Source organism: Macrobrachium nipponense, chromosome 22 (assembly GCF_015104395.2).
Source record: "Macrobrachium nipponense isolate FS-2020 chromosome 22, ASM1510439v2, whole genome shotgun sequence".
Lineage (NCBI taxonomy): Eukaryota > Metazoa > Arthropoda > Malacostraca > Decapoda > Palaemonidae > Macrobrachium > Macrobrachium nipponense.
In genome coordinates this window covers 11618380-11690468 of record NC_087213.1, presented here as the reverse complement: position 1 = coordinate 11690468, position 72089 = coordinate 11618380, and the positions used below count along the sequence as shown (strand labels likewise).

General features: G+C 37.2%; 2 protein-coding genes across 4 annotated transcripts in view; one reads left to right on the top strand and one right to left on the bottom strand.

Moving 5' to 3' along the window:
• Positions 1-14518: 14518 nt before the first annotated feature.
• Positions 14519-47104, bottom strand: LOC135198490 (roundabout homolog 3-like). Its single transcript, XM_064226086.1, has 4 exons — positions 46784-47104; positions 18800-19363; positions 17061-18590; positions 14519-16042 (listed from the first exon to the last, which is right to left on the bottom strand). The coding sequence occupies exons 1-4, from the start codon at positions 46863-46865 to the stop codon at positions 14997-14999; spliced, it is 3222 nt and encodes a 1073-aa protein (XP_064082156.1). The 5' UTR covers positions 46866-47104; the 3' UTR covers positions 14519-14996.
• A 5955-nt stretch (positions 47105-53059) lies between these two features.
• LOC135198489 (uncharacterized) overlaps positions 53060-72089 on the top strand; it is a 190719-nt gene continuing 171689 nt past the window's right edge. Inside the window, exon 1 of one of the 3 annotated variants that reach the window (XM_064226083.1) lies at positions 53060-53270. The gene's annotated coding sequence lies outside the window, so the exon portion shown is untranslated. Of the gene's footprint in view, positions 53271-70742; positions 71140-72089 lie in introns of those variants that run through there. The other 2 variants (XM_064226082.1, XM_064226085.1) reach the window with 2 other exon arrangements.

The window sequence follows — 72089 nt, the reverse complement described above, 5'->3', positions numbered from 1 at the left end:
GAGAATAACATAACACCTGTAATCAACTCGGCAGCTGCTACTCCAAAACGGTTCTACACCAAAACTAATTAAAGCCCCCAGTCGCTAATTGGGTTCGTTTTCCGAGAAACAAAAAATCCACTAGGCCTCTGTGGACCTAAGCAATGAATATGTACATGCTCGCTAGCCGACTGCGGCGTGATTCACTCGAGGTTGGAAAGGCGGTTAGATTAGCAACATCAGATGTCTGTACCTTTGAAATACAACTCTCGAAATCAATTTAAATCCTTCTTGGTGAGCATTCGAATGGATAAGTCACTGTCAACCGTGAGTCAAACCCGAAATTCATAAGAGCGAATTCTGGCGAAGGGATATGCAGTTGTGTGTAAAATTTCGTTTGGGTATCTATATGTATATATATGCATGTATATATTTATATATATATATATATATATATATATATATATATATTATATATATATATATATATATATATATTTATATCTATATCTATATATATAATATATATATATATATATATATATATATATATTATATATATATATAGTATGCAGTTCTGCCCCTCGCAAGTAGACTACAGTTTTGCCCCTCGCGGTTGTAGTTTGCAGTTTTGCCCCTCGCACATCGCGGTAGTAGGCTTCAGTTTTCTTCAGTTTTGCCCCATGTACTATATGTGCCCAAGTAGCGGCATTTTGATTTATTGCTCTTAACAGCAGACCAAGAAGCGTTGCTATGAACCTTAATGTTGCAATTAACCTTTCCTCAGGAGATAAAGACTTCCTCATTACTGTATCTTTCTTTGCTATTTTTGGAGACATAAGGAATAAAAGGTCTCCGAAGACATCATCAGTCATACTTAAATAATTTCTATAATCTTCCAGGTTATTTTCCTTTAATTTCTTTCAATAAGTGATATGATAGAACCTCTCTTTCTTAGCCATGGTTTCACTCATACTTTACGATTTTTATTGCATATTTCATGCTCGTATTCGTTTTGCAGGAGTGCTACTATCATTATTGCACTTAATCTACGTTTTACTTGGTGTCATGATTTAAAATCACCCACTATATCATGACACTACAAGACTGAAAGGAACACGGCCATTGCATATTAACTCTGCCCTCTCAAAATATGCGTAGAGCAAAATCATCTGCACGTATGGGCAATACCCAAGCGGACTGGAGCGCGCGCTAATCCCGGCAGGACAAACCCGATGCCAGTTGTGTACATGAATGGCCGCTTACTAAAGTTCTCCCTCCCTACGGGGGGAAAATGAAATTGGAATTTGCGAAAACGAGAAAATCCAATTACAACTTACCTTGTTTTAGCTAAAACCAGCAGCTCTCTCTCTCTCTCTCTCTCACCCCATCTCTCTCTCTCTGATCCTCCTCTCGTGCGATTTTCCATCTCTGATTGATAAGAAACTCGATCGCATCCCATCGCCGTCTCGAGGGTGTCAGATTACCCCCTGTAAACCAGAGGTCGTGTTAAAGCCCTGGATTTGGAGGTTCTCGTTTTGTAACTTAATCAGTGGCGTTGATCGACAACTACGGTCATTTGTTGGTTATGTTAGCAACTTCGGTCAAGTGTATAATAAAACGCAGTTACTCCTTATCAGTAACGCAAAATTATTGTGTGCGACTTCACCGACAGAGCTTTACCGCCATTCGCTGCTTACATAAACAAATTTATTAATCAAGTTGAACAACTATCGATATTTGCTTCTGATATACACAACTTCATCCATGCAGATCATCAATAATCTTGAACAATTACCTTCTTATGTTGCTTACATAGCTAACTTCATCAACAAACATTAACAACTTCGTCATTTCTTGCTCATATTAGCAATATCATTAAGAAGGCTCAGCTACTACAGTCATATCTAGCTTATATTAGCAATATCATCAACATGGCTGGGTTAATACCTCATTTGTTGCTTTTATTAGCGAAAATAATGAATTAAGTTGAACTACTGTAATTTGTTATTTCTATAAACAATTTTACCAACAAAGTTAAACTGCTACGGTCATTTATTGTTTATATTAGCAATACCATCGATAAAGCTTAATTACTGCTGTCAATAGTTGTTTAAAGATGCATTTAATCCGTGACAGGAATAACTTCCGTTAATCATTGTGACTTACGTAAGCCAGTGTGTTATTCAGCTGGCAGGTGAAAACAGTAGTCATTTACTGAAACCATCAGGGTTCAAAAATTATAGGTAAAAAGATTAGGATAGATTTTTCATTAATAGGGAGAAGTGATATTCCAGCAAATCCTCGAAAAAAAATCCAAACACTTAGTATATATACAGTTTACGGTGCAAATAATGGTCATAAATCCAAAACCCTTAGTATATATACAGTTTACGGTGCAAATAATGGTCATAATTAATAATTTTCCAGCGAGACTCGGTATTTACGTAACAAATGAAATATATATTAATTCAGGATGTACATGAGCCATCTTCATCTAATTTTTTAAATTCTGTTTTGCTTATACTTTGCTGATATTCATTTTGCACTTTTATCCCTCCTAGGGGCCAGTGAGCATAGAACAATTGTGCAATTAGACACTATAGTCTATAAAGCCTCATAAAAAGGAAACATGTCTTTTAAGGGCTTCTCAATTCTAAAAAAAGAGAAAAAAAACTAAGGTCTAAAGCCCTTTGCCCGTGATCCGGAGGGCATTGTGAGACAACGATTGTTTTACTAAAGCGTGGAATAAAAAGCGGACACTTACGATCACAGTTATTACGGAGATATAAAAGGGGGAAAAAAATTTGCCCACCGCCCACGCCATCGAAAACCATCTGGTTTATCTGAGTGTAGCCGGGCTGACGGAGGTCAAAGACGCTTTTTCTACGGGAAAGGGTTGCCTGGGGGGGGGGGGGGGGGGGGGGGGGGGGGGGGGGGGGGGGGGGGGGGTGGGGGGGGGGGGGGGGGGGGGGGGGGGGGCAGAAGAAGAGGGGGGGGAGGGGGGAAAAGAAGGTGAGGGGCGATGGAAGGGAGAAGAGGGGGAGGGGAGAGAAAAAGAAAGGGAGGGGAGAAGAAAAGAAGGGGAAGGCCAGAGGAAAACAAGGGGGGAAGGGAGAGATGAGTGGGAGAGGAAAAGAAGGGGAGAAAAAGGGGAGGGGAGAGGAGGAGAAAAGGGGAAGGGAAGGGGAGGGAGAAGGTGGGGAGAAGATGGGTAGGAGGAGAGGGGGTAAGATGGGGAATGGCAGAGGTGGCCATAAAAGGATAAGCAGTCCCTTCTCTAAACTCCTTTACAAACACCCCCCTCACCCCATATCAAGCACTAACCCCCAACCTTTCTCCATAACCCCCCTACCCCCCTACCCCTACCCCCTACCCCTACACCTCCCCCTGGATGCTTTTTCTCCCACCGGATACAGCTGTTTCTGCAGCTTCAGAATAGGTATGACATTTATGTTCATTGCAATTTGTATCCCCATTATGGGGGATGAATTGGCCTATAATTCTTCTGGTAGTGATGCATTTATGGCCAGGTAACAAGCATTACCAGACAGTTTAAGAAATTTTATTGTTTTGCATATTGTGGGTCCCGTGTCTCTCTCTCTCTCTCTCTCTCTCAGACGCACAAAGGGACCAATAAATCCAGAAACACGAGGGCAACAGGAATAATTCCCAAGATGGATCGGTGTTCTGATGCGAAAGGAGAACAGCTCCGGTCTTTGTTTAGGAAACAGGGAAAATCAATGGCGGGTGTCTCGCGGAACAAGAAGGGATTTGTCGAAATACAACGCCCAGGTATTTAAACGACTGTCGAGGTGAGGTGGGGGTTTGGGGGGGGGGGGGTGGGGGGGGGGGGGGGCGGGGGGGGGAGGTGGGACTGGAATCTCATGTCACGTGAATATCAAAAATGGAGCTTAAATGTATTCCTTGGGTTCATTTCTCTAGCACGTAATGTAATTGTGACAAAAATAGAGCTTAAATGTAGCTGAATTCCTTGGCTTCATTTCTCTAGCACGTAATGTAAAATGTTTACAGTACTGGCAGCAATTGTGACAATAGCAGCTCATCACCTGTTACTAATAAAGTTGCTGACCGTATTGCAGAAATAACATTATTAATCATATTAATAATATGATTAATAATGTTATTAATGACACTAAACAGTGAATAATGTAACTGGTAGGTGGCCGACAGTGACAGGTCGCCTTCTGGTGTGAGAGTTGCATAAGACTATAGTAGATTCACATTACCCGTGCATCTGATGTCCAGGCCAGTCCCTAACGACGCTCCTGAAGACGTATCCCTCTGGAGAGGTGAAACATACATCCTACTTATGTGAACTCTCGAGAGAGGCTGGGAGAGTTTCCAGCCCTGTCATTGGCTTCTCATCAGCCAGTCAGGAGCGTCGTTAGGGACTGGCCTAGACATCAGATGCACGGGTGATGTGAATCTACTATAGTGATCTCATTCGAAAATACCCAGAAGTGAGTAGTAACAAATGTTATCAAATGTTATGATAGGATGCTGAGTTTATTCTTATTGTTTTCGTATCCGTCGGTACTCGATTACAATGAAGTAAGTTTTAAAACGACTGCATGGATAATCTCAGCCGTCAAAACCTTAAGTCAAATAATGACTATCCTATAACTATAAGTTATTAAATCCGCCAGTAAGGGGAAGATTCAATGAGCTGCTGATCGCGAGGAGAAACACCACTACAAATTGCCCGCGTCAAAGTTCCGTATTTACTCTCACTAAACTCCCAGACTCATTGATGTCCAGTAATCTTTAAAGCATAGTAAATAACCACCAACTCAATGTGGTGTGCGTAATTTTTTTGGGGTAATTCTAAAGAATAGTTCCGCACGGACTGCAAGGAACGTCACCGCGGATACGACATCCACTAGGGATTGGGGCGTCCAATGTATTTCGCCGTGTTTAGTACTGGCCCCTGGGGGTTAATTACAGTTGTCCGAATAAATATTACTTAAAATTCTTGTTCAGGAAGTAAAACTGCAAGAAAAACCGCAACTGCCATAGTCTAGGCCGCCGCGGAATAGTAATATAGATCTACCATTTTTTTCTGTTACAGGATTTTTTGAACTGGGGCATTGCCACTTATTGCGAGCGATGCATTTATGAATTTAATTTGTAAATATTGATAAGGTTTGTATGTTTGTATGGTGTTTTTAACGCTGCATGGAGCTGGTGGTTATTCAGCAACGGGATCAACGGCTTTACGTGACTTCCGAGCCACGTCGAGAGTGAACTTCTATCACCAGAAATACACATTTCTAACCCCCAAGTGGAATGACCGAGAATCGAACTCGCGGCCACCGAGGGGGCAGGCCAAGACCATACCGATCACGCCACTGAGGAGCTTAAACGTTGATTTGGAATGAACGGTCACCAAATAATACAGAATAAAGGTAATTTCTTTTTATGCGAATGCATTCTGAACGTGCTCATATCGGTGTTAAAACACACACACACGCACACACACATAACAACAACAACAAGATGCAATGCTCCGTATCGTAAAAAAACAACATGTAATTGTTCCGTATCGTAAAAAAACAACATGTAATTGTTCCGTATCGTAAAAAACAACAACATGTAATTGTACCGTATCGTAAAAAAACATGTAATTGTTCCGTATCGTAAAAAAAACAACATGTAATTGTTCCGTATCGTAAAAAAAAAAAAACATGTAATTGTTCCGTATCGTAAAAAACAACAACATGTAATTGTTCCGTATCGTAAAAAAAAACAACATGTAATTGTTCCGTATCGTAAAAAAAACAACATGTAATTGTTCCGAATCGTAATAACCCGAGTAGACGACACCGATATCGCTTTACTTACAATGATTCATCTGCAAAGAAAATTCTGCCGAACTAAATTATGGCTGAGTCGCCCTTGTAACCAACCAATAAGTTCTTAGGTTACCTCAGCTGTGGCAATGCGGTTTTGCAAGTAAATTACTTTTTTTTTCTCATAGACTGATCATGTTCTTAAATTGCCCGCAATTCTTGATTGCTGTTGTTCAGTACCACGGAAGGGATGGTATCCAAAGAGATTGTTTCAATTCTTTTAGTTGTAGGTTTATTTTCTGATCTAGAATTGATTTTTTTTTATTTGATTTATATAGATTTTTGGCATTATGCCAAGCACTGGGGGAACTAAGGCCATTCAGCGCTGAAACGGAAATTGACAGTAATGGGTTTGAAAAATGTAATAGGAGCAAAACCTCAAAGCAGTTGCACCATGAAACAATTGTTAGGAGAAGGTGGACAGTAAGATGGAAGAAAGAGAATATGAACGAAGGTACAGTGAAAGGAATGAAAGTTGTTGCAGCTCGGCGCCGAAGGGACGCTGCAAAGAACCTTAAGTAATGCCTACAGTGCACCAAAGGAGGTACACTGACGGCACTAACCCCCTACGGGAGATCCGGAATCTGGATCCTCCGGATCCGTCGAAGAATTTGTGTTTTGTTGAACCCCATGGTTGCCAGCTAAAGCAAGCACTGTGGCCGAACTGTAGTAAAGCGCTCGGCTCACGTTGATAGGTACGTGGATTGTTCCCGGCTCATCCACCAACCAGTCCACCAACTGTAAATGGATATTGGGTACCAGCATCTGCTGGAGTAAAAAAAAAAAGAAAAAAAAAAAAAAAAAAAAAAAAAACAAAAAAAAAAAAAAAAAAAAAAAAAAAAAAAAGAGGGGGTGGGGGGGGGGGGGGGGAGGTGGCGAGCCGGCTGGGCATCTGGTAAATCTTACCCACCGAAACACCGTCGACTGTTCTAACATTGCCCTATAAACAGGTGCTTTTAACGATAGAGCTTTTTCTTTAAAAATAAATCTTGGAAAAAAAATAATGTTTTCCGTAGCAGGGAGTAAATTAACTTTGATACAACGATGACTCATTATCTTGAAATTAAAACCTATTATATCATTTCGTCACAGTTCGTGATTCACCAAGCTGTCGTAACTGAGTGAACAATACTCGTTTAAACTGATGTTTGCATAAACAAGTGACAACTACTGCGACTGCGCAGCTTCTTTTTACGTCGAACAAAACTGCAGGAGGTTTCACTTCGCTAATGAACGCAATAATTAAATATTCAGTACAGCTCTGCGAGCGTGGTGTAAACAAACTCGAGAAGTAAATTTGCTCCGAGTAGTCTCCACAGTCTTAAGGAGCATGCGCAAAAGTACGGGTGCCAGATGTACCTTGATTCAAAACACATTTTATGAAGAGTATCCAATTAAATATTCATTGTTTTACCCTGTTACATCTAAACAACGCCGTCAAATAACATTTTTTCAGGATAAATAGTTTCAAATCAAGTTATTACTTAGCGAAATCTTCCCTACTTAACTACGTATGTGACTAGATGCCAAAGCGGATTCCTTTTCCATAAGATTAAGTGTTGGTTAGAGGGTTAGCATTTACTATCACAGCAAGATTTTTAAGGATTGGGTTGCTAATCACTCAAAGAACTGCTAACCACAAAGAGACCAGTCTCTACCATGGCAGCTATCCACCACAGTCGACTACCCACCAGGCACGTCATTTTTAACCTTCACGTTGGATCGATCTCGTGTCTGATCGAACCACATTCTTTGTCATTACAGATTAACATTCGTTATGAGAGGAAGAGCTACCCTCATTGGTAGACTTATTTAAAAAAAATAATAATAATTACCAAAATATAATGATAATATAACCTTTGCCGACGGAGGAAAAAGATTAAACCTTACAAGAAATGTTAGGGGACTAATCATGGTCAAAATGTTGATTTTGAGAATAAAATTATTCATTGCAACCAGCTACATTTTGCAATTAGAACTTCACTATACTCTGTTTTTTTTTCCTCTGTCCATCCGCTTGTGGTGTTTTCGCATGGTAATACTGCGTCCCGGGGCTTAAATAGTTACGCTATGTGTAAGTTTTAGGTAAATAAAAGGATATCTAGGTGTTCATTTGCAACTGAAAAGTCTTTTAATAATTTACTGTATGCGAATTACACCGTTAATATTCGAAACAGGATACTATTTAAAGCCGGGACGCAGTGTTACCATGCGCAAACACCACAGGCGGATGGACAGATGGAAAAAAACAGAGTATAGATCAGGTCATGTGGATGAGTGTAAAACTGGGGTATATTTTTTTCTCGTTCATATAGACCAAAATCTTGCATTACTCAAGAGTCTAGTGGAAAATCAATTGGGTACAATAAAAGTTGACTCATTAAAGAAACCGGGGGTAGACTCAGATTCCAGCTGCAAACACCATTTCAGAGTGATAAGGAATCAGTGAGGTTAACCGCCGAGGTTTCGAATTTCCTGTAGTTTGGTCGACGGACGGTAATTTTTGCATGGCGTTATTAAATTTCGTTACGTAATGATTCTTGTTGCTATGGAACTAGGAGCAGCTCTGCATATACATGAGCAAATGGCATGGGGTAATAGATACGCACATGACATATATATATATATATATATATATATATATATATATATATATATATATATATATATATATATATATATATATATTGGGCTGAAAATATTAATGTGGTTAATGTAATCAGTGTTTTTTGTATATGAACGGAAAAATGGAAGTAGCGATAAGTATTCGTTCTATACCAAAAACTCATAGGCACAACAATATTGTATTTTTATCTAATGGGCATTGCATAACGTGCTTTAGGTCTGGTAGGAAGCAGTCATCTGGACCCAAATTAAACGCCCATGTTATGCCAGTAATCCATTCGTTGGTTTAAAGTATGTGAAAGCTACATATATATATATATATATTATATATATATATATATATAGATATATATATATATATATATATATATATATATATATATATTATATAATATATATATATATATATATATATATTATATATATATATTATATATATATATAGATATATATATATATATCTATATATCTATATATAATATATATATATATATATATATATATATATATATATATATATATATATAGATATAGATATATAGATATATAGAATATAGTATATAGATATATAGAGATATATATATATATATATATAACTAAGTATATATATAATTATATAGAAAAATATATAAATATTATGATATATATATATATATATATTAGATATCTATATATCTATATATCTATATACTATTCTATATATAGATATATAGATATATAGATATAATTAAGATATAGACTATTCTAGATAGATATATATATATATAATATATATCTATATATATATATATATATATTATATATATTTTATATATTTTTATATATTTTAATATATATTTAATATATATATATATATATATATATATTTTATATATATTATATATTATTTTAATATATATATAAGATATATATATATATATATATATATATATATATATATGTAGCTTTCACATACTTTGAAACCAACGAATGGAATACTGGCATAACATGGGCATTTAATTTGGGTCCAGATGACTGCCCCCTACCAGACCTAAAGCACGTTATGCAGTGCCCATTAGATAAAAATACAATATTGTTGTGCCTATGAATTTTTGGTATAGAACGAATACTTATCGCTACTTCCATTTTTCCGTTCATATACAAAAACACTGATTACATTACCACATTAATATTTTCAGCTCAAACAATAATTTCACCTGCATATTCTCACAAAACTTTCCTAAAAAGAATGCTTACTGAATTTTATAACAATCTTATTATTTGCTATTTGGTAAAACAAACTACACTTTTATCACTAGTTTCAAGTATATCAAGAACCACCTCACAAACAAAAGCGTATATGTGACACTACGACCGTAACCAAGTCCTTTCTTATGGTAGGAAATGTTAAGTTGAAAATCACGTTTGCATTCTGTAGTTGTCACTAATGGCAGTGTCCTGAAGGTGGGTAAAACTGCAAGAAGTGCTGTGAGCTATTTTGCTGGTCAACGCCTCCTTAAAAAACGCATCAAGCATATTTCAACAAAAACATACCCTAACCTAACCTAACCCCTTGCCCTAGGCCAACAGGGGGCTTGGACTAGCCAACGGCACGTGGTGAACAACAAAACGTCACAACCAAAACGCATATAGTACTGTAACTGTAATAGGAAATCCTGCACATAATAGAACAGCCTAGTCCTGAGAAGGCACGATGAACTAAAAATCGGTTAATACTAATAAAAAAACTGAATGAAATAAAATGCCTCGACAAGTTTCTGTGTGCTCCAATATTTATCCATACGAGACTTAGCCTGAGATAGCCTATGTCGTCGGACAAGTGTCTTTATACTGTGACTAAACCTGCAGGCTACAATACAAGCCTAAGTAACATAAACAAATGAGCAGTAACGTACCTGTAAATCACGCACATCTTAGTCCCAGGAATAAACGATGCACTACGCTTTGATTAAAACGACTGTAAAACTGAATAACGAACGGAGAATCCGCGACTACAGGTTGTTTACATCACTACTTCTTCCTTCCACTTTGTGATACTAGAAAACCCACCAAGTGACCTAAAAGTTCTTGTCTTAAAATCCCCTAAAATAAAATGTTAACATTTTAAACAGTTTCATACTAACTCTTGGATAATAGCATAATGATCCATTCTGATTCAACGAGGTTTTAAACAATTTTATACATATTCGAGTAGCTTGATACTAGCTGTGTAACCGAAACATCCATTCGCTAAAGTCTTGTCTTCAGATACCATTAGCCCCTGATTCTCACATTTCCGGTAATCAACGATTAATTTATAGCTAACATTTCACACTTCAGTCAAGAAATGATCCATTACTCTATTTACCTAGCATCAAGCCTTGATTTATTTTTACAGTAGTTGGAATGTTAAAAAAATATTGGTAGATCTATATTACTATTCCGCGGCGGCCTTGACCATGGCAGTAGCGGTTTTTCTATGCAGTTTTACCTCCTTCACAAGAATTTCAAGTAATATTTATTTGGACGACCGTAATCAATCCCCAGGGGGCTCGTACTAAACACGGCGAAATATATTTGACGCCCGAATTCCTGGTGGCTTTCGTATTCGCGGGGACGAACGATGCGGAAATGCTTATATAGAATTACCTGACTGTCTGCACACATGCTGCACTACTAACCTTTCCGTTTTGCACATACTGTGGCGTTTCCTGTGTCTTAGAAGCCGTCACTCCACAAGCAATACAGAACTGTAGGACATTTCTGGTCAGCTGCCTACGGAACTTATAGACTATTTACTACTTCTGCGAGACAGTTACCAATGTCTGTGATCTTACGAAACGTTTCATAGAAAACGTAGTCGATCTAACGACAGAAACTACTGGTTTGTTTTTTGTTTGTTTGGTGTTTTTTACGGTGCATGGAACCAGTGGTTATTCAGCAACGGGACCAACGGCTTTACGTGACTTCCGAACCACGTCGAGAGTGAACTTCTATCACCAGAAATACACAACTCTAACTCCTCCTCAATGGAACGCCCGAGAATCGAACTCGCGGCCACCGAGGTGGTAGCAAGATGGAATAAGATAAGGTGCCGGGAGCTCAGCTGCGCTCAGTGACGTCACGTGGAGACTCCTGAGTGTATATGTGACGCTGTCCTGTAGCTATGATCTGGACCATCAGCCTTATTGTTCATGCCTCTTTTTGGATTCCTAACATAGCATTTAAGAAAGTATGCTAATATTAATTTCTTTATGGCTATATTTGCAAAATACAAATACATATGATATGGAATATAATAACAATGGAAATATAAATTTACGCATGATATAAAGCTTTATTCCTGACATTTTATTGGAAATCTCATTGCAATTAACTTTCTCTCTCTCTCTCTCTCTCTCAATCGTTTCAATCAAGCGATTATTCAAGATTACTGAACAATTTTTCATCTAATTATAACTTTTCTATGCGATTTCTGCATTCTGTCTCTCATTTCAATCAACTAAATTTTCAATATTACTGAACAATATTTTTTTATCTTTTTCACACCTTTGCTACGAAATTTGTCCTTCTTAGAGTTAAATATTTTTATTCTAAAATGAAGCCTACATCTAATAATAATAATAAAAAAAGCTCATTACCTCCTCCGGAACATCAATATTGACGGCCTTGAATATGTCAGTAAGATATGAAACTGCTCCGACTCCTGGTTTTAGAGCATCACCATGGAGAATTTTGAATAAATCTTCCATTTCTTATAGATTTTCGCTAAAATGATTAGGCGGCCTATATATTACATTTCCCTTTACATGTGATATCCAGTCCTCGCCTCTTTCATCTACATCAGCTGAGCCTAATGATGTATACTTATTTCTAAATTCAAAAGCTACGAACCCTCCCTAATAACTTAAGGACTCATTTCCTATCAGTGGTTCAGTTTCTATCTCTATTAAATTTTCTACTTGATCTTCCTCAGTCTCAGTCTCATTGTTAACAGGTAGAAGGTGCTTCATGAGACACGCAGAGATACATAACTCGGAATCTAGATCATTGGGAGCAACATTTGAGCTTTGAGATGGACCACTTACTTTTAAGCACTCTGTAGTGACACAAGATGTAGCTTCATCATCATTACAAACATTAAGACCCTGACTGGTTAAACTATTGTCTCTATCCATTGTGAATTACCGTAGTCTATATTTAAATTCCAAAGGTGACGGATGATCATGACAATGACCAAGTTGTCGTATGAAAAAGATATTCGACTGTGTCTTCACATATCAGAATTGTCAACAAGCACTCTAATCCATACAGTTCATGCAAAATGTTATACAATCCTTTTACTAATTTAGATGAAATAATAACGCCGTTCTGGAACGCAGACATTTTACCATTCACCTTAGCATTACAAGCAAAATCAATCGTTTAATCAAGTATTTCGACTTGAAAGCATCTCTGCCTTTCTTTACCATATCATATTTCATGCACAGGTTCATCAAGTCAGATCCCTTTTCATCGCTCTGGCATTTCGATTTGGTGAAAATATAAACACACATGCTTCAGTAACTTGTGTGTGTGTACATATATATATTATATAATATTATATATATATATATATATATATATATATATATATATATATATCTATATATATATACGTACATATATATATATATATATATATATATATATATATATATATATATATATAAATATATATATACATATAAACTTATAAACATACATACATTTTTCGTAGTTTATCCATATGATATCAGGACGTATTTCGAAGCAACCAAACCGTTTTAATATAATTTAAAGCTCAAGAAATAGTATAAAAGCACACGAAATCACTTTTGCAAAATTCTCTCTCTCTCTCCATCCGATCTTCAGACATTCTTCCGAACGTGGCTAAAGGTTTACTTGCATGAGAAATGTTATTGATATATTCATATAATCTCTTAATTTTCTAAGTGAGCCTATTCATATACAGTTCGCTTAGTTGACCAAAATGCTACATGAAACATACGTAGACCTAGTAAACCAAGCTAAAGTGACGAGATATTAGTGATAGGCTTACCTGAAGCAAAAGTAACATTATTATAAAGATTTTGTGTCCGTATGGCACCTTATTTTAGATTTCGGGCAGTCTTATGGCACTAATTAAGCAATTCGTGCCTAAGGTTTCTGGCAAAATCATTAGATTGGAAATGTGACGAACAAATTCGTGCAGTTTTGGCATTGATACCATCACTTCTTTTGCATATATCCTCTACTTCTTGCATAGTTCTGCATCTTTTGGGGAACTGTAAAATCTAATTTTTTCACTTCCATCGGTTATATTGGTCTTATAAGAATGCAGAATGAAAGAGTAAATAAAATATGTGGCAAATGAAAACATAAACATCTGTGAAAAAACGCGGGATATTTCTCGCCTATGTGTTGCCTGGCTGAACTCTCCAAGTCTCCAGGTGACGTCATGCGCAGGAGCGTAGAAAACGGGACCTCTAGGTAACTCACCTGATCTTATTCCATCTTGGGTGGTAGTCCAAGAACAAACCGACCACGCCACTGAGGCACTTAAACTACTGGTTTGTCCGTGAAAATATCCATTAATTTACTTGAGAAAACATTACGCCCAGTTGAATTACGATACCGATTTGCTAATTATCAATGGGATCAAGTAATTTTTATCTTTTATTTTTACTAAATTTGGGCTATTCAAACCTCCTAAGTTCAATTTACGTGTAATCAATTAGTTTTTTGTTTATTTAGAAATAATATATTTGTACTAAACCTGTGAAGACGAATGGGTGTCATTCGTCATAAAAATTGCTTTCATTGTTGATTTTTTCCATGTTTTCAATATGATGCATATAAATTGTATTCCTTTCATGGCAATTATGTGCATGCTAATGCTTTACAAATGCTTCCTCCTCTTGCATATTGCAGTACATATGTACGTTTTTAAAAGATAATCAACAATGGAGATTGCATAATTTTCCCATTGTTTCTCGAGTCCTATAAAAGTTAGCGGAAAAAAAATAAAGACAAAATTCGCGTACAGTCAACAACTTTATTACAAAAATAAATAACATTATTTACGGACAATTTTAGACATTGCATGACTAGGTATATAAAAGCATAAATAAGGGAAGCAGTTCAGTCAACGATAAAACGGAACCACCGCGCAGGCGTTTGGCACAAGACGGTAGAAGTTTCTGACTTCATTGTAGCTGATTGGCTATCGGTAGACTGACAAAATATTCATTCTTAGGAACAATCGTGCCAATACCCTGGTTCTATACAAGCTCGCGTTTTCTATAAAAAAAAATCACAACAGAAACAAAATATGTTCACTTTTTAATATCCATTATTGTATATATATTTCTTTTATTTACAAGATACAACTTTGGTACGTGAAACACTCACAGGTATGGTGTCATATATACAGCTCCTTACTCAGTAAGGTATGAAATGGCATGAAATACCGCACTCCATTTCTTCTAACGTCACGAAATGAGCGTCGTACTTCACTCTTCAATGCGTGTTACTCCTCTGAGGATTAACAGCCACCTTCTGATTAGCCTGGAGAGAGGTGAAAGTGAGGAAGCCTTCGCGATGGTCTATGGGCGTCACCTGCGTGTACACGTCGTAGGTGTGTTCAGAAGTGTCATCACAGGGTTTCTTGTACTGCTGTGATCCGCTTCCACTGACATTGTCGTACTGTGACGCAGCTGTGTACAGGACTGACCCCAGCTTTGTGCCAAGGTCAAGGTTATGCGGAGGCGGGCAAGCTGGTGGAGGGGGAATGAAGGCTGACCAGTTGACCTGTACCCCAGAGTCATCACTGTGGTGCCTCGTCCAAGGCACCGCATGGGTCAGGCGCGGCGAATCTGGCGCCAGCAAAGTCGTTGTAGCATAAGGTTCTGTGGCTTCGTTCGCCCTCTGCTCCCTAGGTTCTGCATATTCATTCTTCGCGTCATTCTGTATGAGACGCGTGGACGAAAGGCTGGACTCCTTGTCGCTGTCCTGAGGGTGCCATAACTTCTGCTCACTGTACATGTTGACTGAATGGTGGGCTGGATAGATGGATGGATCCTGATAGAGCGCAGGAGCATTTGGTGGGTTTGAGGGAGGCGCCTTGTGGCGCAGCCTCTGGACATAGAACAACGTTGCTACGAAGAAAATTATAATTAAAGGAACTAATAAATACACAAGCCACGCTGGTTGGGGTGGGGCGTACAGGACGGAGCTGCCGTCAGCATCCGCATCAGATGCGTCGTGGTGGCTCTGAGCATCTCCCATCCCAGCATCCATCAGGACAGGGGCACTGAAGGGTCCGGCGCCAGCACTCGTAAGGGCCGCCACGCGCATTGTGTAGAGTCGCCCGTGAATTAACCCGCGTGCCTCCAGCCATGGGCTCTGGACAATTTCTGTTGTTTGTGTGCCGTTGTGTGTTAAGGTGACTTGGTATCCAGTCACTTTTCCTCGAGCTTCAGTGGCACTCAAGGGGGACCATGTGATGAGAGTAGAGCCATCTTCGTGTGCTGTCACTCGAACATCCTGAGGAGCTGCAACTGGCACTGCAGATTGAAATAAAAGAAAAGCTGGATCATAAAGCTTTAGCTTTTACCTTAAATTCATGTTAGTATTTTATAAAAAAAAAAAAAAAAAATAGCACGAATGTCTTCTGTTCACCATTTACCATTCTTGGACAAAATTGAAACCAAGTTTGCTTGAGGAGCATAACATTTAATCAGAAAATTATTTAATGCCAAATATGTTCTTGAGATACCAATTAAATTATTTCAACAGAAAGCATCTCGGATCAATAAGTACTAAAGTGCCAAAAAAAATCATGTGTGTGGCTAAAATTGTCAAATGTATTCGTATAACATTCATAAATGCTTCAAGAAATTATTAACTTCATAAAAGTATCGGAGATCAATTCAGCAGTTTTACCAATAGAAATTATCTTCAGTTAATGAAATCAATTTACCATTGCATAAGGACTGGTATTTCCAGTTTTACTGACTCATTCTCTTTTACTAATTTGATATATTGCAGATTTTGGTGGTTACTACATTTCTAAATGAATATTTAAAAAAAAATTCACATTTTACCCATCAACATTCTGTGACACTGGATGCCTGGCACAAGGGTGTATGCCATTAGCCATTTAACATTATATATGAAAATATTGAAAACTTTATCCCACGAAACAATAACATCTGGATGCTAATTATAGTTAAATCTATTATGATTATTTCCAGTGTCGTAAGGACAGGAACTCAGTTTCATATATTCAGGAACTATTGATTTATTACAGCTGAGAAGTATCAAGAAGACTATGTATCAGTATGATGGGAGGAAACGAAACAATGGAAAGTGTCAAAAACAAGTGAGAAAAATTATTTTTAGATGAATTTGCAGGAATTCAGATATCAAGCATTTTCATTTTTACCTAACACTGATTGTATAGGTCTCACAACCATAAAAAACCTATTTTATCTATTTCGTTTCAATGGAAGATTATTTCTTTAACTTTCGAAAAAAAAGGAAGCAATTAACAAAAAAATCAAGCACAGTTCAAATACTAACCATCCTCTGGCGTGATGAGAGAATAAGAGTTGGACGGGGTCCCCTCGACGCTTTGCCAGAATGGAACAATGAAGAATGTATACTGTGTATTAGGCTGCAGGTCCCTCAACAGGTGAGATGATGATGAAGATCCTAGAACTGTGGTCATCTGCGGTTTTCCTTCTGAAGATACAGCATAAACTAAAACTCCCTCAACAAATTCTGTAGTTGCTAAGAACTTCCAAGAGAGTTTGACACTGTCAGGACCAGTCACGCCTGCATCAGAAAGTGTGACTAAGGGACGGTATAGTTTCCTGCGTGCCTGGCGCAGTTGTTCAATTGTTAAGTTTGGATCAGGCGAGGCGCGAGTCAGAACTGGATCAGACCAAGGACTTGGAAATGATGCTCCTTTGCCGTTAACTGCTCGAACTAAAAAAGTATAAACCTGACCTGGGGTCAGATCTGATATCTGACAAGATTCTTGTGACATAACTGTATCTGCTACCCGCCATTCATCCCAACCTTCTCTCCAGTACTCGACTGTGTACCACTCTCCAGATTTGCTGCTTACCTGTGAGTTTGGCAACCAAGTTAAGTGAACCGCACTCTCATTTACTGCAAGAATTCTAGGTTTTGAAGGTGGTGCTGGTAGCCGACTCTGCTGCGTCTCTTTTGCCTCTTCTTTCACTCGCAGAATTGCCTCTTGCTCCACCTTTCCAGTACTAGCACTGATCTTACAAGTATATATGCCAGCATCATCAGCCCTGATATCTTTTATAATGAGTGCTCCATTATCAGGAAGAGTAAACCTTGGATCATCCATGGCTCCCTTATTCAGCTGACGGGCTGGAAGATGCGCAGCAGGTCTGTACCACCAAGATACTGTAGGTGTTGCTGCCTCGCTCACAACTTCACAAAGAAAAGATGCAATGCTTCCAGGAGCTAATACCAAATCTTGGGGACCAACGCCAATGACTGGAGGGGGATAGGCTTCAGCAATAATCAGCTCTGCTTGTGCACTTATTGCTCCACCACTGCTAACACCCCAGCATGAATACGTGCCACTGTCGTGCATAGAAGCCTCTTTAACAGTCAGCGTTTGACCATCCTGGGATATTGAGGCTCTGCCCAATGTCTGTGATTTCATGAGTAAATTAGTCCTGTCAAGGGTTGGAAGTCGCCACAATAACAGTGGTTTTGGATCTCCTTCCACTTGGCATGAAAGCTGAGCTTCTTTACCTGATAACGCTTGAGTATTTTGAGGTCGCTGAGTGAATTGGGGAGCATTAACAACCTTCAGTATTGCTATAGATGTAGAAGTCCCTGCCTCATTTTCTGCTTCACAAACATAAGTACCTGAATCTGCAGTTGCAACATTTTGGAGAATCAACTTATTGTCCTCCACTGTTGCCCTTCCGAGAGGAATTTTGCCATCAAGTCTTCTCCAAGTAATGTCTGGCACAGGGGACCCATTGGCTCTGCACACTAACTCAACCTTGGTACCTGCCCCAGATGTCATGTTGGCAGGACGTCTCTCAAACCAGGGTGGGACTGAAAGTAAAAAATATCCATTATGAATCAAAAGTGATTTGCGAATGCTAGGTATATTATCTATATTCATAATTACACACTATTCATATACTGTATATATCAATGTAATACTGTATATATCAATATATGAACAAAAAGAAAGGAAAAAAGAAAGATAAGATTTGGGCCCCCCCACTCTCTCTCTCTCTCTCTCTCTCTCTCTCTCTTACCCATAACAGTTAAAGTAGAAGGTGTCGACTGTCTTGTTCCAGCGTCATTCTGGGCACGACACACGTACTTCCCGGCATCTTGCCGTGCTGTCTTAGAGATGATTAAATCGCCAATTGCAGTCACAGTGATCCTGCTCGAATTTGTGACCTCCTGACCTTCCATCAACCAGGAAATTTCGGGTGGGGGTGTTCCTTTCGGAGGCCTACACGCCAGCGTGAGCCGGTCTCCAACTTTCGCCCTGACTTGGGGCTCCGGCTGCGACAGGAAGTCGCTGGAGAGCGACGCGATGGTGAGGGTGGCGTTGTTCGACCTCGTGGAGCCGTACTGGTTGGAGGCGACGCACCAGTAGGTGCCGGCGTCGTTCTGCCGTTTCCCCGACGACACCCGCAAGAAGAAGAGCTTCCCCACTTCCAGCAGGACCCGATGGGCTGAGGGGTTGACCTTCTCGCCGTCGTGGAACCAGGTTATCTGAGAGGCTCCAGAGGCCGAGCATTTCAGAGTGTGAGGGTTGTTGCGAGTAACGACGGCATCGCTCGGGTGCTCTTTGATCACAGGGAGGGTTTCTGCAATGGAAGGAAAGCAAATACTGAAAAACAGATGGGATAAAACTTCAGGTTGTAAATGTAATTGTTGACAGAGAAATTCAATAACTTCATCAGTCAAAAAAGAAGGTTTGCAGTCATGAACAGCCTTATTTTAAAGGTATTGCAAAAATATAGACTGGCAAGAACTGTGCTATAAAATTGCATTGTATATCTATATCTACCTACCTATATATATGTATATATATATAATATATATATATATATATATATATATATATATATATATTAACTTTTCTGTTTTACAAACAGTCTACGGCTAATGAGCTCGATGTTTAACAATGATAATTCTTCAAAAGGAAGAAAATGTAGATTAAAACGCAGTACTTGTACGTTTGATGGCTGTGTGTAATCAACTAAAATATTAGAATTACTACTGTTACTAGAAGAAACAGGTCCAATAATAATAATAATAAAATAATAATAATAATAATAATAATAATAATAATAATAATAATAATAATAATAATAATAATAATAATAATAATAAGAGAATAAAAAAATTAACATTAGTGTGAACTTGCATGAGTTCCTAAGAGAACGAATTGAAATGACCATAGCAACTGAAGAAAGATCAAATAAAAAAAGAACAAAATATAACATATAAACTAAAATGCCTTCACAAAGAAAACTTCAAGCAACAGCTACACACACAGAGGACAGAAAAAAACAACGTAATCTCAAAATTTTAAGCAAGTCCGTAACTTCAGGGGAGGTTAGCTACACTTTTAACTAAATCCATATAATGATTAATCGATTTTGATACAGCTCGAGGTGATATACTATGTTGTCCAGAGCCTCCATCAGCTCAGGAGTAATAAATACACTATCAAGATTGATCCCAATTGGCAAAGCGTTCGATCATGAGCTTGATTGACTTGTCCTGATATTTTCTAGGCACAGAATTATTGGCTGTATAAAGTAAGAGACCGTTGGCATGAGGAGTTTCTTCTCACAGTGAGAGAGAGAGAGAGCATGGGTGCCTACACGTTAGGGCAAGTGGGGACACTTGCACCCCTGTAAGCCTGGAAAAATAATTATATGTATATATCTATATATATATATATATATATATATATATATATATATATATATATATATATATTAATTGTTTTATTCATTAAAGAAATGCAGGCACTGATACTGTTTTCAGAATTAACCTGGTAGTTCAAAGGGCCAAAAGTGTCTGTCTGCTTGATACCGGAAACTATCCATGTACTATGTATTAAGATTAGCCCTCTCTTGGAAAATATGTTGCAGGCGCCCATGAGAGAGAGAGAGAGAGAGAGAGAGAGAGAGAGAGAGAGACGAGAGGAGAAGAGAGAGAGAGAGAGATGCAGGCACAACGAAGAGAACCGGCGCTTTATATTTTTCCTCGTATTAAGCAGCTCTCATAAATCCATAAAAAAGACCAACAGAGAGAGAGAGAGAGAGAGAGAGAGAGAGAGAGAGAGAGAGAGAGAGAGAGAGAGAGAGAGGATAAAATAGTTACTACTACTATATAACCCGTAGTTCATCAGTGGATCTTATTAAAAAATAAATTAGCAAATTGATAAATAAATAGAAAAAAATGTTAGTACACGAGGTAAATCAAGGAAGCAAAATCTTGCATGAGAGAGAGAGAGAGAGAGAGAGAGAGAGAGAGAGAGAGAGAGAGTTGAGGGGGGAAAGGGGAAGCGATGGTTCGTTCCGAAACTTACTTGGAAATGCAAGATTTGTTAAACGTACAATGCAAGTATCGAATACCACTCAATCATGAAGTGATAAAGGTTCTTTGTCGGCTCAGTTAATATTCTTCAAGGAAAAAAGATCTTGACATTCCTGCTGAGGACGATGATGTCAGAGATGTGTCCTGGAGTCTTTTATTTAAAGATTTTATGCCTTTTTTTCATTATACAGGAATGCCGGTGCTTCATGTCTGCTTGGATGGCTAAAATTCCAACGGAACTCCATTGTGATTTCAGCAAATCTCTCTCTCTCTCTCTCTCTCTCTCTCTCTCTTCTCTCTCTTTGGGTCATCGTAACGGTAGCATTCTAAACTCAGGGATGACATAACCTGGGTTCGATCCCAGTTAAGAAAGAAAGATTTCCGCGCTTCACCCTACACAGTGTGTCTCTGTTAGCCAAAAATGTTAATTAATTATATGGTGATCACTTGACTACAGGGTGTCAGAGACTTGGTAGAGATATATGCATAAATATCTGAAATATATGAGGACCTCTACGACGTAATCCTTCGCTGCCTCTCTTCTCTCTCTCTCTCTCTCTCTCTCTCTCCTCTCTCTACACACCAAGAGGCATATTCCCGAACCGTAACCCAGTACTAGGGCCTTCGAAAATCATCTCATTGTTTTCCACACTCAAATTACAGACGCTATTCTTAGAACTAACTAAACTTAACCCACCCTAACATAGGGGTTTAGCAAAGAAACCGGACCTGGTGCAATACTAGTATACTTCTAGGGAATTTCCGCCGGGAGAACTTTTTCATACTACTATTCTTCTTAAATGCCACAGTAACTCTTTAAAACTTTTAAGGAGATGAGGAATTACCTTGAAATTATTACTATGCAGTAGAACAAACATATTTTTCCGTTTAGTGTAACTGTTATAAAGTCTTTTTAGAACGTTCTTGATACATTGCATAATGCAACATCAGAATTCCTTACGAGTCAGGGTACTTAAGTAATTTTCTTTCCCTCTACGTCCTATAGCTGTGAAGTTAGTATTTTCCTTTAACTCTCATTTTCTCTATTGCCGGTATAACAGCGTTTGACAGACCTCATATTCCGTTCATTAATTTATTAGTTTTCCTTCCCTTAAGCTCTAAATTATGATAAAAAAAAATAAACCATCCGATTCCTACACTTGTCCCCGAAAAACATATAAAATCACTTGGCCTTCATGAAGACGAATCGCCGGTTGCACTAGACAGCTATGGATTGTTGCAAATTTCAATAACCCTCGTTTTCATTTCTGCAACAAAGGTTGTTAATCTACAAGTGCTGCTCTATTCTTACGCCAGTATAAAATCAATATCTTAGTTTAACCAGACCACTGAGCTGATGAACAGCTCTCCTAGGGTTGGCCCGAAGGATTAGATATTTTTACGTGGCCAGGAACCAATACCTAGCAAAGGGACCTACAGCTTCTTGTGGGATCCGAACCACATTATATCGAAAATTAATTTCTAACCAGCAGAAACAAATTCCTCTGATTCCACGTTGGCAGAGCGGAGAATCGAACTCGGGACTACCGAATCGGTAGGCGAGTGCGTAAACCACTCGTCCAACGAGGAACTTTAGGCCAGTATAAAACCTTGAAATGTAAAATCGCTCAAGACTGAAAAGAACTTTGCGAAACTTCAAATTAATAACCATTATGAAAATTCAAAATGGCTACCAATTTCCCACCCGATGAAATACATAATTCCGATCGTTAACGTTAATGATGTGGTGGCAGCCACAACATCATTATTGCATGCGCAAGCAAACATTACCGACCCCATAATCAGCAATCAAGATCATCCGGGAATTTCGCTGACTTTGATTTTGTTATCACAGCTGTGCTTCGTTGGTAGAAAAACAAAAAAAAAAGGAAAAAAAAATCCACTGCAACTGGAAATGCAAGACGGGGCACAATATTCACCCCTCCACTTAAATGACAAGCAAAGATGCAGCGAGGAGATAAGCAAACTAAATCGCAGATGCATTCGCAAAAGGATAAAAGAAAATGTTGAAGAAATGAAGCACACGAATATTCCGACAGCGCTATTTAGAGGTGGATTACATCTTTTAGGGTATTATTATGATATATAAACCTGAGAGATACGTAAGCTTAAATGGACGTACGCATTAATATTGTAGTTTATAAAGACTCATTTGATTCCCCTGTTCATGAGTGCATGTAAATCTATTTACATACACACATATAAATAAATTTACTGTAAATTCATTTAATGCAGTTTTAAACTACATTAAAATAGATTGACAGTACGTAATTCTATTTTCCTAATATAGTTTTCATGAAGTCAAAAAGGTCAGCCATATTCACATAAAGTCTCTCTCTCTCTCTCTAAAAAAAAAAAAAATATATATACACATATATATATATATATATATATATACAAACTGTATATATATATATATATATACACTATATATATATGTATATATATACATATATATATATATATATATATATATATATATATATATATATATATATATATATGCAATATATGTATATATATAAATATATTGTGGTGAATCATGGACGAACCCTATGTGCAGAGAGAACTGTGGCTACATTTGTCGTTCCATGCACACTCCTCAGAGGGCTCATCAGTATCCAGTCGAATCCCATCACCAGCAGTCCGGGAATCCTCGATATCAAGACGTTTCTTTTCATTTCTAGTCATTCTCTCTCCTCTTTTCCTACCGAATGGTTGGAGTTTCAGTGGTTATAGTTTTAATGTCCTTTTTTTTTGCTTTTAACTTTGAAGTATTTTGTTTTTATTATTTAAATAAATGCTTGTTTTACTTTAACAGACTGATGATGCACAAAGCTCCTGTGCGAAACGTTGCTTAGCGAATAAATCCTGTCTATCTCAATCATGTGTCTGGTTTCCTGAAGTATTGTATATATATATATATATATATATATATATATATATATATATATATATATATATATATATATATATATATATATATATATATATATATATATATATATATATATATATATATATATATATATATATATATATATATATATACACGTATACTTTGTGTGTGCACATGGATAAATACAAACAAGGGTCTCAATTAGTATCTGCCTGGCCGGCCCTCTCGAGTGGTGTGTGCCTGCCCATCTCCCTTTTTTAGCAACCCCTTGCGAAACTGACCGGCTACACGCTTCCCCCCACCCCCCCCACCCCCCCCACCCCCCCCCTCCCCCACCCACCCCCCACCAACGGAACAAGCATTTCTCGACGCACTCCATCAAATGAAAAAGATGCTTAACATAACATTCATAATCAGCCGCCATTCGTCTCATGAAAGACACTTCAGTTCGACTCGTTCCTTTTTTGTTCCTTCTTTTTTTAATGTCTTGTATATCACCCTTTTTCTTTGCGATCGGCTTTAATGAACGTGATTTATAAAGGGTGAGAAAGAAAAAGTCTCATTGCCACCGCTGGGTGATGCTTTCTTGGGATACTTTTTTCTCTGTGGAGCTTTCGTGTGTGTGTGTGTGTGTGTGTGTGTGTGTGTGTGTGTGTGTGCTTGTTTTCACTCTGTTTACATTATTTTTTTTTTATTTTCTATTTTTTTTAGTCAAGAGGTGCACTGCATAGTATTTAGTTTTTTCCTCATTCACAGTCACACGTAGAGAGAGAGAGAGAGAGAGAGAGAGAGAGAGAGAGAGAGAGAGAGAGAGAGAGATTATGCGATAAGTAACTGATGAATGATTTCATCTTAAGAGAGAGAGGAGAGAGAGAGAGAATACGTTAAGTAACGATGAAATGATTTCATCCTAATTAGAGAGAGAACGAAGAGGAGAGAGACGAGAAGAGAAGACGAGAGAGAGAGAGAGAAGCATTATAACGATAAGTAACTGAATGGAATAATTTCATCCTTCGAGAGAGAGAAGAGGAAGAGAGAGACGAGGACGGAGAGACGAAAAGAATGAAGAAGACGAGGGAGAGAGAGAGAGAAGCGAATTAATTTACCGATTAACGTAACTGATGAAATAATTTCACTTGAGAGAGCGAGGAAGAGAGAGGAGACGAGATGAGAATCGCAGAGCGAGAAGACGAGACGAGATTATACGATAAGTAACTGATGAATAATTTCATCTTGAGAGAGAGAGAGAGAGAGAGAGAGAGAGAGAGAGAGAGATACCTCGACGAGGTAATAACACCTCCAATTATGACATTATGATCTCGAACAATATGATGAAGGCCGGTTCAGATACAAAGAGGGCATCTATGAGGACAGAAGAAAACCAGCCATGAAAATTTAAATCATGAATAAATAATATAAACATACCACCAAACGGCGTGCAATATGTGATAAGAGGAAGAAAGCAACGAGAAGAGGGTAATGAATGGATAAAGACAGACAATACACATATACAAAAATACACACAACACTGTATTCACAATAGTGAGGGGCGCTTTAAAGATTTCATGTCTCATTGGATGCATTTCAAATTCATTTTCACCCATCCAGATTTGTCCGGGCGCGCGAACTTCCTTTAGCTCACGAGTCACGCTCTCTGCATCATCATCAAGAGACTGAGTCAACTAAGCCGCTTACGAATCACTTTCTCTGCATTATCGTCTTCATCATTATCACTTTCTCTGCATCATCATCATCATCATCTTCATCAAGAGATAGTGTCAGCTAAGCAGCTTACGAGTCACTTTCTCTGCATAATCATCATCGCTCTCATTATCACTTTCTCTGAATAATCATCATCTTCATCATTATCATTTTCTCTGCATCATCATCATCATCATCACTTTCTCTGCGTAATCATCACTGTCAAGAGATTATGGCAACTAAGCCGTTTACGAGTCACTTTCTCTGTACAATCATCATCATCATCATCATCACTCTCCCTGCATCATCATCACTTTATCTGCATAATCATCATCTTCATCATTTTCTCTCTATAATCATCATATTCATTATTATCACTTTCTCTGTCTCATCATCATCATTTTCTCTGCATCATCATCATCTTCATCATCACCACTTTCTCTGCGTAGTCATCACTGTCAATTGATCATGGCAAGTAAGCCGCTGACCGGTCACTCTCTCTGCATCATCCTTATCATCATCATCATCATGAGATAGTGTCACCCAAGAGCCTTGATCCCAGATCGTCTTTTCCAAACACCGATCCATCATGGAGTCGAATACAGCTGACCTGACTTCTGCCCACCCGACTCGATTTTCCCCCAGACATCTGGTTCTCGGTCGCTCTCTCTCTCTCCCCTGTCCCTGCCCCTAACCTCGGGAAAAAAAAAGTCAGACAACACTTCTCTCTCTCTCTCTCTCTCTCTCTCTCTCTTTCTCTCTCTATTTCCTATTATGAGGATAAATTAGAGCATAGAATACATGTTTACTAAACAAACAGCGCCTCTTGCCTTCAAAAATACGTCGGGGGTTACTTATCGCCAGGGTCCGCTCTCTCAAAACACGAACCGTACCGGATGCTTTGAAGAACTCCATCCCAACACCCAGCCCCAATTCCCCCATCCCCACAGGGACGAGCGATGACGGTATAAGGGTCTGGGAGGGGGGCAAGAATGGGTGGGGTGGTTTTGTGGAACCGGGGAAGGGTGGGGTGGGTTAGATCAAAGCAAGGGTGGCAAAGACATCGGCATGTGTGGTACAGTAACATCGAAAAGTATCGTGACGTCTATGGCCCATGTTGCGGGTAGAGATGGGTGGTACTGTAACGCAAGGGAAGCTCTTCTTCGGTTGTATGGACAGACGATGTAGAGGCGTTAATGAGCTCTTTGCATAAATAAGCGGCAGACCCTATTACTACTACATTCGCGAATGAGCGAGGCAGCTGCTGCTGGCTGGGCTCTATTATAAATTCTTCTTCCGTGTCGCTGCGTTTATCGCTCGAACCCGGTGCCATGATCTGAACGTCTCCCGCGCTGATTTACCTGTCTGTTCTTCTCCTTGGGTTGAATGCTTTACTGCTCAATAAGGTGAACGGCCGGTCTGTGAGTGCTCGCTGCTATAATCAAAGCTTCTTTACCTTGGCTATAATAAGGGTTAAATCGCGCACATTCTCCGACTTATTGTCATTGTTACTTTCATACGGTACCTCGTTTCCAATCTGTTCTACCTAAACCAATGGATTGAAATGAATATTTAAATGAAAATCAGAAACCAACTGATTGTAATGAATATCTATAAAAAAAAATCAGAAACCGACTGATTGAAATGAGTATTTAATGAAAATCATGAAAATCAGAAACCAACGGATTGAAATGAATATTTACATGAAAATCAGAAACCAGCTGATTGAAATGAATATTTAAATGAAAATCATGAAAATCAGAAACCAACAGATTAAAATTAATACTTATATGAAAATCAGAAACCAACGGACTGAAATGAATATCTATATGAAAATCAGGAACCAATGGACTGATATGAATATTTAAATGAAAATCAGACACCAACGGCTTGAAATGAATATTTATATGGAAATCAGAAACCAACGGACTGATATGAATATTTAAATGGAAATCAGAAATCAAAATTTCTGAAATCGAACGGAATTCGCTTTAAAAATCCCGAAATCCTGAACTGTCAAAAACCTCCTCATAATTCAGGCCAAATGAAATATGTAAAGGACATTTCGTACCTACGTGTATCTGCAGCTCTTTCTTTTACTTCCTACAACAAGTATTCGTACCCGTTTCAGCACGGCGCATAATTAGCGTTCGCCGAAGACAGATCTAGAGGTGTCTCGGGCGAGTTCTTCCTAACAGGAATTTTTGGGGCGAATTTGACCTGAAAAAGCAGCCTTAGTGACCCTTAAGTGATTTTTTCACTGAGCTCTGGCACCCTTAAAAAGCCGGGATACATTTTTCTGCTTGGGAGGTCTTGGCTAAAAATGTATGTATGTATGTATGTATGTATGTATGTATGTATGTATGTATATATATATATATATATATATATATATAAAACGATGGTTTGAAAAAGCTGTATTCATAAGAATTGGATTAATAATATACCTTATTATCCATAATATACATATATACACATTTATATTATATGTATGTATGTACACAAGCAGATATCCTTATACACAAACACACACACCCATATATATATCATACACACACACACAATATATATATATATAGTGTGTATTATATATATGGGTGTGTGTGTGTGTATGTGGATATTTGCATGTGTACATACATACATAAATATATATGTGTATGTATGTGTATTATGGATAATTAGGTATATTATAAATCCAATTTTTTATGAAAAATACAGCGTTTCCAAACCACCGTTAGATGCTATGGCTATGATCAAATATAGTGTGCCAATCTTCGACTTCATTTTGAGACTATAGATGAAAAATATAAGCGACATCTGTAACAAGACTTTCCTACTAAGCATAATAAATGACACTTGTGAAATTCAATATAGTGTTCCGTCTTTGTCGAGTTGTGATAACAGCATATATAAACCAATCTACAATTTCCCTGTCTGGCTAAACTTGAGGTTATTTACCGACAATATTCTATTTGTACAAGATAACGCTAGAGAAGGAGTCACTTGGAAAATAATGCATCTGGTGGATATTGTTATGGTAATGAAGGTTTCTCTCTCTCTCTCTCTCTCTCTCTCTCTCTCTCTCTCTCTCTCTCTCTCTCTCTCTCTCAGTTATTGAAACTCCACCGCCATAACTTCCCAACCCCCTGTCTCTCTCTCTTTCTTTAAGTTTACTTGAGAATCTTATTAGCTCACGATGGAAACCTTTATTTCAGCTCTCTCTCTCTCTCTCTCTCTCTCTCTCTCTCTCTCTCTCTCCTCTCTCTCTCTCTCAGTTAAATATCTGCTGAGCTGATATGACATTAGGTACCTCATTGCCAACGCTCACTCCCTCTCTTAAATATTTTAAGCCGCGTCTTCAAGTTACTTGATAATCTTATTAACTACACGATATAAATCTCTCTCTCTCTAATTTACAAAAAAAAAAAAACGACAAACTGAAAGACAAACATCGTTGACATCTCTTGACACACTTCGCATTGCAACTCGGAATTCCGGGCGCATTTCTTTCGACACAATAAACAAGAGGGGCGGGCGAACTGGGCGACATCTATCAATCAATTAGCCCCTTTGAGTCTGCTGGAGTTTATGCAACAAAAATTCGCTTCCCCCTTAATTCGGCCCTTAAGGACCCGTTAAAGACGGCCATCTGGTCCTCTGGCGGCCTTGTATTAAGATGCCTCGGCTGTCAGTGACGTTGGGACTTCGAGGGTAATGTGACATCGCGTCTTTTGACATCGAGCAGATGTCAGGGGAAGGAGTACTTTGTTGTTAATGGGCTCTCAGTGATTAGGGGAGAATCACGTTGTCATCAGTGGTTGCAATAACTGGAGGATAATCATGTTGTTATCGGGTACTTCAATAACTGAAGGGAAGACTCGTTGACGTTATTAACTTCAATTAAACAGAAAAAATTATTTTGTATTTAATGACATCAATATCCATCGAGAAAGGGAAATCCGGCTGTTATTGCTGACATCAATAAAATAGAAAAATATATATATGGTAATTAATGCCATAAATATTCACCAAGAAACAAAGCCATTATTATTAATTCTTTCTACATTTATATAAAACTAGTTTTGTTATCAGGAGCACTCGCTTTCATTTTATGAATGACTTAATAATTTAACCGTTCCAAGACCAATAATTAATTACCACTCAGTGCAGTTAATAAAGGAAGAAACAGATAAATGTACAGATTAACATCAAATCAAAAAGCATCGAAAGGACAAAGAAAGAAAAAAAAACAGATAAAAGATAAAGGATGAACAACAAAGAGACAGAGAAGGAATTAATTAGAGAGAAGAGACACGAAATGACAAAGAAATAAAAAGAAAAAAAAAACTAAATGTAAAGAAACGAACAGAGGGGAAAAATATTAATCGGAATTAAAACTCGACATGACATATCAACGACAGATAAACAAAGAGAATGGAAAGATAGGCAAGAAGCAAGAAACGAAGACGTACAAAAGAAGAAAATAAAGATTAGTATGAATTACGGACAGAGAGAGAGAGAGAGAGAGAGAGAGAAGAGAGAGAGAGAGAGAGAGAGAGAGAGAGAGAGGTACTTCTCCGAATGCTTCTACGTCCTATCCCCCACGTTTTCTTCTACCGATTTTTTCGAGGAGGTCGGGTACTTACTGCAGTTGCATCGTCGGAATGCTCTGTGATTTCCAAGCAATGAGTGATGACAGGACATCTCTCTTGAATTTTACGACTATAATAATAATAATAATAATAATAATAATAATAATAATAATAATAATAATAATAATAATAATAATAATAATATTTTATTATTATTATTATTATTATTATTATTATTATTATCATTGCTGTTGTTGATGTACGAAATATATTCATAAATTAAAAGAACTATTAATAATAATAATAATAATAATATAATAATAATAATATAATAATAATAATAATAATAATAATAATAATTATTATTATTATTATTATTATATTATTATTGATTATTATTATATCGTGGTTATTTTAGGGATAAATCAATGTGGGCTTGTGTTTTCTTGTAATGTAATGCAATTGTTAGAGATGAAGATTCAGTTATTATTATTATTATCAATTTTTTATAATTAATAGGGGCTGTAGTATTTTCTTTAACACCATATAATTTTTAAAGTTTGTAGTCTAAATATATTATTATTATTATTAATGTTGTTGGTCAACTCAATATTTTCATAAATTAAATCAAAACTTATCATTATCATTATTGTTGTTTTCGTTGTTCTTGTACCAAATATATTTATAAATTAAATCAATACTATTATGATTATTGCTATAATGATCATAAATATTTATTCTTATTACTCCTGTTGCTGTTGTACCAAATATACTTATAATGCAAAGCATCAAAACTTTTATTATTATCATCATTATATTTATTATTATTATCATTATTATTATTAAACCAAATCCAACAGGCCACCCTGAAGCACCACAGCTGCGTGCAAAAAAAAAAAAAAAAAAAAAAAAAAACAGAAAAAAAAAAAAAAAAAAAAAAAAAAAAAAAAAAAAAAAAAAGGGCAAACATCTGTAACAGCACGAGTAACCTACCACCATACGCGTAACGAGCGTACGAAATTGCCTCATTATGCTCGTTTTAATTGCAAGTAACTACCGCTTACACCCCGTTAATGGGTATCCTTCTCTCGCAATTTATGGATCAATTTCATGAAATATTCATGACCTGGTTGGTCCTCTCTAAGGACTTCTTCACCCCCTCCCTACCCCGTCTCCCTGTGTCCCAAACCTCCGCCCCTCCCCCCCGGGGGGACCTGGGGGGGGGGGGGTGTCCATTTCACGGAAGGATACGGGGAACCACTTTCGACAAGGACTTCATTAGGCAGCGGTCAGTTGGCTGTCTGAGGGAAAAGTTTACTTGGTGCTTTAATAATAATAATAATAATAATAATAATAATGGGGATTATTTTGTGGACTGGAGACATAAACTTTAACGAAAACAATGGCAATAATGTTAACAATCATAACTTAAAGCTAATAGTGAATCCTGTTACATACAACACAAGCTATAAGACTAAGTACAATATTGCTACTGATAACAATTGCAATTCATATTATCAAGTTATATATATATATATTACATGTATAATTTGATGTGAATTATAATTGTTATCAGTCGTAATATTGCCCTAAGTCTTATAGCTAGTGTTTTTTATTATATATATATATATTATATATATATATATATATATATATATATATATATATCTCCAGAAACAAGGTAAATACATAAGAGGCCGACTCTCACCAAACGAGACCACTTTACAGGTAACAGGAGGACTAAAATCTAAAATGGGGCAGCAGGTGTGCATTCCGTTTCCATGTCGAGAGACAGACAGTCGACCTGTCAGAATGGGGCAGAGGGACGGAGGGAGGGAGATCCGTGCTGGCCCCAAAATAGGAGAGTCGGCCGGTCTTTAAATCAGCTACGTGAGAATCCTGTATTGTCAGAATGGTCCATAATGTCACTCTTCTCAGGAAGCGCCACGCGACTAGAATAGCTCGGAAGGAGATCGGGCCTTCTTGGTCCCCGAATGATTCTCTCTCTCTCTTTGCATAAAGGACGATCGCTTGTTTGCGTCTGCGCTCTCGGGGTAGGCGAGTGATGGAGACTTCGAGTCTCTCTTTTTTATCTTACTTTTACATTTTTAATCAAAGGTAGACACAGACAGAAATGGATTGTAATTTTGTTTTGTAATGACTCATTAATTTACACCGATACACACCTTTAATGTTTGGGTGGGTTATCTTTGAGATGCTTTCTTTTCCAATGATTAATTTGCCGTTTTTACTTTATTTTTACATTTCCTAATCAGAGGCAGACAGACAGAGATGGACTGCAATTTTGTTTTGTTACGATTCATTAATTTACACCTATACGCACCGCTAATGTTTGGGATTATCTTTGAGCTATTTTCTTTTCCAATAACTAATCTGCTTTTTATTTTATTTTTACATTTTTTAATCAGGTAGACAGAGAAATGGACTGCAAATTTGTTTTGTAACGACTCATTCATTTACACCGATACACACCGTTAATGTTTGGGGGTTATCTTTGAGCTGTTTTCTTCTTCAATAACTAATTTGATGATGCATTGTGAACAAAATACTGGCCATTTACTCCATTGAAGATTCAAGCTAAAGTTATTTTTGTTTTTCATCGTTTTTTCAGTAACATTAGATGAGCCAAGCGTGAATCAAATATTATTAATCTGGTTTATCATTAATGTTTATTTTTGCAATTATTAGAAACGGATCCGTTATTTCCTTGATAAATGATAGCACATTCTTTTATACATTTTGATAAATATTATTGTAATTCTCAGATTATTAAAAAACGGAAATAAGTGAACACTTCCACTAGATGATACACCTTTAGTCTTCATTCTCTCATTCTCATTTATCAGTTAACCCCGACAAAGAGGTTATGTTTTAGTTTGATTAGTTTGTTAGCAAGATCAATCAGAAATTTACGCGAGCATTTTTCCGAAAATTTTACCACAGGTGGGTCTCGTGACAGGCGAGAAGTGACGAGATTTTGGGAGCGATAGGAATGTAGCTTTTGGTGAAAAAGTGACCAGTAAGGAATGGAATATAAAATTTAGGGGAAAGGCCAAGCACTGGGGCCTGTAAGGTCATTTAGCGCTAAACCGGAAATTGAGAGTAAAAGGTTTCAAAGCTGTGACAGGATGGAACCCCTTGCAGTTGCACTATAAAACTGTTAGGAGATGGTGGAAAGAAAGATAGAGGTACAGTCAAAGGAATGAAACGGGTTGCAGCTAGGTGCCGAAGGAACGCTGAAAAGAACCCTAATTAGCGCCTACAGTGCGCCACGTGAGGTGCCTGACGGCACTACCCCTTTATGGGGTCTTGACCAGCAAGATGGCGTTTGAATTTAGTTACTAGTTAAAAAAAAATATATAAATAAAAATAAAACTAAGAGATAGCATACCTCAGCCAAAGTCAAATTCTTATAGGCACATATTTTTATCGGCCAGAAATGGCCAATGTCGAATTCCTTGACCGGTAACACTGCGTTTAAATCTATACAATTCATCCTTTTTGGCCGATAGAAACATGTGCTTAAGGGGAGCTTTGACTTCGACGGAGGTATGCAATCTCTGTTTTTTTTTATTAGTATTTTTTTTATAATTTTTCCCGACTGGTTGAAGACGGGGCACACCCATGAGTGACGCAGAGATCCGGTGTAAGCGGCATTGCGTCACTATATGACCCGAGAGGCTGGAAGTTGTTAAAAAGTAATAACTTTTTAAAGGTTTTCGTTTGCGACGAATTTGTCCTTTTTTTTTTTTTGGTTAACATCCGGTCACTTAAAATATACTAAGACTGTTTACATTAATCTGAAAAATTTTCTCGCTGTTTGTTTGTAAGTTTGTATGGTGTTTTTACGTTGCAAGGAACCAATGGTTATTCAGCAACGGGACCAACGGCTTTACGTGACTTCCGAACCACGTCGGGAATGAACTTCTATCACCAGAAATACACATCTCTCACACACCTCAATGGAATTCCCGAGAGTCGAACTCGAAGGCTACCGAGATGGCACGCCAATACCATACCGACCACGCCACTGACGCGCTTACAAAGTTTCACGTTGTACTGAACTAATTTTTTTATGAAATGATATCGAACTAACAGCTCTTCACCTATACCACTGTTCCTTCTTACTCCTAAGATTTCGGTTGTAGGCGCTTTCTTCCCAGTTTGGCGACGATATTACATAAAAGAATGAATAAATAAATGACGCTGAAACATGTGCATAGATAAATATATCCCCTTGAATTACATTTAGTCATTCACCGTGATACCCTTTCTCAAGGTTGGTTGGTTTTATAAAGTTCAGGTGTAACACCAAGCACTGGGGCAGCAAAGGCCATTCAGCGCTTACCCTCTCTCAAGGTCTAAAGCTCTTTCCAATCGCGCTGAAGACATAATCTTAACGGATTAGGAAATGCCAGTTTGATGTGTTTAAATGAAAACTACTATATTATATATATCTATTGCTCTTAATAGTCTTAATCGGTAGCCGATGTACCACAATCATTTTCGGGTAATTGTTACTGACAGGTAGCTACTATGCAGTAATTAATTCAGAGCGCCAACTGGTAGCTACTACGGAATAATTGTTTCTGCGTACAAAATATAATTAATTTGTAGCTGGTGTATCATTACGGCTGTTGTACCATAACTGCTCTCGAGCAAAAATAACTAATGTGTACCTGCAGGATCGAAATTAATTAGCAAAAATTGCTAATTATTTTTTTTTCTTCGAAGACCAGGTATTTCTAACTGGATGCTGATGTAGTCTTGAAGTTGTTTTTGGACTAACAGGTGCCTGAACTCTTAGTTGCTGCGTAGAATTTATTTTTTTTTTTTATTACTTAACAGTCACTGTATCACTATCATTTTCCATATCTAAATCTTCTAAAAACCTTTAGCCACTTTCTTGATTCAGAGATTTGTGGCCGGCGTTTCTATTTTTATATGATTTTTATTTTTTTTCTTGACTAATCTTTCAACTCGTGATTACTGAAAAAAAATGAGAGACGTTTCACCATCACCCTGTCGTGAAATGATGAGGAGATAAAAACGAAAGGAAAGTGCCTTTGAAACCGCAAAAGAAACAATAAACGCAATGTTTTACTTTTCCCTCCTCTATTTCGTTCATATTTCCTCCATTTCTCGAGTTGCTGCATTTGCTCTCAAATGGAACGAACTAAACCACATTTCCACGAAAAGGCATTTCTTCGTTCAGTAAATTCCTTATGAAATTTCCGATAACATTATGGTGCAATTTCAGCTGCTCTTTCATGAATTTCAGTGAGGATATTCTTTCATTTTAGCTAGACCCAGACACGGTAAAATTTTTTTTTTACCAAATTGCTGCCAATTATAGCGTTACTTTTACAGTATGGTATGGATGACATTATATCCTAAAGCCTCTCTCTCTCTCTCTCTCTCCAAGATACGTCCTTAGTTATTGCAAGTTGCAATTTAATATCTGGCAACAAAAAGTTACTTTTACAGAATGGCCGACGTTATAATATCCTAGAGCAATCATTCGCTCTCTCTCTCTCTCTCTCTCTCTCTCTCTCTCTCTCTCTCTCTCTCGAAAAGCCGTCTTAAATTGCGCCTCCCAATAGCCACTCCGTCATCATTCGTTTCGTCTGTCATTTACATAATGGTGGACCCATCTATTTCTCTATCCATTATCCGTTGTCCTCCAGTCCACAATCTTCCACACGGAGGAAAAGAATGCCCACTACCTTACTGTCCAGGATTGGGGTTCTCTAAGCGAGGTTCGAGACCACCGGGGGTTAGCAGGGGTTAAATTGTATTTTCTTTCATGAAATGGTTTTCTTAAAACGCAGTGTGAATCCTGCGCGATCTACCTTGTGTGCGGAGGCATAAGGCCGGTATAAGGTATCGTTATTATCATTAACTATGCCAGTTCTCAATGACATTATTCTCCTAAGCCAGTTCTAAATGACATTACTCTCAATTTTTTAAATGCTAGGGTACAGGTCACCGATGTCATAGAACTGAAGCGATTATAGAATTTAGGCCAATGGCCAAGCGCTGGGACCTATGAGGACGCCATTCGGCGCTAAAAGGAAAACCGAGATTAAAAATCCTTGAAAGGTGTAACAGGAGGACAACCTCGCAGTTGCACTTTGAATAGATTTTCAGAACGTGGAAAATAAGGTGGAAGAAAGAGAATATGAAAGGATGTGCGGTAAAAGGAATGATAGGGGTAGCAGCAAAGGGTCGAAGGAACGCTGCAGAGAACCTTAAGTAATGCCTACAGTGCACAGATGAGGTGCACTGACGGCACTATCCCCCTACTAGGAACGGTGTCATGACTCAGGGCCACTACCTAACTTGCAACATGAATAATGAAATGAACAAGTGCAACGGGGTCTGCCTTATTACTAATACCTTCTCTTTACTTTATTCACCTAAAACCTTACAGGCTAACTATCTTTTGTTTGTTTGTTTGCATGGTGTTTTTACGTTGCATGGAACCAGTGGTCATTCAGCAAGGGCTTTACATGACTTCCGAACCACGTCGAGAGTGAACTTCTATCACCAAAAATACACTACTCTTGCATCTCAACGGAATGCCCGGGAATCGAACTCGCGGCCACCGAGGTGGCAAGCCAAGACCATACAGATCACGCCACTGAGGCGCCTTATACCTATCTTCCTCATCCTCTCCTTATACAAGACCATTCCAGCAAGGAGAGGGCACTTGAACAAATTTACGATAAATTAAAAGGTAAATATATATAAGAGAGCCAGATTGGGCGGATTCAGTCAGACATATCCTAAAACTTGCCTTATTGATTCGATGTTGATGTGTATAAGCATCGGATTTCCCTCAAGTAGATGTTCGCAGATTATATGCAAATATAAAAAAATATGATCATGATAGATAACTATGCTCGTACACATATATCATCCTTGAATCGTACATGGGTATAGATCATTTTTATGCATATAATATGTATGTATATATATATATATATATATAATATATATATATATATATATATATATATATAATATATATTTATATATGAAGAATCTACTGGTCATTTTTACCAGATAGATGTGAAATTCTTTGCTCTTTTTTTTTGGATACGCTTGTCGAAGTTGGAGCTCAAGGCTTTGTAGTGACAAGCGTATCCAAAAAATAGCAAAGAATTTCAGAAATTAAAAGGACATTGTGGCTATTACAATTTCATATGTATATATAATTTATAATATACATATATATAATATATATATATATATACAATATATATATATATATATATATATATATATATATATATATATATATATATATATATATATATATCCGTATATCCGTTTCTTTCAACACTGGACGGCTCCGGATAAAATACAACAAAAAATTCTCTGACATTCATATTTTAATTTTGCAATATAAATGAGAGCAGATGACGTTACGTCTTTATAGAGTTGCAATACTAGGCTGTCTCTATAATGATCAGAGTAGGAACGTCCGATTGCTGATAACGTGATAAGCATATCATATATATACCACCAAACTGATTATCAGCTCTTCTAGGGCTGGCCCGAAGGATTAGATATTTTTACGTGGCTAGGAACCAGCTTATTGTGGGATCCGAACCACATCGAGAATTTAATTTCTAACACCAGAAATAAATTCCTCTGATTTCGAGTTGGCACAGCGGGGGATCGAACCCCGACACTGAGATCAGTAGTCGTGCACGTAACCGACTCTTCCCACGAGGAACTCGTTAGCGGGTTAGATTTCTTTCAATGACCCGGAAGCTGTCAAGATTTACATTCGTTTTCCACATACGTACATACATACACATATATGTGTATGTAAATTTAATACATACATATATATATATATATAATATATATATATATATATATATATATATATATATACCTATATACTTAATAAAAGTTCGTACGCCTGCACTTGCTTCTTCTAAACGAGTGCTTCAATTTGCCTCAGGTTGCGAGGATAAACGGCCAAAAGCGGAGGAAGATAATTAAAAAGTGCCTGGAGGCCTTCAAGGTCTTTTCCATATTGGAATATATACGGCCGGGTTTGTCTGACTAGTGAACAAAAGGTTAAGAGTAAAAACTGCCTTAAAATCACCTGGAGTGATCATGGGAAGACGCAACTTCGTAGTTACAAATTACTATCATTATAAATAATAGTGGTTGCTTATTACTATCATTAGAATAATAGACTAAGTTGAATCGATTCTGACATCAAATCCACGACGGATGAATCAGATAAAGCTCGCAGGGTCGTTTCCGAGTTGATCAGTCAGTTTGCATTCGTATCAGAGAGGCAATAAATTCATTCTCTCGTTAATAAAAAAAAATAGAATTAAAGAGAGAGAGAGAGAGAGAGAGAGAGAGAGAGAGAGAGAGAGAGAGACGCCATAGTTCATCATCTGAGGCAATACATTCATTCTCTCATTAAGTAAAAAAATCAAATTAAAAGAGAAAGAGAAAGACGCCATATATAGTTAATCCTCTGAGAAAATACATTCATTCTCTCTTTAATAAAAATAAAATGAGAGAGAGAGAGAGAGAGAGGTGGCCGGTTTGTTGGTGGTTACTTTAGAAACTTTAGATTAAACTGAACCCTTTGCCGGAGAAACATAACTTAAGGCTGCTATTATGTATGATAGGCGTTGGAGAAGTTAGAAGGTTTTGCATGGACCTGTGGACTCTAGCAACCAACAGAGAAGTCTATAGAGAGAGAGAGAGAGAGAGAGAGAGAGAGAGAGAGAGAATGATGGGTGTGTTGGTGATTGGGTTAGAAACTTTGGATTAAGCTGAACCCACTGGTATAGAGTGGATACTATATCTATGGCTGAATCCTTTGCCATGACAAACACATCCTATAGGCGGCTACATTACGTATGATAGGCGTTGAAAATGTTGAGAGAGAGAGAGAGAGAGAGAGAGAGAGAGAGAGAGAGAACAAGGGCTCCCCAGGTTAACCAGCTGGTGTGTGCGGTCACCCGCAGGCATTGGTGACCACCATCACCACAACCCCGGGTCGCCTTTGCCACAGCCCGCTCTGCTTCTGGTGGTGTCCGTGCTCCTCTTTTGCCGAATTACCGGCCGGGCGAGATAAGGACCAAGATAGCTAATTGCAAGCTTGTCCATGAACACCGAGGGGCTCGGGGTGAGGGAGGAGCTATAGGGAGGGGAGGAGTCAGGTGAGGGGGAGGGGGATATGGATGGCGGTAGAGACACTAGTTCGGCGACTACAAAGGAGGTAAAAGAACTTTGCTGGAAGGAAGATCTTCATTAGTTTCCATTAAAACATTTAATTAAAAAAGTTTTTTCTTATTTTTGAAGAAAAGCCTAAGCGTTTCAAAATAGAATCAAAATGTTAAAAATAATGCACATTGATTTTCTTGCCTAGTCTGGTAACCTACAAAAGCAATAGTGATGGTAATAACGAGACAATTTCATTAATTCTCTCTCTCTCTCTCTCTCTCTCTCTCGCCCTCCAATTAGTTCCTCGTTGGATGAGTGGTTTTCGCGCCCGGCTACCAACCCGGTGGTCCGAAGTTTGATTCACGGCTCGGCCGACGCGGAATCAGAGGAATTTATTTCATGGTGATAGAAATTCATTTCTCGAAATAACGTGGTTCGGATCCCACAATAACCTGTAGGTCCCATTGCTAGGTGACCAATTGGTTCCTAGCCACGTAAAAATATCTAATCCTTCGGGGCAGCCCTAGGAGAGCTGTTAATATGTTCAGTAGTCTGGTTAAATTAAGATATACTTAACTTTTCTACCTCCACTTGGTGAATAAAAGATTTGTCTAAACTTCAACCTACATCTAACAGACTATTCATTTTGATTTTCATCCCAAATATAACATACACACATACATAATACAATATATGTGTACATATAAATTATATATATATATGTTTGTGTGTGTGTGTGTGTGTGTGTGTGTGTGACAAGTCCTGTTTCAGAGCATTAGGCCACACGGCATAATATTGCCATTTCCATATACATATTTATAATAACGATTCAATCCCCACGGACAAGGCGATCCATCTTGCAAAATTCTATTATGGCCGCTATCATTTTTACAACGATCCATCTTGCAAATCTTATTGAAATTCTGACAAATTCCTTTTATATTCAGCCTCGTTATCTCAAATCTCACCCCCGCCCCCGCCCCCTCCCCCACCCGCCCCAAGCATCTTCACGCTGGATCACCCATCATCAGTGACAACAACCGCCCTCAACACCATAAGAGGAGAGTAATCGGTAGCTTCTCAGTTTTCCTCAGTATAACATAACTTCTCATTTTTTAATTTATTTATTTATTCTTTTTCTTAGAAAATGAATATTTTAAATCACGCAGCAGCAGCGAACTACAACGCCAAAATTATACTCGCAAAACTAAGTCTCATGCATTCAGTTGCTCATCAGTCTTTTGTACTACGTTTCATCCAAATACACATACACACACACACACACACACACACACACACACACACACACACACATATATATATATATATATATATATATATATATATATATATATATATATATATATATATGTATATATAACTGGATCAAGAAAGTTTGGAATGTGATAAATCCATAAATAAAGGTATAAGCCACGAAGGAAAAATCTGTTATTTATGTTTCCTTTGTGCCTTATACCTTTACATATATATATATTATACATATATATATATATATATATATATATATATATATATATATATATATATATATCCTCAAATCCACGATAGAAGGTGAGTGAAACTGGGACTTTGAACAAGTACTTTCGTAGTTTGTTTGTTTGTATGGTGTTTTTACGTTGCATGGAACCAGTGGTTATTCAGCAACGGGACCAACGGCTCTACGTGACTTCCGAACCACGTCGAGAGTGAACTTCTATCATCAGAAATACACATCTCTAACACCTACAATGGAATGCCCGAGAATCGAACTCGAGGCGACGGAGGTGGCAGGTCAAGACCATAACTATCTCGCCACTGAGGCGCTTAATATCGTAGTTTATTTCTACATTCTATATTATAGAAATAAACTACGAAAGTACTTGTTCAAATTCCCAGTTTCACTCACCTTCTATCGTGGATTTAAAAATATTCTCAAGCACGTGTTCCCTCGTGCTACATTGTATGTATGTATGTATGTATGTATGTATGTATGTATATATATATATATATATATATATATATATATATATATATATATATATATCTAATTAGAGAAATATATGGTTGCTCTCTCGATTTGCTAATATTCTTCGGGACATTTTCTAGTCATATTTTTATCTCATTTATTTAAAATGATATTAATGTTGTTGTAAATTAAGTTCTTCTGTCTGATGAAAAGGCTTGTAATGTAACAATAAAATTTTTTTCCTTTTCGATAGGCGAGACGCGGGGATGGGGGTAGGGGGGGGGAGAGAATATCGAGTAAATTATCCACATGAAATAACTCATGTTTGTGGACTACTTGATTATATTTTACCCTTAGTTATCACTTTATTATTGTATTACTTTGTTCTTATTTTAAATTTACGATCTCTGAAATAAGTTGTCTTAGGAAACCGATACCTGATGGCAATATTACTTCAATGACCATAAAATGAAACGCAATATGAACAAATCTATGAATCAACGCGTATTATTATTATTATTATTATTATTATACTAGCTACATGCTGATGAGAAAAACATAATAAGAAGAATTGAGAAGATTCTATATAAATTAATTGCTGTTGAAATAGCTATAATATTAAATGATACTGCCCTCAAAGAAGGCCTCCTCCTACTACTACTACTACTTCTACTACTACTACTACTACTAATAATAATAATAATAAAGTTAAAACTGGCAACTCCTCCACGAACAATAATAATCTTGAATCTGACGATAACGATCAGACGGCAAAAGATAAAAGAAAAACAATTATTAAGGATAAAGCCAAAATATATATATATATATACTCGAAAACAGCAAAGGTGAAATAAATTTCAGGCTTACACGACATTTGAAAGGCGGGAATTGTAGCGCAATGGTCGGGAGTTGCACTTTTGACCAAGATCTTCACAAAGCGCAAGTCATAAAAGTGATCCCAAAACGCTTTCTGTTAAATGAGTTACAAAGGAACTGTAAATTGACCTTTCCAATTTTGTATATATATGTGTATAATATACACACATATATAAATAATGTATGTATGTATGCTTGCTTTGTGTTTTCTATAGCTTATTATTATCATCATCATCATTATTATTTTGGTCTATCACAGTCCTCCAATTCGACTGGGTGGTTTTTATAGTGTGGGGTTCCGGGTTGCATCCTGCCTCCTTAGGAGTCCATCACTTTTCTTACTATGTGTGCCGTTTCTAGGATCACACTCTTCTGCATGAGTCCTGGAGCTACTTCAGCCTCTAGTTTTTCTAGATTCCTCTTCAGGGATCTTGGGATCGTGCCTAGTGTTCCTATGATTATGGGTACAATTTCCACTGGCATATCCTATATCGTTCTTATTTCTATTTTCAGGTCTTGATACTTATCCATTTTCAGGGATCTTGGGATCGTGCCTAGTGTTCATATTATTATTATTATTATTATTATTATACTGCTGTTCATGTTGTGCATTTTAACGGCTGAGTGTACGGACAGCCGCTTACAGTATCATCTAAACATATCTTGACGTAGGGGATTATCAGGGGAGTCGATCAATGAGTGCAACACTTAATCCTCTTTTTTTTTCTTTTTTTTACTGCTATGAATCGATATCGGCAACGGCCAAGCAACAGCTATTATAGAACTAGATGAAAAGGAAAAGACCGTGACACATCTCTCAGGAGGAGGAAGCATATGGGAATAAAGGAAAATCAGAGGAACATAGGAATTTCCAGAGCTTAGGGATCGGAGAGATAAATCTTAAGTTTTAGTTGGGGCTATTATTTTGACAATGTCAAAACTAAGTATACTGATCTTTAAACTGCGCATACCATCATAATTTCCATACTGACTTCTCGCGTTTAGACACTGGCTTTTCACGTTTAGTAAAATTCGAGGTTCGTCAGAGCTTGTTGAATTTTTACATCTTCCACGTTACAAAATTCTGAGTGACACTTAAAATGTAACAACAATCAGAGCAATAATGTGAATATGGAATATCTGATGTCCTCGACAACTGATACATTTAGGTAATGCAGCCGTATCGCCAAAAATTGCAGACCGAACACATCAGAATGTAGAATTTAGGCCAAAGGCCAAGAGCTGGAACCTAAGAGGCCATTCAGCGCTGAAACAGAAATTGTAAGTAAAAATGTCTGAAAAGTTTAACAGAAGGAAAACCTCGCAGTTGGCCTATAATCAATTGTTAGGAGAGAGCGGAAATTGAGAAGGATGGAAGAGATTATGAATGGAGGTACAGTAAAAGGAATGAAAGGGGTTGCAGGTAGGGGCCGAAGGGACGCAGCAAAGAACCTTCAGTAATGCCTGCAGTGCACCGCAAGAGGTGTACTGACGGCCCTAAAAAAATAATTAAGATGGCAAGTCCTGATCTTGAGGTCGTACCACTGCCTTCATTCCAGATGCTTATATGAGGGCCAAAGGCGAGAGTTCTAGTCCCGGGCTGGACGACGGCGGGAGTTCGCAAAATCCCGGCAATAATCGCCGAAGGTCAACGAGGAAGGTTACATACAAAGCGTGGCGTTTACGAACGATGATAGAAAGGAGACGTACTGACTAAAGCAGCAATCGCGTTATCTAATCGGAAAGCGACAGGGAACACACTTTGGCCAAAATGACAATTCCTGTAGCGATAAGGGTGTACTGAGACAGCGAGAAAGACTGAGATTGTTATGGCTCACAGCGGCACACAAACTCACACACACAATATCTACAGTAATTGCACACTGCGGAACTTGATTAAAATTACGCTGAGAATAGGTGTTTTTTCCATTTTCAATTATTCAACTCGGCGTAAAAAAAAAAAAAAAAAAAAAAATTTACACTAACGTAGGTGGAAGTCTCAAATTTACAATGAGCAAGTAAGGATACAATGCTTGTATGTATGTGAGAAATACATACATATAAACATACCTACATGAATCTATAAACACACACACACAATATATATATATATGTATATATATGATCGACGTATACATTTTTGTCACATTATTATTCAGAAGATGAATCCCATTCATATAGAAAAAGCCCACTGGGGCATTACCTTGAAATTCAAGTGGCTTTTTTAGCCATAAATATCCAGCCACAAATATCATTTAACATCCAGTTCACAATACTTCAGAAACACCTTAGATCCAGTGGTCACAGACACACTGTCTATCGTCGTTTCTAAACTAGGCAATGGTTTGATTCATACCGGTAACGAAACACTTATCAGTTGTAATTCCCTTGGATGCAAGTTATTCCCAAATATTGTAAACTGGATATCAACGGGATTAGTGAAGTCAAACATAAACTTAAACACAAACTCACGCACATACAATCCCCCCCTTACACACAAGACGAGCGCGCACTCACTAAATATAACATATGAGTGTGTGTGTGTGTGTTTGTGCATATAGATGAAGAACCTTATATAAAGACGAAGCACTAATCAAATCAACTCTATAACTTGTCGCCAGCGTAATATAAGAACTATTAACTGAGGAGGAACTTGCCTGCTACTTAATTTGAGATTATCGTCTCTTCAGCATTAACACTTAAGTGTATTATTATATGCAAATTATTCTGATAATTTTACATCGATTGTAACACAAAACATAAAAAAACAATTGAAACCTCATCTCTCTTAATAAGCCCATTAATATATAATATGAATTGGTTCCAATGAATAAGTGATGTTTGTCATCTTATAAACTACCTTACGATTTTCGTTATCTTAATGAAACATAGAGAGAGAGAGAGAGAGAGAGAGAGAGAGAGAGAGAGAGAGAGAGAGAGAGGATAAACTTAATATAGAACACACTTTTTCTTTCGTAACAATAACATTATTTTAAATAAGAAATTTATTCAAAAATGGTCGAACAGGATCAGAAACTCATAACATAAAAGCTATGAAAAGTTATCCTTACTACATTTGGTTTATGTTTCCCGGTACCAACTGACAAATTCGATTCTCGGCGCCAGTAAAGGATGCTCATAAAAATGCACCAATGAAGTATAGAAAAATAGGGTTACATATCCTTGGAAATCCGATGCCAACGTAAGCATATTCCTACATCAAACATTAAAGATGGCGGAAAGGGATAATCTTGGGTCAGCCGTCACCTAACCTTGACCCTATGGTCTGACTTCTGGAGGAATCTTCGATTTTGTTTACCTGCACTACACACACACACACACACACCCACCCACCCACCCACACACACACACACACACACACACATATATATATATTATATATATATATATATATATATATATATATATATATTATATATATACATAGATTTATATAAAATATATGTGTCTGTGTATTCATATACATTTATATAAACATGCACATATATAGTATGTATATATATACTATAATATATATATATATATATATATATATATATATATATATATATATATAGTATATATATATAATATATATGTATGTGTGTGTGTTTGTACTATATATATATGTAGATATATATATATATATATATATATATATATTATCATATATATATATATATATATATATATATATATATCCAATATTTTTCAAAAAGTGTTGATATTCTCTTAGAACAGCATAAAAGGACTCCAGTTCGCAAGGTAAGATTAAAACATAAAATTATGTATAAAAAAATGAAAAATGAAAGTGTACGGTTCATACACACACGCTGGTATATACTACTACCTAATATTCTGGGTTTAAAACTTGAACGATATCTTTTTTTTAATTTTATTCCGTTACGTCGTTAAACCAGATGTGCAATTCTTAAATTTAAAAATATCTAATTTCAATAATTGATTAATTACGTAATTAGAAGGATTGACACAGCAAGTTCATTATAACGCCCCCTAGACTATTTTGGTTTTGACATCGTTCGGCAAGAGGTGAAGTGAAATAGAAACATGATAAATTCTAGTTTTCAGTCATAGTCCTATAATTTTCTGTTAACACCCGCAGTCCTATAATTTTATATTTGTCTCAATAGTTCGGTAATATCTTTTTTCGTTTTTCCAAAAAGTTCATTTCACTGTTGACACAACACTTTATCCATAGCCTATCCCAAATTTGAGTCTCACAAAATTCGTCCTGTTAGCCCTGACATCTTGCTAAAAATATTAATCATACTATCCTCACATCCTTTCGATGCCTTAATTTACTAACGACATATTAAAAATGAAATAACTCCACATTCAGACAGAAATAACTACCACAAATACTCACCATCAATGGCGGAAACTAATCCGACGAGTATGGCCACAAACACAAACTCCATTAACAAACTGAGAGAATCAAACGTTCTCATCCTGTCTTCATTGGAATCCCGTTGCAATTTCACATATTAAATCCACAGTATCCAAGTAAAACCAAAAATCATCCCAAGTGCAAATGAGAACTTCACGTAAAAAAAACTTCATGCATCAGAGTGCCTGGGTTCGCTCCACTGTGGAGAGACGTACATCCTCCTTCGACGCCGTCCGAACGATAACTGAAGTGAACAGTGAGTCTGTCTGAGTCTGAGAGACTGAGACTGAGACAGAGTGAGTGAACAGTCAGTTGAGAGTAGTGGTACTAACGGTCGGCCAATCGCTACTCAAATGCCGACTGAGATGGTGTATACCTTCTCTCGTATTTTTTTTCTCTCTCTTTTTTTCGAGCACTTTCATTACTACCTGCAATACCGTGTCAGTGAGACCAGAGCGACAGAAAGACATTTAATGTAGCTAATTAGAAATCATCTTGAGTAATTGGTCTATATCATCATGACATTAAAGATGTTGGGGGTATCAGAGAGAGGTCATCTTGAATAGTAATATGCTGTGTTTCAGCCTACGGCCAAATACAAGTGCAGAATTCAAATGCAAAAGAGAGAGAACAAAACCTATTAGTAAGATCTGAAAAGTGGTAAAACTGTACGAATGTTAATAATACACATGGTACAAACATCGGCGTATCATTAGCTATAGGTCACTACCAATATATAGCACTCGTTGAAATCGACCTGCCTGTTGAGAGTGAGAGCAGTTTATTGCAACTAAATTATCCAGATATCACTGATGCCTTATTCAACAGTGAGTCATAATAATATTGCATGCATTTTTACTACGAAGCTTCTGTCAATCATTGCCATAGCAATTAATACCACCGCAAAGGAACAATAATTTCTTTCGGTTAAAGCAATAATAGTGCCAAGTTATAAGACTCTAATCCCACTTTATATCAGCCTAAAGTTTTAATCCTCATTTTATGGTTAAATGGCTAAGCAATTTCTACAAGCATTGTAAGTATCAACTTATTTCCATATCTTTTGTCACTAATTATCAACATTTACAGATATCTTCAGAAATGTTTGCATTACACAGAGAAGCAAAATTAATCCATTCTTTTCGTCTATATCTACATTAGACACCAGAGTGAGAAATAGACGAGTTTACCATGTCTAACACGGAAGCCTGTGTTAGACGATTATGATTATTACCTATAGAATTATTTTATTATACTTGTGAGAATATTTAAGATACAAGCCAAAGCTATTGACTATAGCAGACAAGTTAACCTGTCTACTGCCGATAAGGGTCTTTTCATTCAAAGCTACATGGTTATGGTTACGGGATGTTTCAGGAGCAAGAGCCCGTGCTGGCACGTAGCCAGTTCAATCAACAACAGTTTCATGATTTAATGAGTTATGTTCGAGGTTCTGGCTCTTTATAACGGTTTGATGTTTGACACTTATAGATTAGTTTGCATTTATATATTAGTATCTTTATTACTTTTGATGTTAGACTTTCATGTGCCACATTAAAGTAGCGCCTTTGTTTATTTGTTTCGCATTTGAATAACAATACTAATACTAGGGCAGCAGCTTTGTTCTCGACAGCTCTCGTCTTATATATATTTTATGTATATTTAAACTGACATCATTGTGGATTTCTTCATCAATAATAATGATAACAATTATAATATCAATTGCAAGTGTATTCAAATGCACTTCAGAACGTTATACATGACTGTAAGCCTAGTTAGTATACCACAGTTATTCAAATACACTCAGTTTCTGCGATTATCGATAATTCATCTAACTATTTATTCGTCAGCAGATTTCCGTTTCTCATGGAAAGTCTTTCTCAACCGTCAAGTGGCGACGGAGGTATCTAGAGACCCCCATCGTCACAATGGGTGAGGAAAGGAAATTCTTGCCTCTCATGAATGTCGGAGTCCGGGAAGAGCAACATGCAGGCGAGAGCACACTCAAGAACACGTATGTTTTGTGAGTCATTGTGCTTGTGATTTCCAATGAATGTAACACACACACACGCGTACATACGTATATTGGTATGTGTGATGAAATTTTGCATTAACGTGAATATTTAATAACGCACACATATAGTATTTATAGTACTATATCGCACACATATAGTATTTATAGTACTATAAGTGAGTGTACAGGGGTGTGGCTGTGATGAAATTTTGCATAGCCTGAATATTTAAGGAGCTGATATTTGAATATAACAGATAAAGAGACTAGAGAGGGTACACGGCCTAAAAGGTGCCTCATATCCCATCATGATTTTAGCCCAGAGTTCATCACGCGTATTTCCGGGGAGACAATGGCGCAGTGGGTGAGGGGCGCGAAGTGAAAGACGGAGCCGTTAGTGCGTCCATTTAACTTCTCGTACTAAACCTTTATATGCTTTCTTCTGCGACATTTAACCACTGGGAGGGCATCAGCTCCTTAGCGGTTAGCCATTCACTTCAAGAGAGAGAGAGAGAGAGAGAGAGAGAGAAGCGAGAGAGAGAGGAGAGAGAGAAGAGAGAGAGAGAGAGAGAATCCTTTCTCTCTCCTCAGCTGCTTCAGGTGAACATACACAGTCAAGTACCGGACGGGAGATCTCTGTATAGTTTGGTCTATTGTGTGACAAACAGCCCGTGGGAAGACCCATGTCCCTTTTGGTCAGCTTCTTCATCTTTGTCGTGTTGTTCCTTTTTCTCTCTGGTCAAGCGCCATGAATGACTCCAGGCTCGAGAACCATAAAACTTTTCGCTTCTCTTTGGAGAGTCGATGGGCCCCGGTACCACAAGTGGAGTTACGTACGGGCTGCTTTTGTTTTCGTTGTGTCCAGGTGAGTGAACTTGCGCTGGTTATTTTCGCCTATTTGTCGTAAGGCGAGCACCTGTTTTGTGCATTTTAAAGCCGGTGAAATCTAAGGGCACTAGGCCGATATGGTTTTTCTTTTGAAAAATATATATTTTCCATCTCTCCTCTCTCTCTCTCTCTCTCTCTCTCTCTCTCTCTCTATATATATATATATATATATATATATATACATACATACATATATACATATATATATATATATATATATATATATATATATATATATATATATATCATCAACACGTGTATATTATCGTTTCCTTTTCAAAGGATCCCTAAAGTTTTTATACGAAATCAACATGGAATATCTGAAAACATAATCTGTAAAATTCTTCTATTTTCTGAAGGCAATTATAGTAATGACGCTTTTCTAATTGTATGAAAAGTTAGGAACAGGTGTTTTCGTCGCCTTTATATAAATAGAAAATAATCATCTAGCACAATAGAGTGAAGGAAAAGGCACTAATAAATTGTACTGAACTTATTATTATTATATTATTATTATTATTATTATTATTATTATTATTATTATTATTATTATTATTATTATATTATTATTATTATTGGAAGGAAGAAGATTCTCTTTCAAGTATCTTTTTGTTTGAGAGGATGCCTGCGTTGTGAGGACTTATTTCATATTGAGTTTTTTTTTCAGTTATGACATTTTTTTTTTTTGTTTTTTTTTTTACAAAACTCAATGTAAAATCAATTCGCACAAAGCAGCCATCCTATTCAACAACACTTATTATTATTATTATTATTATTATTATTATTATTATTATTATTATTATTATTATTATTATTATTATTATTATTTATTTATTTATGAAAGCAAATTACTTGCATTGTTAATTTTTATCCTTTATTTCATCTATCAAAACAAGACTTACCTTTAGCAGCTGGAAACGAAAGAAGTGTATTTTCGTTAGTCGGAGTGACTCATTAATAATTAATATTACATGAGGAAGATAACTATACTCGTTTTTTTTCCATCTGTCCACCTGCCTGTGGGTGGTTGCGTATGGTAACACTGCGTCCCGGGCTTTAGATAGTTACATTCAACAATAATAACAATATCCTATTTCGAATATTAACGGTGTAATTAGCATACAGTAAATTATCAAAAACACTTTTCAGACGCCCAAATGTACACCCAGATATACCTTTTATTTACTAAAACTTACACATAACGTAACTATCTAAAGCCGGGATGCAGTGTTACCATACGCAAACACCACAGGCGGGTGGAAAGATGGAAAAAAACAGAGTATAGCACCAGTGCTTGATATATTACGAAATTTTCGAAGCTGGATATACCAGTTATTCCAAGTCATAACTTCCACTAAAGTTCCTCTAACTGAACTGAAGACCCCTATAGTTATACAGAGACGTTACCATTGATGAAGACATCTTGCTTCAGTGTTCCCCCTCCGAAGCTCTTCCTGTCATCTATCAAGACCCCACACACAGTACAGCCGCCATCAGCATTCCTTAACGGAATCGCAACGCAGAGAGATAAGGAGGAAGAACAACGGAACAACACATAAAAAAAGGAGAAGGAACAGAAGAGGAAAAACTCGGCGGCAAAACTCCGTTGCGTCCGCCCGCCTTCTCGAGTTTGCACCGTGAAGAAAGCTTAACCCGCCAAGTCGCCTCATCAGAGCCATCATCTCTTGACGCCGCATTGATTAAACGCTGCGTTCGTCTTCGTCGGCGTATAGGTCTGACGCAGAGGGTGAAGGGACCCCAGAGCCTCCATGAGTCAGGACTTCAAGTTTAAATAAGTCTTCCGGTGCTTTAGATTCATCGTTGACCGAGGAGGAACTGTGTATATATTTTCACATTTATTTATAGATTTGACATCTGTCCAAAGGTGGTTTCCCATATGCACCAGTCCCACAGAAAGATGCACCCATACATACATACATACATATATACATACATACATACACAAGTGTGAATATATATATATATATATAATATATATATATATATATATATATATATATATATATATATATATATATATATATGACATATATATATTATATATGTTACAATAAGAACCTGTACTTAGGGATTACGCGTAATCCCTGAATATTTCAGTGAATACGCGTGAATGCTTTGTTTTAGGTCGTGGAACAGTTTACGTTGTGTGTGTGTGTGTGTGTGTGTGTGAGAGAGAGAGAGAGAGAGAGAGAGAGAGAGAGAGAGAGAGAGAGAGAGAGTTTTAACTAACTGACTGTTTGACCAATAAAATGAAATAAAATAAAATTAATTAAAAATAGTGTTAATTTTATTTTTTATCTAGTTACTTACTAATATGATCGTCGCAACGTTGGCATTGATGATCAAATGAGCATCAGGGATTACGCGTAACGTAATCCCTAAGTACGTGTTCTTACTGTAACATATATATATATATATAATATATATATATATATATATATATATTATAGTATGAATAAATAAATAACACACATACACACACACACACACACACACACATATATATATATATATATATATATATATATATATATATATATATATATATATATATATATGGCCTTTGGAAGACCACCAAGACCTCCTTGAATAAAGTAAGTGGAGATTAGCGGAAGAGCGAGCGCAGAGAAGTCGGATGGCGGGATTTCAGAGCGGCTCATTGCACCGCACGTATTTGGAAGAGATGGTGATAATGATGTGCTTACGTACTAGTACATGTATGCCTGTTATCTTAGCATCTGAATGTAAACGATAAGACTTGGTGATCAGTTTACTTCAATAGTTAGCCAAATTTAGACGGATTTACCACTGCAGATGAACTGACGAGATACCGAGAGCCTCGCATTTGCAGAAGGCACATGACATGCCTCCAAGATTAACGAAGCCTCGAAAGGACCTTGTTGATAAGACTCATTGTTGCTGTTTGCAACTTGTTTACACGAGCTGTGCTGGCAGAGCAGATATCCCCCCGACCACAAAGCCTGCTTATATATTCCCACCTTCCAAACGTCTGAAATCTCATCTCCTCTTGTTTATCAGCGGCTGGGAACGACAAAAGAGGCCAGCCCCCATTAGACACTGTCACCTGCTTATGATGGCTTCAAGATTATCTTAGGAGAATAGAAGAAAAAACACAACGTGTTTTCCTTATCGGCATTTGGGAACATTATCTTTAATCGTTTCCCCTTTGGAGTTGCTACGCGTTATCATTGAAACGGCTGCTCTTTATAAATGCTGCGGACGTACAAAAAAGAAGAAGAAGAAGAAGAAGAAGAACAAATGGGACCCCGCGTCTCCCGACCAAACAGTGGCTTTTCGCTTGACTGGCCGTTGAGACACAGGTTCGTTGAGATCACGTGTATACATCCATCAAGATCCCAGGAAAAGACGGAAGGAGGGAAGAGACAAGAAGAAAGGGGATGAAGGAAGGCAAAGAAGAGACGGAAAAAAGAGCTAGTAGTAAAAATACATTGACAGAGAAGTGTGACAAAGAGCCGAAGCATTCCAACGGTTCTGCCTTATAGATACTTCCTCGGTTAGGCGAACGTAAGTTTTGCCATACAACTCTGACATTGGTTAGCTGTCTCAAGGCAGCTAATTAGGCTGAGACATATTTTTTGTTACTTAGACTCTGGTAGTTGCTTTCTGTCGGAAAGATTTTCGTTGTTGTATCGGAGGAGACAGTGAATAACGAGAACGGTTTAATGCTTAAGAACTTCCCGCTGTTACCAACTCATTATCGTGATAAAGGATTAATGCTCGGGATGCCTGTGCCGCATTCACTTTAATTGTTCTCTTGCAACGGGAGGACAACATCTGTAAACATCGTACTTGATGGTGTTACGGAAGAGAGGGTGAGTTGTTCAGCATTCCCCGATTAAAAGGCAGCATTCAAAAGTTAACAGAGCCAAGTTCCTAGGCCTAACTTTTGTTTATGATACACCATCTAGATAAACATGTCCACTATGACATGCGGAATGGTGGAAGATGAATACGTAACGAAATAAAAGTAAGGGGATCAAGGAAGCCCTTAGAATTTATACTTATTTAACTAGTAAAAGATAAATTTTTAGTACTTGGGGCAACTGACAGCGTTCTTTCCTTGGCTCAGGTAATTAAATTAAAAAAAAAAAATGAGAGAGAAAAATTCAAATGTTGAAAAACACTGCGTTTTACCAATATAAGGAAGGGTCTGTGACAATACATTCTCTGCTTTGAAAATTATTACAATATTACTGATATTACCTGAAAACGAACGTTAATGGCCACACAACGGAGACTAAAATCTGAAAATAGGAGAATGTAATATACAAACTTAAATTTTTTTTTAATGCAAAGTAAGATGTGTGAATTTTTAAAATTTCATTCTTATATACTCAATAACAGGAATGGCAAGCGTAATTACAGCGGAAAGTCTATATTTCACTCTTATACCTAAAATAGGCACATAATTAACCAATAGACTTGTGGTGTGCTCACGGACCTGAAAGTAAGAACGCTCATAGTAGTTTTTTTTTTTTTTTTTTTTTTTTTTTTAAGATAGGATGAACAGGTAAATGTTCTATACTGACATGCCACAAAACAATTTGTTTGCTTGTAGTTAGCACGGGTAACGGTTTGTGATTTTACATAAGAATATAAAAAAGAAATACTTCTAAAATTGACAGTGAAGTGAAAACAAGCTGGCCAAAGAACTGTTATAACGTTTCACTTTCCCAAACAACGCAATGAAAAACTTCAGGCTACAATTAAACTCCACCTGTTAAGTTCTATCCCTGTAATTTCATGAAATGCGTTAGACTTTTCAGCGAATGACAAATATTACCAAAAATATTTTAGGTTTTCTTTTAGGTTTTCCTTGAAAGTGCCTGCTTATCCCTCCTCGGCAACACGAGTTTGGGAAAGCTGACTTCTCAGTTCCCTTGACCTAATATGTGACCTCGACGTGTTTCCCAATCCCAGTCTGTTATTCAAGTAAACATGCGGTCTTCTTGCTTGACTTCAATTATCTCTGCATTTACTTCTACTCATTTGGTATAGGCCTAGGCACTTTTGCGGATTAACGCCATTTGCTTTTTACGGTACCTGCGTTTATTGTCTATTTGATAGTCTCTCTCTCTCTCTCTCTCTCTCTCTCAAGTTAATAGTTGTATACATCTCTTCAACGCGAATAACAATAACCTTGACGGTAGCAGTGATAATATTAAAAATGCTGATAATATCAGTATCCCAATTAGTCATTTGTTAAGTCACTTTACCAATATATAGTAGGCTCTAAAGAGAGACTTATGAAACTCCCGTGGACCCCTCCCGTAAATAGCCCTGCCCCTTGGGCCTCCCACCTAGGGGGTCGAGTAAGATTGGGGTTTGTCTGACACCGAAGGCTCATAAGCAGCCCAGGGTCGTTACTGATTGGCAGCTAGGAGTCACGCCTTGCTTGTTCTCACCTGTCACTCCCTGTAGGATCCCCAAAACCCCTCGGTAACGTGCCTTTCGGAATTGAGGGTGTTGCTTGTTCCTTACTTTACTCGTTGCTCTCTCTCTCTCTGGCCTCATTGTAACCCGCTGGCGCTCGCGCCAGACTGCTCAGATGTGGTGCAGGTTTCAGTAAGCAATCGATGCCGTTTATTAGGCCTAGGTACCAGTAAGACTTTCTATTTCATACTCTAATCAAGCTTTAATAATTTTATAATAGTGTTATGATTCTTGATTTAGGCCTAGGTACCGATGAGACTTTCTATTTCTTACACTAATTAAGTTTAAAGAGTTTTATTATATGTTATGATTGTTGATTAGGCCTAGGCACCAGTAAGACTTTCTATTTTATACTTTAATTAAGCTTAAAGAATATTATTATTAGTGTTATGATTGTTGATTAGGCCTAGGTACCAGTAAGGCATTTTTCCCTTATTCTAATCAAGCCTATTAACGTTATAATTAATTCATTCGTATTCGTTACCTAAAATCCAACGGAGAGATGAAACGTATGCGCAGATGAGTAGCTTCGTACCCCTGTATTGTAATGAGAAGGCTCGGTGCCCAACACAGAGAGGGGTGCTCCGAACCAAAGGTAAATAAATAGCTTCCCTTTCGAACAGCGAAATAGCCAAAGTGTCTTGCCCTGGTCATGAAATGGAAAACATGTGGTCGAAAATACCTCTCCCCGGTTTATACTTTTATAATATTTTCAAGTATATTCGGGCACCGTTGGAATGTCCCGAAAATTGAGGTTGTCTACACGTCGTACTGTTGTGTTGTCTTTCCTTGACCATATTATTCTGAAGAATAAATGTGGTAGTCTATCTGCACACTGTAAATCATTCAGTCTTAGATGTAAATCGATATATCTTAAATGCATTGAAGCATGACTTTTTTTTTTCTTTTCAAGGAACGCCAGTTGTTCAAAACACAGAGCCTTAACGTATCTAGATTGCTTTTAGTAAAAAATTTGTATTTTTCATATATCGTACCAATTTCTAAATATTATTCGAAAATAGGACTACTGAATATACACACACACACACACACACACACACACACACACACACACACATATATATATATATATGTGTGTGTGTGTGTGTGTGTGTATGTATATATTCAGTAATCCTATTTTCGAATTTCCTAATTTGAAGCAATGAGTATAAGGTATAGTATGACACTGAATATGCTTTATAATAAAATTTAGAAAAATATTGTAGGGTACTGATTCAAAAAAATAATATTAGTCATACTTTCATTGCAAAATTCTCAGTTGTCTAGTGTGATCCATTTAATTCGTTCGTAAATGCCACTTCTGTTCAAAGGGAGAATTTACAACTTTATCAACTACTTTTTCATTGGCGACCAACGCAACACAACAGCGAAAAGGGAGTGAAGAAAGGGAGGCCTATTATTTCTGTTTTCGGAATATTATTTTCTTCTAATGCGCCATTTTTGCTGTGGATGTATAATAATAAAAATAATAGAATTGTTATCATTGTGGCTACTACTTCTACTACTAATAATAATTAATATTACCTGGATTGATAATAATAATAATAATAATAATAATAATAATAATAATAATAATAAAAATAATAATAATATTATAATAAAATAATAATAAAATAATAATACTAATATAAAAATAATAATAATAATAATAATAATAATAATAATGATATTATTAATTAATTATTATTATATTATTATTTTATTATTATTATTATTATATTATTATTATTATTATTTTTTTTTATTTATTTTTATTTTTTTTTTTTTTGCTCTATCACAGTCCTCCAATTCGACTGGGTGGTATTTATAGTGTGGGGTTCCGGATTGCATCCTGCCTCCTTAGGAGTTCATCACTTTTCTCACTATGTGCGCCGTTTCTAGGATCACACTCTTCTGCATGAGTCCTGGGGCTACTTCAGCCTCTAGTTTTTCCAGATTCCTTTTCAGGGTTCTTGGGATCGTGTCTAGTTTTCCTATGATTATGGGTACAATTTCCACTGGCATATCTCATATTCCTTCTTATTTTCTATCAAGATCTATACTTATATTTCTTCCCCTCTCTTTCTCTTCAACTTTGGTGTCCCATGGTATTCTTGATTTTGTCAATCAACGTCACGTCTGGTCTATTTGCACGTATCACCCAATCTGTTCTGATACCATAGTCCCAGAGGATCTTTGCCTGATCGTTTTCTATCACTCCTTCAGGTTGGTGCTCGTTCCACTTATTACTGCAAGGTAGCTGATGTTTCTTGCACAGACTCCAGTGGAGAGCTTAATTATTATTATTATTATTATTATTATTATTATTATTATTATTATTATTATTATTATTATTATTATGGATAAAACAAGACCCCTTGTTCGTGTGTTAAGTCTTGTATTGTTAGAAATACACTCTATCCTCATCGTCAGTCTCTTGCAATGAGGACAGTAGCCTTCGCAAGACCCAAGGATTTTATGGAAGTGTGTTTCCAACGATACAAGATTTAACACAAGAAAAGGGTCTTGTTTTATATCTGTTTCGTTAAAGAACGTGATTGCTCTTCACAGTCCTCACTCCTGCATCATTTTTAGTTTTCTATAATAGAAAACTATTGTTCCCACTTTGTCTGTCCGTCCGCACTTATTTCTGTCCGCACTTTTTCTATCCGCCCTCAGAACTTGAAAACTGAGGAAGCTAGAGGGCTGCAAATCGGTATATAGATCACCCACCTTCCAAACATCAAACATACCAAATTGCAGCCCTCTAGGCTAAGTAGTTTTATTTTATTCAAGGTTAAAGTTAACCACAAACATGCTTCTGGATTGGTCACCACCGGGCAGTGGCTGAAGTTTCATTGGCCATGGCGTAGACCAGCTTTATACCGAGACCACCTAGATCTATTTTCGGTGCCCTTAATTACATGCTGTAGCGACTGTACAGAGAAGTCGATTGCGCCGAAGAAACCTAGGGGCATTTTTTTACTTGTTATTTATTGTCATTAGACTCATAAGTCTAAACTACTCCACTAGTTGTTCACAAAGGCTCGCAAAGTTAACGAGGAAATTATTTGTTCCTCTGACAACCATTCTTGGCCTCGGTTTCCGATAAAAAGGAAATTGACGGCGAACTCGCCCCCACCCCGCGTAAAATACACCGGTGCTTAAGAGCTTCGCCGGAGTGCATTTGCAAGAGGCCCTCTAGACCGAATTAAGATGAGGACGATAGAGAGAGCAAATGATACGTTGCGCTGAAGAAAGACGACAAATATTTCATCTTTTATGGGTCATCTCCGGACGCCGCACGCCCTTTTTATACCCTACCTACTCTCAGGCAATCTTCGGATCTGGTCATTATCAAAATGACTTTCGAAACGGAGAATATGGCTATCAAGTCCCCCTCATTTCTTTCAGAAGAAAGAGAGAAGAGGAGGCGGGGATGAAATGGCTCGGGAGGGTTCCTTTGTTGGTCTTGTCATATATGGGACGGTTGGCGCAATATCTCTCGTATCGGTTCCCAGGCGATCTCAAAGCATCATCGGAGAGGGGCTCTTCCTTCTCGTGCCTTTCTTATTGCACCATTTTTTTTTTTTACAAGTTCCTTTGTCTTTCTCTTCTTTTCCCATAGTCATCTGCACAGTTTCATTGTTGTAAACTTATAGTAACAGTGCATTCTTGATTTTCAACGTAAGGAGGAGCATTAGACTAAGAGAGCTTCCGCCTGATTATGTATCGTAATGCGTACTTGACTATGTGTGTGTGCGAGTGTGTCTTATAAATGTGCTTTATAGATTCCATCTCAATTGCAGATAAATTTTCAAATACACTTTTCCATTATTACTTTTCATCCTTTATTAGTTTGTATTGCTTGCTCTATCGTGCTTTCTAATCATACCTCATGCTGACAGAATGAGTACTAGAACCAGAACGTCTCCATTGCTCCAGAGGATTCAGCCGAGTTACCTGATACAAATTTAATGGAACATTAAATAAATGGCTAAATGAGAGCGACTGATTCAACTTCTGCTTTGTGCTGGTATTCAAAACTTGTATTTTATCTTATGTTAAGTGAAGGAAAGGGAGACAAGTAATGACCAGGAATTTATAGTTTTCGTCACTTCCGATTAGTCAATATTCGACATCTGGATATAGGACTGATTTGAACTTCATCATCATTAGAAGTTCAAGCGAGTTGCATTGAATTTACTACCATAATACAGTCATATTTTTATTGCAATAATTTGCTTATATTTTTTCATGTTTATTTATTGATTTGTCAGTTTACTTTTTCTTTCTCAATAACCGATCTCTTCTTTCTATATATTCTATATGCCGCCTGTTACTATTTTCAAATGAATATCATATTCTTTGGAAGCTTGAAATTAAAGTCAGTGGCCACCCACTGTGGGCTTGTTCCATATGAATAGGGTTCATCTTCATCTTCATAATAATAATAATAATAATAATAATAATAATAATAATAATAATAATAATAATAACAATAATAATAATAATAATAATAATAATAATAATAATAATAATAATAATAATAATCTTCCACAAATATCCACTCATCTGTAGCCTCTCTTTCCACAGTCCTCTTCCAATTAGGCATAGAATTACAAGCTATAAAAAAAATCGTTTTAAAACACATACATACAGAGAGAGAGAGAGAGAGGAGAGAGAGAGAGAGAGAGAGAGAGAGAGAATTTACGATCGATAACGCCAATTAATGATCAGTGTGAGGGTCCCCAACAGAGCTCATTGCATCTGAAAGGTGCTTTCAGCTGTAGAGGTGGTCCTAAAAAGCCAAATTAAATGAAAGTTCGCTAATGAGAGTGACCCCTGCCACCTGAGCACGTTGACGTAATACCCTTTCTAATGAGCTAGGAAAACAGGACTGGCCACCAGTGTCCCTTTCTTGCCCAGACCTGAAGATAGAAAGGCTGGGATGAAGAAGTGTATACTTCTTTGACATTTGTTTAGTGCAAGAGACAAGAATGAAAGCAACCTAATACCATTTTATTTATGCTTTTGAAAAGGAGGAAGTTTAATCCTTTTGAGAGAATAGAATGTGAAGAGAGTCAGGGAAAACAGAAAAAAGGAAGTGAATTCCAAAGCTCTTCGAAGAATGAAAGACGTAGTGGATGAACTGACCGATGGATACTTAAGTGTTCATGTACACAGTCCACGTACATGAAGCGCACTTAGTTTCAAAGTGTACGGTTGAAGATTCACAACTGCCATGCCGGTCCCAAGCCCGATAAATGGGGAGGGTTTTTGGGGTGGCTCGTACCTGCATCATGAAAGATACCCCTACGACAGAAACTGATACAGTTGGTTGGGGGTTGCGAACATTGGAGTTATGAGCTTCACCATGGTCCTGAGGATACTAATGAGGCCCGAGCCAGGGTGGTGGCCAATGGACCTTTGGTCCCTTCTTTCGAACTGGCTCATATGATGCTTTCCTCCTAAACCCCCAAGACATTGGTGGGAGGAGGTTGGTTTGTGGAAGATGGTCACAGAGGTGCCTCACCAGAAGGGAGTCGGCCACCTTCAACACAAAAGAAAGTTGTCGAGTTGGATGTCTAAATGCGAGAACAATGTATATGACAGGAAGATCAAGTTTAGTGGCACAGGAAATCAAGAGATACAACTTGGAAATTGCTGGATTGAGTGAAACTAGGTGGCATGGGTGTGGAAAAGTAAGAATAGAGGATGTGTTGTTCATCTATTCTGGTAAAGACCAGGGAGAACACGAGAGAGGTGTAGCAATTGCTTTGAGTAAGAAAGCTGAAAAAATTTTGGAGCATTATGAATGTATTGATGAGAGAATAGTCACTTGCAGGTTGCGAGGTAAATATACAAACATCACCGTTATACAGGTGTATGCCCCTACTGAAGAGAGTGGAGAAGAGAAGGATGAATTTTATGAAAAGCTAACTGGAGTGTTATACAGAGGGTTAGAAGACATGATATGTTGTTACTGATGGGAGATTTTAACGCTAAAGTAGGAAGAGAGTATGATGGCTTTCAGGGAACAATTGGAAAATTTGGAATTGGAGCTAGAAATGATAATGGGAGAAGACTCCTAGAGCTATGTGCATCTGGGTTATCTATAACAAACACATATTTCAACCATAAATTAGAGCACAAAACTACATGGGTGTCGCCAAATGGATTGGTACAAATTTGATAGATTATAGTTATGAAATCAGAAATGGAAGAAGTCTATATTAGACACCAGAACTTTTAGGGGCTGCCGTGTTCCTTCTGACCACAAACTCGTAATATCCAAGATTAGAATAAAGTTACAGGCCAATCAAGAAAAAAGGAGAACTTTAAAGTTTGATGTGGATAAGTTGAGAAATGAAAGAGTTAAACAACAGTATGAGGTGAAGGTAGGAGGCAAATTTGCGGCATTAATTGGTATGGAAAATATGGATATGGATTCAGAGGAATCTTGGGCAATATTAAGTTCAGATACTAAGGACGTAGCAACAGAGGTGTTAGGTTATAAGAGAAGTAACAGCAAGCCTTGGTTTAGTGATGAAGCAAAAGTTTTAAGTGAAGAGCAACAAAGGTTGAGAGTTCAAATGGACGATGAACAAGACCTAGAGAAGAAACAACAACAAAAAGACGAAGAAATAGAAAGCTGAGAGAACTAAGTGATAGGATGAAGCATGACCAAAACATGTTTTGGAAAGAAAGAGCTACCGAAGTTGAAGTAGCTATGGAAATTGGCGAGAGCAGGGCTATGTTTGCAGCTGTGAGATTCTTGAGGAACGCAAGCCAGAAAAAGTTTGGAGGGAGTGATGGCATGTTGGATGAAGATGGGAACTTGGTCACAGACGAAATGGAGAAAAGGAATCTGTTTGCAAGGTATTTTGAAAGACTCCTAAATGTTGATACTACCGGTAGGGATGAGTGCATTGCAGATTTAAACGAGGCTCTGGAGGTACAAGAAGAAGACATTAGTGCAGAAGAGGTGAAAGAGGCCTTAAAATCTGTAAAAAATGGAAAAACTGCTGGCGTGTGCGGGATAACTGCAGAGATGCTAAAAGCAGGAGGACGAAGGATGATAGAGGCATTAAGAGTTGTTTTTAGCATAGTTTGGAAAACAGAGGTGGTACCAAGTGATTGGAAAAAGGCAATTATGATACCAATATATAAAAATAAGGGAAGCAAAAGGGAGTGTGGTAACTATCGGGGCATAAGTTTACTGTCAGTCCAGGGAAGATATTCATGAGAGTAATACTTAACAGAATAAGACCTATAGTAGAAGAGAAACTTAGAGAACAGCAGTGTGGTTTTAGAAGTGGAAGGTCAACAGTGGATCAAATTTTCACCTTAAGACAGATAATTGAGAAGAGATGGGAGTATGCAAAGCCAATATTCTGTGCTTTTATAGACTTGGAGAAAGCATATGATTCAGTATGGAGGGATGGAATGTGGAGAGTGGCAGAACACTATGGTATACCACTGAAAGTGATAAGGATACTAAAGAACTGGTACCAAGGAGTGTGCAGCTGTGTACAGCTGGATGGACAGCAAAGTGACTGGTTCCCAGTTGGAAGTGGGCTAAGACAGGGATGTGGTTATGTCACCCACCTTGTTTAATGTATATATTGACCATATAATGAGAAGAGTGATGGAGAATGAAAAACAGAGGGGCTAGTATTGGTGGAGAAGTTTTTTATGGCTTGGACTTTGCTGATGATGTTGCGTTGGTTGCTGATACGTGGCTGGTGCTGGTAGGTATGGTAATGAGGATGGAGACAGAGACACAGAATTTTGGCTTGAACATCAGCACAAAGAAGAGCGAGATCATGGTTGTGAGTAAGGATGATGATTGGGTGCACATGGAGGATGACAATCAGAGGACAGGAACTCAAGCAAGTTGAGAAGTTTGTTTACTTGGGAAGTGTGGTAACAGCAGACGGGAGGCAAATTGAAGATATACAAAGAAGAAAACTAGGAGCAGCAAGAGCTTTTGAGGTTCTGAGAAAAAACATTTGGTCGAGGCATGAAATCAGCTTGAGAACTAAGATGAGAATATTCAATGCAGTAGTAATACCACTCCTGATGTATGGCTCGGTCCACCTGGGCACTGACCAGAACAGAGGAGAAAAGGTTGGATGCTTTTGAGATGAAGCTGCTGAGAAGAATACTTGGCATTAAATGGATGATTATGTTAGAAATGAAGACATCAGGGTGAGATTGAGGCAAAGGCCAGTCAGTACCAGGTTGAAGAGGGGAAGGCTGAAATGGTTTGGACATGTTGAGAGGATGGAAGAGAATAGAGACCCCAGGAGAGCACTGAGAGCAGTACAAATAGGAAGGACCGCTGGGTAGACCAAGAACGAGGTGGATAGACATAATTGTCAGGGATCTTGAGGATGAAAATCCAAAACTTAGAGGAAGCGAGGGAAATGGCTCGGGATAGAGACAGATGGAGAGGAACTGTATCAGCCTTATGCCACTGGCCAGTGGCGGGAAGATAAACGTAAGTAAAGTAAAGTAAGTTAATTTTCTTAGTTTATTTGGGCCTGGGCTAGAAAAAGGTACTGCGTAAAGGGCTCAAAAAAGAAGGCTTAACTTCCTGATCTCCCTCTAATATATCCTCTCTTCAATTTAAGAGTCTTGGATAATTATAAAGAGAAATATGGCTTAAAGCATTTTAGTTGCAGCCTGAAGTGAATTTGAACCCAGCGGCGGTCCTAATCCTTCATTAAATAGATATAATGGCCATCCGTCGTCAAACATTTACCAAAACCAGTTATGAAATGATCCTTACGAGAAAGGAATAGCTGGAAGATGCTCATTAAAAACAGCGACCCCGACTTGGGATTAGACGAGAAGAAGAAAGAGAATGACTTTGGGGTATGTAGCATAAATTCTAAAGAATATAAAACAGGGCCTCGACCCATCAAAGTACGTGACAGTTCGCATGTCTACTGAGGGTTACGGCTAGTTGTAAAAAAAAGAAAAAAAGAAGCAGCAATCTTTCATGGTAATTCCTCCGTATCTCCTCCGTGTATCTAGGGACGTAACGTGGTGTAAAATGGGGTTTAAATATTGGGGCGTCAAATGCTTTAAATGCTTATTCTAAGTTTATTTCAAATGTTTAGTCACGGTTTATTTATGACGCTTACGAAGTAGAGTATAGCAAGCAATCCCTCCCTTGCGTCCTTACCTTGCGTTTTTTTTTTTTTTTTTTTTTTTTTTTCTTTTTTTTTTTTTTTTTTTTTTTTTTTTTAGGGGAGCGTCTTTTGCAGTCGAACTCGCTTCGGCAATTTCTCGGAATTCTGAGTTCATTATGGAGTGGATCCCGACCAATAAAAAAAGAGAGAAAAAAGAAAAAAGAAAAGAATGAATGATGGCTGAAAGATAAAAGGTGAAATGACGTTCGCGCCATCTCTCGAGCTATTTGAATTCCGTGTAAACGGAGACGAAATTGTATCATTCCTTGAGGGTAGGTGACACCTGCTATTTTCTCTCACCGGCTTCTTCTCCTCCTGTCTATTATTTTTTATTATCATTATGATCTCTTAATCATTATTATTCCGAATATCATGGAAACTTAACACCTGCTATTTATCAATCTTTTCTCATTATTTTTATTTATAAAATATTCCCGAAGCTCTTAATATAATGGAAATTTAACACCTGCTGTTTATCATCCTTTTCTCATTATTCTTATTATTATAATATCCCCTGAGCTCTTAATTACCATTATTATTCATAATGAAATGGAAATTTAACACTTGCTGTAAATCATTCTTTTCTCATTATTTTTATCATTATAATATTCCCTGAGCTCTTAATGATTTAATAACCGAACACCTGCTATTAAACATCCTTTTTTTCATTCTTTTATGTTGTTATAATATTCCCTGAGCTTTTAATTACCATTATTATTCCTAATGTAATGGAAATTTAACACTTGCATTATTCTTATTATTATATTATTCTCTGAGCTCTTAATTATCATAGAGACATCTTCAGGGTACATAAGATGACTTTGAGATAAAAGTTGAAAGTCTTGGTACCTCCTTCCTTCATTTTCACGTGAGGATCTATTGTATACTTCACCTCCCGGGACCATTTTGGAATTACATTTTGTTAAGTATGAATTTAAATAAATGCCTTATACTTACTACTCATATTGTAATATTTCAGGCCTCGATGCCGATACCAGTTGCAACGGTAGTTTATATAAAAAAATAAGTTCATTAACCTTTCAAGATCATACCGCCAATATAAATGTCCCGAAGAGATCAGTGGATGTAAAAAAGAATTGCATAAACAAACAACGCTAACGTGAAGGCTAAAATGGCGCGGGAGATATCGCAGGAGACGTGCAGAAACCTTCCATCATGCATATTAACTTAATTTTCCACCCGCTGTGTTGACTAGACGGCGTAACTCAACATGGATAAGTTTACCCTCGGCGAGGCATTGTAACTGACGGCTAATCAAGGCGCTTTTGCGCAGCCCAAATTAACTGACAGAACGAAACCTGAAATTGTTCTCGCTCGTTTAATTTGAATGAAGGCTAGGAGAAATTGAGGCTGACTGTTGGTGGTGGGGTTTGAGGGAGGTTGAGCAGGAGGTTTATAACTGGTTGCAGGGCCCTGGGGGCGAAGCCCCCTTTATGGATAAGGGTAGTTATGTTCGGTTGAGCAAATGGATCAGGCGAAGATGAAATGCATGACTACCCTAGAATAATTTTCCTTGTATTCTAATAATTTACTTAAATTTTGATCTATTTATTTTTTATCAAATTGTTTAATATTTTTTTCCTTTTCTAATAACTGATCTCGTCTTTCTGCATTTCATATTACCTTCTGTCCTTTCAAATGAACACCATATTCTTTGGAAGCTTGAATTTCGAGTCAGTGGCCCCTGTGGGCTTGTTTTATATAAGGTTCATCCTCTGAATAATAATAATAATAACTAATAATATTAATAATTAATAATAATAATAATAATAATAATAATAATAATAATAATAATAATGGAGAAACAAATCCACACTTATTTCTAATAATATTCACCCATGAATAACATGTTACCATGAATATTTTTCAAAATAATAATAATAATAATAATAATAATAATAATAATAATAATAATAATAATAATAATAATAATAATAATAATATATGAGATTAGGTTAGTTCGTGCCATGGAAAGTCAACATCGGCCTAGAATGCAGCGTCTCCGGAAAACCCGCGCCCAATCGAGCGTAAACGATTAAATCATCGAGCGGGAACTGACTAGATGAGGCTGTCGCTTAGAAATGAATAGTTTTCATCTTCTGATTAATAATAATAATAATAATAATAATAATAAAATAATAATAATAATAATAATAATAATAATATGAGGTTAGGTTAGGACGTACTGCGAAAAGTCAACATCGGCCTAAAATGCAGTCTTCGAAACCCGCGCCAATCGAGCGTAAACGTTTAAATCATTGAGCGGGAACTGAATTAGGCGAAGCTGTCGCTTAGGCATGAATAGTTTTCATCTTCTGAATAATTATAATAAACTGATAATAATAAGATAAGGTTAGGCTAGGACATACCAAGAAAAGTCAACATCGGCCTAAAATGCAGCGTCTCCGAAACTGGCGCCAATCGAGCGTAAACGATTAAATCATCGAGCGGGAACTGAACCAGATGAGGCTGTCGCTTAAGCTTCGCATTTTCGCTCACCAGACAGCAGCCTTTGATTGATGATAATTCGAAGCAGATTTCCAAACTCTCACATCCTGCTGAGCTCAGCATGGGAGCCGAGTCAGTTCTCATGCCCGACTCAAACGTGCTTTCGGGGCGCTTATTAGTCATCCAGATCATGTCTGATGCCAGATGTTATCTCTCTCTCTCTCTCTCTCTCTCTCTCTCCTTCAGTAGCACCGTTTGTATTTAGTACGATTTTTGTTATGCACGTATGTACATTAAACACCCATCCACCCATACGCGCGCTCGCGCAAACACACACACACATGTATCTGCACTGTGTCAGTTTGTCTATCCACTCACAAATATGTATATAGAGACTAATGTAGTATTGTGAGCTGATACCTTCATTTCGCCAGTACATTATGTACTACACTTCCTACTTCAAAATTCAATTTAAACGAGAAAAAGACAGCCGAAACATTACAAGAAATAATATAATTGATCGCTGATCTGACATTCGTATAATTTGCATTCTTTTTCAGCATATATCTGTAGTTCAAGATTAATCTTTCTTTTCACGCTCTCCGTGGGTATCCTCTCTCTCTCTCTCTCTCTCTCTCTCTCTACTATCATAAAGTTTCCACTCGAAATCGAAGCGGGCTTGGTAGTGAGGTCTTGTTAAAAATCATCAGTCTAATGAACTTCGTTGCTGATGATATTTTGCACTACGCTGCGAAGATTTGTTGAATAAACTCTCACTGTAAGGTTACATGGTCTAAGTTAATTTACCAAATTCTTTTTATTTATTTATTTATTGATTTATTTATCTTCTTGCCGAATTCATCAAATTCAGAACTATCAGTTTGTCCTCCTTCATCCCTGTTGTTTGACTTTCGAAAGAGGGACAAAGGTATATAGTAAGCCCATGCGCACTTGCACTTATGTTGAGTCGTTATAAATTCAGAAGTTTAATACATAAGTATATTCAATTACACGTGATGATAAATGAGGAGATCTATCAATCAGTGTTTTTATTCAGACATTATCGCTGACATTTTAAGGTCTATCAATTAGTGTTTTTAAACAGATATTATTGCTGACATTTTAAACAGAAAATTATTCTTTAAATTTTAAGGAAAATTACAGACATTATTTAAAAAGAAAAAATCTTACATCATTCTCTGACGTATTTTTGGCTTGATTTGATCTTCACTAAGTATATTCAATAACAGGTAATGATAAATTACGTTTATCAATGACATTGTTTTTATTCAGACGTTATTTATTACTGACATTTTAAATAAAATGTAGTCTCTAATTTTTAAGGAAAATTGTAGTAATTGCATAAAAAAAGAAAGGCTGAAAGGGGGGACATTTAATATATATAATAATAGTAATATATATAATATAATATATATAGATTATATAATATATATATATATACCATATTATATATATATAATATACACACACATATATATATATATATATATATATATATATATATATATATATATATATATATATAATATGTGTGTCATCCACAAATTCCACAAAAATCCTATCAAATTGATATATGTTACCAGTTCAGTGAATTGTAATAATATTCAGGAATGCTTTAAGAAGAAGAAGAAGAAGAAGAAGAAGAAGAAGAAAACTAAACAATCCGGAAAAAAAGTTTTTGAATCAAGGTGCACCTTGTACGCCGACTTCTCGACGACAGGTTTACAACTGGCAGTAAAACACCACCAATACGATCCCCGAATCATTGAGGTGAGACTCCGCTTTCTCGGAGCTGGTCCTCGAGGTGTGTTGAGAGCGTGTTTTATGGCCCATTCCAACCGGACCATTACCAAAAGCTTCTACTAGATCATTTGGCGTGGTTTAATTCCCACCTTCGTAAGGCTCAACAGGAATCACATCCCCCTTGGTACACGGCCGTGAGATCTCTCGGACAGGAGGTTCGAGTCTGGCGCCGAAAGTGAGGGATTCTCGCCCTTAAGGGTGCTCTTGAAACCTACGGTATCATCCCTCGCACGGTGACTTCAGTCGATGTAATCGGGACTGTCAGAGGTGTGTCGGTTGTCTGCTATAATCTTTTTTTCTAGTCGTTATGTTCGCGCGAATCCTACCCAAACATGGAAGAGTATTTGAATGAGAGAGAGAGAGAGAGAGAGAGAGAGAGGAGAGAAGAGAGAGAGAGAGAGAGAGAGAGAGAGAGATTGGCCTATCGATAATGACATTATGGAGACATTCAACGCCGGCGATACAACGAGAGATTGTAAAAGGGTGTGGACACGTTGTTTAACACAACGAGAGGAGTTTGTCCGGCTTCAGACCATGTTTATTGTAAGGTAAGGTGTGCTAGGTCTACCTGTTAGTTTTTTCCGTTAATGATAAAATGATTTTTTTTTTAAATATTTTGTGTTTAAATGCTCTTGAATCTACGAGAGGTTCCCAAGGCTGATTTATTTATTTATTAATTTGGGTCTCATTTCAGTAAACGAAAAGTTAAGTATTTTGATGGATCTTTTATCTATGTATTTTTAAAATAACCCGTCACAAGAAGCATTACAAAGCTACAAGTTTCTTTTTAAAAAAACTAATAAATTATCACTTACTACAACAAAGCATTAAAAATGATATAAGATCTATTAAAAATGTTAGTACAAATATTGAAAAAACACGAGGGTCAAATTTTCATAGACCTGGTGATTTTTGAAGTCTTCATCAATGACAATATTTTTGTGGATCTTGCGCACTTTTGAATGGTTTCTTTTAGTAAAGTATAAATTAATGGATTTTTAAAAAAGAAACTTGTAACTTTTTAATGGTCCTTGTGACTTAGATGCTTTAGTAAATATTTATGTAGGATATTCATTACGTCAAGTGTTTACAGTCTGTAAAAATTATTTATACATTTTTTTTTACTGAAGGACGGGTTTCAAACCTACTGAACTCATTTTTCTCTTGTGGTTAAGGAACAGCAAGTGTCAACTAGCAGAAATTTGGTTGGGAAAATAAAGAAAATATCTTGATAACTATAAGAAATATTAATGATGAAATCAGTAACGATATGATGTTCATGCGTTAGTATCTGAGGCTGTTAGAAGAGTAAATAATAGACTTTTCATTCATGATTATTATTAATAGCAGTAGTAGTAGTGTTAGTAGTACCAGGACAAAGAGGTTGCGCCTAGTGATAAAAAAAAAAAACTATACTAAACCAATTTTGAATTTAATTTTTTTACTATTTATACGAGAATGGAATGAATGAAGACTATGAAGAGCAGTCACGTTCTTTGAAGATGAGGATAAAATATGACCCCTTTAATGTGTGTAAATACTAAATATATCAAGATTTATACTACAAAAATAGTTTCATTTTATCTCCAATGGAATAAACACTAACAGCATTCTCCCTTCTAAACACAATGGACCATCCCATAGGGTTTTAGTGTGAATAATCAAAATCCCACATATTTCCTTATTAGGGTCATAATGGCATCTCTCCTTCCATATGTGGCAAAGGGTGTATCGAGGAACGACATTAGATTCATTGTCATTGAGAAACTTGCATGGCGGTCGTCTTCACTTGTACATAAGCCGGAAGTAACAACACATTTCACGAACGTGAAAATCGTTAATGGCTAATGGTATGGAACTCAATTCTCTGGGACAAATTCATCATAAAAAAATAGCTGCATTGGCTAACTGTCTATTTCAGGAATGCTCAACAGTGATCAATCTTGAACTGTTACGATTGTTATATGAGCGAATCAAACACTGAATGCGCAATGTTTTCTCGTCTTCATAATCCGTGTTTAAAAACCTATGATTTTCCTGAATTTGAACGCGTCAGTCACGTCAGTATCAGTAGTAAATAACCATGAACGTTCGTGATATGTACTAAGCTTTAAGATTAATTCGTGGCTTTTGACAGGGAAAGAAGTCCTTAGGATCCTTCGGCAGACTAAAAAAGTTCCCAAGTATTTGCAGTGAACGAGAGGTCAAGTGAACAAGACTCGATCGCCTTCATAGTTCAATTATTAGGTCACCGCGCTTGTCTTTTGGCCTAAATTTTATGTTATACCATAATCAAGTCTACCGCCTTTAGCGGTTTTAGCAGCTGACATCTCAAGGTATTTTTCGTGGATAATCATTCAAGTTTTAGGTAATTCGATAGAAAAGCTCAGCTGTGTTTAGTACCAACCCTCCGGGAGGAACGTCCGAACCATAAACAAAAGACGGTAAATTTCTCAAGACTAAATTTCCCAAATCATCTTTGTAAATTTCTCAAAATAATATTTGTAAATTTCCCATGTCTCTAAATTTCACAAAAGACGGTACATTCCTCAAAACATGCATTACCTATACACCCATTTCTATATTGTTCAGTCAAAAGTCTGAGAAGCCTAATAACTATATATATATAGGTAGTAGTACTACCTATACCTATATCCGATCGGAGCTATTTTGTAGAATTACCTGTTTTATATTCTGAAGGTACTTACTTATACGGTATTCAGATTTCTGCAATGTAATGCATATATAATTTGAGTGACTGTAGACTAGTTGGTTCAAGCAAAATATTCCTTTAGGCCTATTGACTATTTTAAAGTTACCACTTCTAGTACCTATAGGCTAGGCATAGGCTCCTCCTAAAGGGTGTGTGGTTAGATCTAAATTACTATTCCGCGGCGGCCTAGACTATGGCAGTTGCGGGCTTTCTCTGCATTTTTACCTCCCGAACAAGAATTTTAAGTAATATTTATTCGGACGACTAATTAATCCCCAGGGGCCCGTAGTAAATACGGCAAAATACATTTGACGCCCCAATTCCTGGTGGCTTTCATATTCGCGGGGACGAACGATGCTGAATGCTTGTATAGAAATACCGGTAACTGGGTAAAATGCATGCTGAGTGGTCCATGATATAAGGAAAAGGTTTTAGGCTAATGCTCAGTGTCCTTGTTGGTGGTATGGTAGCCTACAACGTGATAGGCCTAGAGGAAAAGTTCATCACTGTGCCTAGCCTATATATACTCCGTTTTTTTTCCGTCTCCCACCCATCCGCCTGTGGTGTTTGCTCATGGTAACACTGCGTCCCGGGCTTTAAATAATATCCTATTTCGAATATTAACGGTGCAATTCGCATACAGTAAATTATCAAAACACTTTTCAGTTGGAAATGTACACC

Excerpts from the sequence above, each read along its gene's own strand:
- LOC135198490 (XM_064226086.1), bottom strand. The coding sequence starts at position 46,865 with ATGAGAACGTTTGATTCTCTCAGTTTGTTAATGGAGTTTGTGTTTGTG. Across the intron at positions 19,364-46,783 it reads ATTAGTTTCCGCCATTGATG|AAACCCTCCCTGTGATCAAA; the intron begins GTGAGTATTTGT and ends CTTCCATTGCAG. Across the intron at positions 18,591-18,799 it reads TTCTACTTTAACTGTTATGG|TCCCACCCTGGTTTGAGAGA; the intron begins GTAAGAGAGAGA and ends TTTTACTTTCAG.